The sequence below is a fragment of the Vanellus vanellus genome (assembly GCF_965231255.1).
Source record: "Vanellus vanellus genome assembly, chromosome: 1".
Classification (NCBI taxonomy): domain Eukaryota; kingdom Metazoa; phylum Chordata; class Aves; order Charadriiformes; family Charadriidae; genus Vanellus; species Vanellus vanellus.
The window spans coordinates 54,699,126-54,750,098 of NC_138905.1; the positions used below are offsets into that span (position 1 = coordinate 54,699,126).

The 50,973-nt window shown below is 47.0% G+C and overlaps 12 protein-coding genes across 12 annotated transcripts; 5 read left to right on the forward strand and 7 right to left on the reverse strand.

Annotated features, from left to right (window-relative positions):
- Window positions 1-314: 314 nt before the first annotated feature.
- On the forward strand, window positions 315-725 carry LOC309686220 (histone H3.2; the record flags this gene model as incomplete). The annotated part of the gene is made up of 1 exon (XM_082498788.1): window positions 315-725. The coding sequence occupies one exon, from the start codon at window positions 315-317 to the stop codon at window positions 723-725; it is 411 nt and encodes a 136-aa protein (XP_082354914.1).
- A 5,141-nt stretch (window positions 726-5,866) lies between these two features.
- On the reverse strand, window positions 5,867-6,447 carry LOC309674358 (histone H3.2; the record flags this gene model as incomplete). Its single annotated transcript, XM_082486379.1, has 1 exon — window positions 5,867-6,447. One exon carries the CDS (start codon window positions 6,445-6,447, stop codon window positions 6,037-6,039), a length of 411 nt encoding a protein of 136 aa, XP_082342505.1. The 3' UTR covers window positions 5,867-6,036.
- A 1,588-nt stretch (window positions 6,448-8,035) lies between these two features.
- Window positions 8,036-8,414, reverse strand: LOC309686215 (histone H4). Its single transcript, XM_082498782.1, has one exon. It carries the CDS (start codon window positions 8,400-8,402, stop codon window positions 8,091-8,093), a length of 312 nt encoding a protein of 103 aa, XP_082354908.1. The 5' UTR covers window positions 8,403-8,414; the 3' UTR covers window positions 8,036-8,090.
- A 6,914-nt stretch (window positions 8,415-15,328) lies between these two features.
- On the reverse strand, window positions 15,329-16,026 carry LOC309674060 (histone H1.03-like). Its single transcript, XM_082485987.1, has one exon. The coding sequence runs from the start codon at window positions 16,017-16,019 to the stop codon at window positions 15,333-15,335; it is 687 nt and encodes a 228-aa protein (XP_082342113.1). The 5' UTR covers window positions 16,020-16,026; the 3' UTR covers window positions 15,329-15,332.
- Window positions 16,027-22,514: 6,488 nt separating this feature from the next.
- Window positions 22,515-22,906, forward strand: LOC309683596 (histone H4). Its single transcript, XM_082497908.1, has one exon. It carries the CDS (start codon window positions 22,532-22,534, stop codon window positions 22,841-22,843), a length of 312 nt encoding a protein of 103 aa, XP_082354034.1. The 5' UTR covers window positions 22,515-22,531; the 3' UTR covers window positions 22,844-22,906.
- A 914-nt stretch (window positions 22,907-23,820) lies between these two features.
- Window positions 23,821-24,273, reverse strand: LOC309686130 (histone H2A). Its single transcript, XM_082498680.1, has one exon. It carries the CDS (start codon window positions 24,250-24,252, stop codon window positions 23,863-23,865), a length of 390 nt encoding a protein of 129 aa, XP_082354806.1. The 5' UTR covers window positions 24,253-24,273; the 3' UTR covers window positions 23,821-23,862.
- An 805-nt stretch (window positions 24,274-25,078) lies between these two features.
- LOC309675438 (histone H3.2-like) lies at window positions 25,079-25,927 on the reverse strand. The gene has a single exon (XM_082487754.1). It carries the CDS (start codon window positions 25,681-25,683, stop codon window positions 25,150-25,152), a length of 534 nt encoding a protein of 177 aa, XP_082343880.1. The 5' UTR covers window positions 25,684-25,927; the 3' UTR covers window positions 25,079-25,149.
- Window positions 25,928-26,934: 1,007 nt separating this feature from the next.
- On the forward strand, window positions 26,935-27,393 carry LOC309681762 (histone H2A). The gene has a single exon (XM_082495711.1). The coding sequence runs from the start codon at window positions 26,962-26,964 to the stop codon at window positions 27,349-27,351; it is 390 nt and encodes a 129-aa protein (XP_082351837.1). The 5' UTR covers window positions 26,935-26,961; the 3' UTR covers window positions 27,352-27,393.
- A 953-nt stretch (window positions 27,394-28,346) lies between these two features.
- Window positions 28,347-28,730, reverse strand: LOC309670569 (histone H4). Its single transcript, XM_082481570.1, has one exon. It carries the CDS (start codon window positions 28,717-28,719, stop codon window positions 28,408-28,410), a length of 312 nt encoding a protein of 103 aa, XP_082337696.1. The 5' UTR covers window positions 28,720-28,730; the 3' UTR covers window positions 28,347-28,407.
- Window positions 28,731-37,184: 8,454 nt separating this feature from the next.
- LOC309675707 (histone H1-like) lies at window positions 37,185-38,019 on the forward strand. Its single transcript, XM_082488068.1, has one exon. It carries the CDS (start codon window positions 37,298-37,300, stop codon window positions 37,955-37,957), a length of 660 nt encoding a protein of 219 aa, XP_082344194.1. The 5' UTR covers window positions 37,185-37,297; the 3' UTR covers window positions 37,958-38,019.
- A 415-nt stretch (window positions 38,020-38,434) lies between these two features.
- LOC309675715 (histone H2A-IV) lies at window positions 38,435-39,351 on the reverse strand (the record flags this gene model as incomplete). Its single annotated transcript, XM_082488078.1, has 1 exon — window positions 38,435-39,351. The coding sequence occupies one exon, from the start codon at window positions 39,349-39,351 to the stop codon at window positions 38,962-38,964; it is 390 nt and encodes a 129-aa protein (XP_082344204.1). The 3' UTR covers window positions 38,435-38,961.
- A 185-nt stretch (window positions 39,352-39,536) lies between these two features.
- On the forward strand, window positions 39,537-40,132 carry LOC309675727 (histone H2B 1/2/3/4/6). The gene has a single exon (XM_082488088.1). It carries the CDS (start codon window positions 39,704-39,706, stop codon window positions 40,082-40,084), a length of 381 nt encoding a protein of 126 aa, XP_082344214.1. The 5' UTR covers window positions 39,537-39,703; the 3' UTR covers window positions 40,085-40,132.
- The last annotated feature ends 10,841 nt before the right edge of the window (window positions 40,133-50,973 follow it).

The following is a 50,973-nucleotide window of genomic DNA, read 5'->3' on the forward strand; positions in this document are numbered from 1 at the left end:
GCAACAATTTCCCTTTTCAACAATTTTCTCTAAAGGTTTTCATTTTCAAAACAGACTGCAAAAATTTCAACAAGAAAGATAAAACCGCAAACGAGCGGCGAGCACAAAGCGGGGGGGATGGGGAGAAGCGCTGGGCGACTGGGGAAAAGGCGCGCTTTCGAGGCGGGCTTTTCGAATTTGAAAGTACCCAATAACAGCGCGGCATTGCTGACAGCCAATCAGAGACGGGAACACTCTATAAAAGTCGCCGCCGCAGCAGCGCGGAGCTATTCCGTACCAGCGGTTCGGGGAGACGGTTGTGTTCTCTCGGAGCGATGGCGCGTACGAAGCAGACGGCGCGTAAGTCGACGGGCGGGAAGGCGCCCCGCAAGCAGCTGGCCACCAAGGCGGCCCGCAAGAGCGCGCCGGCCACGGGCGGCGTGAAGAAGCCGCACCGGTACCGGCCCGGCACGGTGGCGCTGCGCGAGATCCGGCGCTACCAGAAGTCGACGGAGCTGCTGATCCGCAAGCTGCCCTTCCAGCGCCTGGTGCGGGAGATCGCGCAGGACTTCAAGACCGACCTGCGCTTCCAGAGCTCGGCCGTCATGGCACTGCAGGAGGCGAGCGAGGCCTACCTGGTGGGGCTCTTCGAGGACACCAACCTCTGCGCCATCCACGCCAAGCGTGTCACCATTATGCCCAAGGACATCCAGCTGGCCCGCCGCATCCGTGGTGAGCGCGCCTGAGGCTCCTGCTACACGTCTCACCTCCACAATCCTTTATCCCCCCACCTTAAAGGCTCTTTTAAGAGCCACCACGTTGCACAAGAGAGCTGTGACACAGTCTTTTGTTATTTGGGTATTAGACTTAAATGAATCATCTGGCAATTTTTTATGTTGGTGCAAGTTTTTGTGTGTTGTAGAAGTCCAAATACTGCTAGCATTTAGTTTATTTCTCTCCTGTCCTCCCCAGCTTTGTCATTAGCTGGTTTCTCTGGACGCTATTGTCAAGAGGCCTTTGCAATCAGATGTCTCACTTCTACTGAACATGTCTATAAGCTGTCATCTCAAAGGGCTTTTTTTATGAGCAGTCTGTTACATGCTTTTATAGTGAGAGGCTTGGAAGTGTCTAATCAACTGCAGAAAAAGATAACTGCACAAATGGAATGCTCAGATAAGGTAATTGAAAAACACTTCATTTAATACTCACAGTGAGAAGTATGATCTTAAAAAAAAAAGTCAGAAAGCTTATAGTAATTGTTCCTCTTCCCCAGACTTTGTTTCCAGTAAAGTATTTCATTTTGTAATGGTTTTATGGAGCAGTGCAGGGGTTTACTTCCAAGAAATGTGGAAGGCGTAACCTGAGTTACTATTAATATATGTTTCGAACGCCTTTTTATTACAGAAAAAAATCTGTAAATAATACAGCCTATCATCGCTTTTACTAGAATACACTCTAAAAACCTTAATACTGGATTGAATATCTGAGAGCCATACCTCTCAAATATGAGATGAATAAAACAAAAGTCTAAGAAGGTAAGTTTGAAGCAAGGGACAAAAATAAGAAACTAAAAAAATTAATCCGTCATTTATGTTCTCAGTTTTCTTTCTTTGCTTTATGACTTCAAGGAACGTCTGGAGTAGAGGATAAAGGACAGCTTAGATAAAAACAAAGAGAATGCAGTGGCTGTTCCTGGGAAATCCCACCTCCCGTTTTCAAAATACATAGAATAGAATCATAGAATTGCTGAGGTTGGAAGGGACCTTTAAGATCATCAAGTCCAACCATTAACCTACCCTGACAAAAACCACTTCTAAACCATCTCCCTAGTACCACATCTACCCTTTTTTTGAACACCTCCAGGTATGGTGAATCCACCACCTCCCTGGGCAGCCTATTCCAGTGTTTAATAACCATTTCGGTGAAAAAATGTTTCCTAATATCCAGTCTAAACCTCCCCTGACATAACCTGAACCCATTTCATGGGTGGCCCATTCTATAACTTGAACATGGGGAGCACTGGCACAGGGGAAAGTTTTTTGGGGGGACTAAAACAGCTGGGGGAAAGGGAGCAGCTGCAGAGATGGGGTGGCTTCATAACCAATGAGATGCCTGTAGGAAACATGCTTATGTGGTTTTGGGGATTGAAGACAAATGTTCAGTGTTTGATGATAAAAAGGTGGAATCAGTGGAGGAATACACGGGGGGGGGGGGGGGGGGGGGGGGAGAGATGGTCGAAATTTACTAGAATTTAGCTGATTCAATAAAGTTTTGTAGTCGGGAAATTACAGTTGGCCTTTAGCTTACTTCAATTTTGTGGTTGACTGTCAAGTCTTGCAGACTCTTGCCATTTTAATATTTCAGAGAAGTCCTCGTTTCTATGCATTCACAAATAAAACATTCAGATTCCTTTGGGTTTTGCTTCTGTGTTGTCACAGCATCTTTTTCTCTGCCCTTGATAATGGGGTCTGGCCTGTCCAATGCGCTTCTGTAAATGTTTCCAGCCAAATCAGTCTGAAGTGAAAATTCTGGTATTTGAGTGTGGCATCTGGGGAATCCTGCAAGAAGTTTCATAAGGTGTGTTTCAGAAACACCACACGGGAGGTAAAACATGGTGGGTACAAGAAGTAATCATAGCATAATGATGTAGGGATGAATGTACATGCACACATATATGTACGTGTTCTATATCTATACCTATGTGACCTGGTTTGACGTAAAACAGGACCAAGTAACTTTTCAGTAACTTTGCTTCTTAGCTGGGCCTCTTCTAACTACTGAAATTAACAGCATATTGTGCAGACAATGTTCGCTCTCAGAGTGATAAGACCTATGTTTATATTGATGCCCAGGCATGGTATGCACAGAGGCTCTTGCTTATACTTATTGCTATAACACCCACGGGCAGCTGACTTGGCTATTTGCCCCGTTGGGGGGTTGGAAACAGAAAAGCATAGTGGGGTCCCACCTGCAGGGAGGAGCGGACAGGACAGGGGACCCAAAACTGACCAACGGGGTATTCCATCCCATCTGCCTCATGCTCAGTATAAAAGCTGAAGGATCAAAGGGTCAGCTCGCTCTCTCTTTCTTCAATGGCGATGCCTGAGGAGGACTCTGTCTGTTCGTCTGCCTTTGATCCTGATCCTGAATCCAGATCTGGAATCCTGTTCCTGTCCGTCATTGTGTCCAGTCTGGGACTTCCCCAGTGCCAGCCGGTGATGTGATAGTCATCCTGGGAGCTTGGTATTTCATTATTTCCTTTTATTTTATTATTAATATTTCATTAAAGTAGTTTAGTTCCTTCTAAACTCATAAGTCTCTTTCTCCCTCCTCTACCTCTTTATTTGAAGACGGGTAGAGAGGATGATCTGTCGGTTCCATCTGGGGTCCCCCACGTCCCCAGTAACTGATTCAGCCTAAACCATGACAATACACTTATGTTGAGGCATATTAATTGTTTAGCATAAATAAGTAAGTTTTAAGTAGAATAAATTCCTTAGGATTATAATTTGGTGTGATTTGTGCTGTGTGCTTAGCTCTACTTAGCACAAGTAGCTACATTTGCTGAAATATTTAGCCTGTGAGAAATCTGTTCTTCTCAGCACTTTTCCTAGCAGCCAGTAGTTGTTTAAGCTTTTATCATGGGAAAGTGCTGGATGTCATACTGATGTTTTGGTAGTGTTTCTCTTAAGCCCAGGACTTCTCAGTTCCCCGTGTTCTGCCAACAAGGGCAGGTGCACCAGGAATGTAAACCAGAAGATACGGAGGCTCCAACCCTCAGCTGAAACTGAGAATCAGTGAGGTAAGAGACTGCCTGGACACAGGGAAAGAATCCGATTTGATGTTAGAAAACCCCAGACCAAAAATCACCATTGGACTAAATGATATGTGAAGGGCACATGAGGGGCAGGTGTATAGATCACAAGGCTATAATTTCCCAGGGATTTCTTTGGTCAGGGTCCCCCTCTTTGGAAGCAGCCAGCCCGGGCTGTACTTCTGCTGTGCCTTCTAATTAAATTAATTGTTTTATGAAATCTGATGCCTGATATTCTGCAGTAGGAAACCTGGGGTCAAGCCTGAAGAAGGAAGAAGCATGTCCAGGACAGTGTCTCTCTCTCGTGTGTGTGTGTGTGTGTGTGTGTGTGTGTGTGTGTGTGTGAGAGAGAGAGAGAGAGAGAGAGAGAGAGAGAGAGAGAGAGAGAGAGAGAGAGAGAGAGAGAGACCATGGATGGAGTGAATGCTCAGGGAGCAGCTTCTCCTTTAACAGCTATTCCATTCTCCACTTGGTAACGTTGCAGCTCTGCTTCCATTGCAATCTGGTTTCATTATAAGGCCATGAAGATCAGCAAAATTGTTGTGAGGATTTGTATGGGAGTTAAAAAAAAAAAGAGGAAAATAAAGAAAAAAAAAAGGAACAGGGGAAAGAGATCCTCAAACAAACCTTAATCTTGGCTGATTGCTAAACTTGGCAAGTATTTGCACCTTTTCTTCTCATCCGAGTGCTGTCTCTGACAGATTGTGTACTTAATGCAGCAAGGATGGCTAAAAGAAAGCATGGAAATGGAGCTCAGAAGCCTCTAATGACAACAGGTGACCGCTCTGCCTTCTAACAGCTCCATTCAGTGCCACCCAGCCCTCAGAACTGGTACATCCCAGGTACCAACTGAGGTTTCACAGACGGGAAGGAGATGGGAAGGTGTTTCTCAAAACAGTGGGAAAAATGACAACTACTCTTTCACATATGAATCTGCGGCCTATTCTTAACTTCCTTTTTTTAATGCTCAGGTTCTTGTTGAAGTGGTCACTACTGTGTGCATATCTCAGTGACGATTTGAGCAAAGGTGGGTCCTTATAAGGAAGGTTGAAAGCTACATACCTATATACTGCCAGTACCTTCTGAAGAATCCTAGAAATCTGACTGCAGATATCTGACAACTCAACAATTTTTCTGACTGCATAGAAGTTTGTGATTACTACTCAGAGAAGTACAAGTTGAACAACAAATACATGTACAGTTATTATTGGAAGAATACATGAATTTCTACTCCAAGATTATTATAAAACTCAATAAAGATACCCCCCCCCCCAAAAAAAAAGAACAAAACCAAACAACCGTCAGTAAACACATGAACTTTTTTCCACTTTTTTTTATTATCAATAGTAACATATGCGGGCAAACTTGATAGTTATTCCCCTGTACAGTACTTTTTAATCATAGTGTCTGGCATTTTTAGGTATGTTTCTGTGCTGTGATAAAGAAGCCTCACATGTTATGTCTCATCAGCGTGGCCATCCATTATTTTGAGACAGATGTTCTTCCTCCCAGTGTTAATAAGTGTCGGAGCAAGGCAGCAAGTCCTCTTTAAAACAGGCGGCCTTCGCCAGGTTCAACAGGAACACAGAGCTCCAGTGAGCTGCGGGAAGTTTCTGCTTTCATCCAGACCCATCCAGCCGGGAGACGTTTAAGGCACAGATTTCCTGGGCCCAGGTCTGTCCTGGACAGAGCCGTGTCTCACTCCCCCTCTCCCTTCCCTTCTCCCTCAAAGTTGTTTCGATGCCAGTGTAATCACAGCAATGTAAAAACCTCCATTGTGCCCCACGTTCTCTGGTCACCGTCCTTAAACCAATATGTTGACCAGACCCATCCGATTTGGCTTCTCCGCCCCTACCCACTGTTCATAAAGTACCCATTATTCCCTTTCAGTATTTGCAAAGCACAGCGGTGAACTGCAGAGCAGGAAGTGTAAAGCCTTGTAGGGTCTATAAACAAGACAATTGTTTATACACAGGCACTCCAGCAAACAGTAAAAAAAAAAAACCAAAACACAACACAAGAAAAAGCTACCCTCATAAAGTCAAATATTGAAGTCTAAAAAAAAAAAACCCAAACACCAACCAACAAAAGAACACACCCCCCCCCATTTCTAAAAAACATCCATTTAAAAGCAGCGCTGCAGCTCTTTTTATTGTGCACGTGGTGGCTCTTAAAAGAGCCTTTGGGTCTGTGTGGGCTGCCTCGGTGTCTGCTGAAACCGTGGAAGAGCAGCGGCAGAAGCCTCAAGCGCGCTCACCACGGATACGGCGGGCCAGCTGGATGTCCTTGGGCATGATGGTGACGCGCTTGGCGTGGATGGCGCAGAGGTTGGTGTCCTCGAAGAGCCCCACCAGGTAGGCCTCGCTCGCCTCCTGCAGTGCCATGACAGCCGAGCTCTGGAAGCGCAGGTCGGTCTTGAAGTCCTGCGCGATCTCCCGCACCAGGCGCTGGAAGGGCAGCTTGCGGATCAGCAGCTCCGTCGACTTCTGGTAGCGCCGGATCTCGCGCAGCGCCACCGTGCCGGGCCGGTACCGGTGCGGCTTCTTCACGCCGCCCGTGGCCGGCGCGCTCTTGCGGGCCGCCTTGGTGGCCAGCTGCTTGCGGGGCGCCTTCCCGCCCGTCGACTTACGCGCCGTCTGCTTCGTGCGCGCCATCAGCCACCGTATACGAACCTCCCTTTGGAACAAACAGGAGTGCTTGAAATGTGCTGCGCAGCGCCGATATTTATAGAGCTGCCTCGTCTCTGATTGGACGACAGGAAGAGAGATCTCATTGGCTACCGTGGAAATCCCAGCCTGGGCGCGAGGAAGCCGAATTCGCCGCCCCGGCCCCTCTCTCCCCCACCCCCAACCGGCTCCGAGTCACGGCTCCCGGGGGGCGAGTCGAAGGCCTGGGGTGGGGGTGTGTGGAGGATATTTAAGACACAGCGCTTCCATCCTTCTGTTGCTCCGGCTTTTCCTCTCCGCCAGGCTCCTGACAAATTAAAAGCCGTGTGGCAGCTCAAATTCAGGAACTGTTCTTAAAAACCCCAAATTATTCTAATTTTTTTTTTTTTTTTTTTTTTTTTTTGAGTAGGCTGATTAAAGAAGTTCATTCAGCGTCGTACAGAGTTCTCTCTTACAGTAACAAGTACATTATCCCCTAAACCGCTAATGAAAGATCGCCTGGTACCCCAAAACACAGTCAGAGACTCTTAAGAAATCTTGTAATGCAAGTTTGTAGCTGTAACAATCCAGATGCATCTTTTAAGCTATTTTTCTCATATTACTTTTTTTTTTTTTCCAGGAAAATCAGCATGACAGATAAGTATCGTCAAGTAAAATAACGACTTTGATAATGCTTAGAAAATTAACTTATTTGTGAAATGAAGAGCTTTAAAAGGAATACATAATTCATCTATTATTTAATTTGCCCCTACTTATGAAGGTTGTAAGCATACCAGAAGTGAACACGAATATTTATTGATCGCCCCTTCTTTTTGTGAGTGGTCAGTGAATACCGGTAGATTTATATAAAGCTGAAAAATTGGTTTTGCATTTTTTTCCTCCGGTGATGAGGGAAACACACCACCAACACTTTAGAAGCGCTCCTCGGACGAGAATGAGAAAAACCTTCGCACGACTGCTTATGACGCATTTTCTAAAAATGCGTTGCCAGGGCCACAGTATTTGATAGTGTTCCCTCCCCCTACCCCTTAATACGTACTCTATAAAGTATTTTAAATTTACTCCTAAAATTCATTTTAAAACGAAAAAAAAAAAAATACCGAAAAGAACTGAGGACAAGTTATAGTAAAGGCAAATATTTATTTAGAAATATCAAAAAGAAAACTTTCATTTCAGAACAACCTTCATGTTTTCCCGAGGTAAATGGCTTCCTTTTTTTCCTTGCAGTACATGAATAACTGATAAACTGAAACTCTGAAGTACAAGACTTTAAATATTCCAGATAATTATACTTAAATGGGCGAAGATTTAAACAAAAGTTAAAACATTGTTTTGATTACAAGAAGCACTTGAAGGAATTTTCATAGGGGTACAAGGTTTCCGAGAAAAAACTTTTACGCACGACAACTTTGCCATTAACAGCAAAATTTTAAACGGGAGATCGCATCCGTCTTATCTTGACAGTCTTTTAGCCGCATTTCACAAAACCAAATTCGAGAAGCTTTAAAAATTGACTAGTAGACGTTTCAAATGTCCGTTCAGAAGAAGTAATACAGCTCTTCTCAAGAGAAAATGGGTGGCTCTTAAAAGAGCCTTTGGGTTGTCGAGATGGTGCGCAGAAAGAAAAGGCTTTAGCCGCCGAAGCCGTAGAGAGTGCGTCCCTGGCGCTTGAGGGCGTAGACCACGTCCATGGCCGTGACCGTCTTCCTCTTGGCGTGCTCGGTGTAGGTGACGGCGTCGCGGATCACGTTCTCCAGGAAGACCTTCAGCACGCCACGCGTCTCCTCGTAGATGAGCCCCGAGATGCGCTTCACGCCGCCGCGCCGAGCCAGGCGGCGGATGGCCGGCTTGGTGATGCCCTGGATGTTGTCGCGCAGCACCTTGCGGTGGCGCTTGGCGCCCCCCTTGCCGAGCCCCTTCCCGCCCTTGCCTCTGCCAGACATGATGGTGTTCAATCCGGCGATAATCAACTGCCGAGACTCTAGCGCCGCGCGGGTATTTATGTGTTGTGGTCCGACCTGGTTGGGGACTGCAGCGCGGAGGGGCGGGGCTTGGGGCTCGCTCCCGCCGGCTCTTCCCTGTCGCGCGCTCCGCTCTAGCACAAAAATGCGGGTTTCGGGCGAGTTTCCCTTCCCACGGCACAAGCGGTTCCATGTTGCTGCGTTTTCTCGCTACGTTCGGGTGGGGTTTTTTGTGGTGTGTGTTTTTTTTTTTGTTGTTGTTTATTTTGTTTTGTTTTCAGATAGCAAAGGCATTGGGCCTGTACAATAGTTTATATGTATATATTTAAAGTCTTTGATATATCGTGATCATTTAGAAATAAAAACCTCGAACGTAGAAAAGTATCCCACTTACTGAATCTCCTAAATTACTGATTTTTTACTGTAATTGTTATTTTAAAATATGGATATATGTTATGTATTGCAGTTTCACCCGGTTGCATTAATTCTCACGTTTGGTTTCAGTGTTTTAAACAGCTTTTTTCTTTCTTTTTTTTTTTTTTTTTTTAATGGAGCATCTTGCAGCAAAATCTGTCCAATCGTGTTTCTGAGAAATTCTCCCCCTCCTGGAATTTCTTTCTCATCTCCATTTCCCGCCCTTTCTGAACGTTTTCTCAAGGAGAGTTTAGCAGTAAAGGAACACTAATCAAGTTTGACCCTTATGTGGCTCCACTTTAATTTTTTTAAGGTAAACCGGTTCTTTTTGACGAATAATTTTACACTACTTTCCTTTCATGTGGTGGCATAGACAATAACGTGGCTATTTTTTAGAGACTTCACAAAATTAAATAAGTAAAAAGAAGAGTGCTATTGTCTTTCAGGGGAAGGCACAGAGCTCTGTTTTTTCTCTCTTTTGGGGAGGAAAATCTTCTGAGGTTTTATTGTTTAAAACAAGAAAGAGTATTTAACTCATATCATTCGGTAGCTGGCATTCGACCTAAAAAATGAAGAAAGGTGAAGCAAGTTTCCAGTATTGAGCGTTTGCTGCCCTCTCATGGACGACATTTGTTGTGTTTTTTTTTTTTTTCCCCTTAAAAGCTGAGTGGCTATATATAACGTATCCTTTCATAAAGATACTACATACGATTGATTAATCGATAATCAGCTTCTATTTTCGCATAGGCCGCAGTTACAGATGATGCATCTGCTAGCAGAGAAATCACTGTTCCAGTGGCTCCTCAGTGGCAAATGAAAGTAATGTAGTCTGCCGTGTTGTTCGTGCACAATCTTTTCAGCATAGACCCAAAGGAAACCCAAATAGGGCAAGACAAACACCAAGACTCTGAAGGAGACATCTGAAAGCTCAAACCAGTAACAAATGTCCTGTTCCACAAGGAACTTGACAGTATCCTAGGTTGGACTATGAAGATATTTCGGGGGTACAGTGGGGAATCCATGGCTAAATTTATGCTGTTCCCTTTCCTAAGGCCACTTTGCTCCATCCGGGGGGGAAATTCAGGGACCATGACTAGAGTGTGGTGGGAGACCAGGCCACAGTGAGAAACTAGGCACTCTGTAGTCGGGTCCTCTGTCACTCCCAGAAGATTTCAAGAGTAAAGTAGCTGCATCTTGCACTGGTATTATGGTTTGAGAAACCCGTAACAATTTATTGTCATTTACACAATTATCCTATCACCTGTTGACCCCTCCCCACCCGGGAAGGGGAATCGGGAAAAACCAAGGAAACACAAGGGTTGAAATATAAAAAGATTTAATAGAATAAGATTAGATAATTAACATTAATAACACTAAAAAACCAATATTGATCCCAGTGCCAATACAAAACATACAAAGATTATACTCAGCCAATTCTATCAGCAGGAAACTGTGCCCTTCCAGCAGTGGACAGTAAATGTCAGACACTGTGAGCACTACGGCTTCGGAAGGAAGGGAAGGCCTCAGGTGTCCGACATCGGGGCAAGAAGTTCTCGGGATTTTTGCAGCCATCAAGTAAGAGAGAGACTTCACAACAAACTTTCTAATTTATAATGAATGGCACATTCATGGTATGGAATAATCCTGTTGGCCAGCTTGGGTCATGTGCTCAGGTCTCACTCCTCCTCATCCCTGCACCTGGCAAGCTTGAAAATGCTGAGACCTTGAAATCTGCATACCATAGCTGGCTATAAAGTAAATATTTTCACCAATTCAGTCACTAGAGTCTTCTAAACGTGCAGCTTTCCCAAGCATTAGAAGATAAATTAGTCCTGTGTCGCTCAAACCAGGACAACTGGTAAGGAAAGATACTTGGTGTAACATTTGCTGCAGGCTTTGTCACTCTCTGGTACACAGGCACGTCCCCAGGACATTACTAACAGGGTAGTTTAGCACAACCTGCTGCAGAGCTCCCTGAGTCTCTTCTGCCATGACAATCCAGTTCTTCAGTCTGTTCAACCCTTGGGAATCTGACTGTATCACAGACTCACCCGGGAGTTATTACCACTTGCAGACCCCTGCCATGAGGTTACTGGACAACCCTGGGCTTCACCAAATCACATCTCCATGCAGTCCCTGATGAGCTGCATTTTTGTTTCTGCTTTTTTCCCTTGGATCAAATTAAATTAGAGCTTCATGCTATAACCCTGTTCCATAATTAGCTCCTTCTGCCTGGGAGTCTGTGACTACACGTAGTATTTTCCCCCTGTCTCTTGCTGTCTGTTTCCTTGTCTCCATGATCTCCTTGGCAAAATGTCAGAACCCATTAGGAAATGGATTATTTTTTTTTTTAATAAGTACATATGTACTTATGTAGTAAGTTCATAGCACTGTTTTTCAACTTATGACAGAAATTCATCTAGTAAAGTGAAGCAAGGTTGGAGCCAAGTTCCCTTTCTTCTTCTGTCCCAGGTGATTCCAAATTATACATCATATTTCATCTGGTCTCTTTGGTCTGTATGGTAAAATTAAACTATAACTGTAACTTGAGGTAGAAAAGTAACAGCTTGTGGAAAGCTTCTAAGATTCATCGAATCATTTGCATTGGAAGAGACGTTCAAAGACCATCTAGACTGATGCCCCTGCTGTGGGTACGGGCAACTTCCATCCAGTCAAGTGAAAGCCTCATCCAACCTGACTTTGAACACTTCAAGGGATGGAGCATCCGCAGCTTCTCCGGGCAATCTGTTCCAGTGTCCCACCACCTTCCTCATAAAAAATATCTTCCTTGCGTCTAATCAAAATCTCTCCTCTTTCACAGTAAAAACCCTGTGCCTTGTCCTGTCACTGCAGGCCCTTCTGAAAAGTTTTCTCTGTCTGTCTTATAAGCCCCCTTCATATATTGAAACGCCACAATAAGGTCTCGCCTCAGCCTTCTCTTCTCCAGGCTGAACAATACCAACTCTCTCAGCCTTTTTTACATGGGAGAGATGTTCCAGCCCTTCATGGGGTTCACATGGGCCCACTCCTCAAGTCTGTCAAGGTCCCTCTGGATGGCATCCCTTCCCTCTAGTGAATCAGCTGCAACACCCAGCTTGGTGTCATCCACAGACTCGCTGAGGGTGCACTCACTCCCGCTATCTGTGTCACTGATGAAGACATTGAACAATATTCGTCCCAGTACAGACCCCTGAAGGACACCACTCTTTACTGGTTTTCATTTGGACTGTTCGCTGTAACTCTTTGGATACAGCTATCCAGCCAATTCCTTATCCATTTACCAATCCATCCATCAAATCCACACTTCTCCAATGTAGAGGTAAGAATGTTGTGGGGGACCATTTCAAAGGCCTTACAGAAGCCCAAGTAGATGACACCAGTTGCTCTTCCCTTATCCACTGATATGGATAAAGGAAGTGTTATGGTTTGAGAAACCCATAATGATTTGTTGTCATTTAGACAATCATTCTATCACCCAGGGAAAGGGAATTGGGAAAAAACAAGGAAGGACGAGTCTTGAAATATAAAAAGATTTAACAGAGTAAGATAAGATAATTAACATTAATAACACTAAAGAACCAATATTGATCCTTATACCAATACAGAATATGTAAAGATTATACTCAGCCAATTCTATCAGTAGGAAGCTGTGCACTCCCAGCAGTGACAGCAAATGTCAGACACTGCGATTGCTATGGCTTCGGGAGGAAGGGAAGGCCTCAGGTGTCTGGCACCAGGGCACGAAGTTCTCAGGACGGCAGACATCAAGGGAGTGAGCGAGCTTCACAGCAAACTTTCTAGTTTATACTAAGTGTGATGTTCACGGTATGAAATAATGCTGTTGGCCGGCTTGGGTGAAGTGCTCAGGTCTTGCTCCTCCTCATCCCCACACCCGGCTAACTCAAAAACACGGAGACCTTGAGATCCACATCCCATAGCTGGCTGTAAAGTAAATGCTTTCACAAATTCAGACACTAGAGCCTTCTAAAAGTGCAGCTTTCCCAAGTGTTAGAAGATAAATTAGTCCTGTGCCCTTCAAACCAGGACACGCAGTAACCGAGATGAGTGGGAATCCACAGGGGTAACAGTGCACAGGCTGAGGGGAAGGAGGAGAAACGATGAATTAGAGGTACTGACTGGTAGGCCAGTGGTTCAATTGGCATTAACATAACGTTACACTTGTCCCTGCAAGCTCATTCTCCTCAGGCTCCTTGCCACTGCACTCTCCTCTTCCAGCTGGGAAAAACGATCTCCAGTGGGCACCTATGCTATGCTTCCCAGGCAGCTTTACAAGATAAACCAGATTTTTTTGTTTTGATGTTAATTTTGTGCCTGTACTTGACAATATATCCAGCGGAGCCTATATAGGCTATTTCACTCAGTGTTCCTGCATAAACATACACCTCCTTTCTGTAGCATGGAAAAATCTCTTACATTACTTGGCAGCTATCTCCAGCTAAGGACTATAAAGCATATTCACCTGAACCCACAGCTATATAATACTCTTTGCCTGTAAAGGTATTTTAGACTGGTATCATGGGACTTAAGCTGGTGTTCTCCATCACCACTTGGGTCCAGTAATGTCCTAATCTTCTAAATCCCAACTAGGGCAATATTCGAGGCGGGTAACTACTTCAACCGAATTTTCTCACAAAACACAGTTACAGTAATTTGAGTTTTCCATCTTACCTCTCAGAAGAGGGAAAGAAGCACCCTGATGACTCCCGCAAGCAAGGAGGGAGGGAAAGTTGCAACAGGCCAAGAGTGAACTCACTGTCATTACCCAAACTTGTTCCAGAGGCCGAAATGTTTATTCCAGGGCCGCCCTGCCGAGGTCAATTCAATTAAGCAGGGATGCGTTTGGTATGGTTTTGCTCATGCTACTGCAACTGTTTGGATTTTGCCTTTTTGGGCTCAGCTGTAAAGGAAAAAAACTAAGCATGAATGTCACATTTTGCTCCAGCAGTGTACCTGTTGTTTGACAGTCAAAATCTAATCCTTTCCAGGTAGTTGCAGAGGGCTGGAAAACCCCAGCTGACGCACTCTCCTGGGGTCAGTGCACCCAGGTGGGTGAAACCCTTTGAGAATTAACAGGTGTGACTCCCAACACCCCTTGCTTACACTAACTATGAGGGTCTGCTAGACATATCTCCATCCCAAACCGGGGCACAGGCGTGTGAGCTCAGGATTTCGGGCTGTCAGGGATATGGCCCGATAATTTGGGGAAAAAAAAAGTGGGATGTGTATGCAGGTTTGTATGTTACATAGAAGAAGAGGTCGTAAACCGGAGCAAGGACTGAAAAGTTGGATGCGCCCTAAGAGGCAATGCGGAGGAAAAGTAAGAACAGCGTTTCAGGAACAGGGCTTAAAAATAGAGGCTCTGTTTTTTATTTCTTTCCCTTTTAGTACAGAGATTTAGGACGTGGAGAGTCTTTGCAAAAAAAAAAAAAAAAAACCAACAAACCCACGAATACCGGCGAAATCCAATCCCACCATTTCTCCTCCAAACTGCAGGGACCCCGTTCCCAGGTAATCCCTTCAGATATACGAGGTTAACAGCTACGGACCTGAGCTCAACCATCTTTGTTGAAAGATGAACGGGTAATTCCACGAAATTCCCCCTTTTCCTTCCCCCTGGGGAATTCCCCCCCCCCCCTTCCCCCCAGCTGCTTCTCACTGTTGACTCCCGGGCAGAGCTACGCGGAGCGAAGGGCATCGCTTGAGCGCAGTAAAGGCGACAGGAGGAGGGTACGGGGGACTCACTGGGAGGACGAGGCGGCTGCGGGGTCGGGGTCGTGTCTCCCGGACCCCGCTCGCCCTTCGATTTCCAGGGGAGAGAGAGAACCGGACTGGGAGCGAAAGAGCCCAAAGTTGGAGGGGGGGGGGAAAGAGCGTGTACCCTGGAAGTTCATAAGGCCCTTCCGCCGAGGGAGCGGAGCGGCGATTTAACCCCAAAACTGCCGTGCGCCGGAAAAGCCCCGAGAGTCGCGGCCAATCTATGAGCAGCGCGGGCTTTTCGAAACCGGCAGTGCTCCGGGGGACAGGCGGGAGCGCCTCCGAGCGCGGCTTTTCGGAGAAACTACGGGGAGCCGCGGCACTCCCCCCCCCCCCCCCATCTGAACCGGAACACCGTGAGCGCTGCCCGACTTCCACGGGGACACTCGGCTCGCCCTGGTTTCTTGCGGCTAACGGGACGTTATTCGCGCCCGCGGGGGGGGGGGGGGGAATGATGAAGTGAACTGTACCGCGGTGAACATTGCTGTGGTGCTGCCCGGCAACTGCAGAGAGCAAAAGCGCGGAAGTTCGCGCTGTAACCGGACTGACTTTAAACAAGTACAATGCAAAAAAAAAAAAAAAAAAAAAAAAAAAAAAGAAAGACACTTCAAATTACGCGCACACAATTCAGACAAAGTGTTTCAGCTCCTTTTAGGAAAGCTGGGGTGGCTCTTAAAAGAGCCGTTGGGTTTATCTGCAAAGCAGACAATTTTTCAGGTTCATTTATTTCTTCTTGGGCGCCGCCTTCTTCGCCTTGGCCGCTTTGGGCTTGGCCGCCTTCGGCTTCGCCGCTTTGGGCTTCACTGCCTTCGCCTTGGCCGGGCTCTTGGCTGCTGCCGCCGCCTTCTTGGGCTTGGCAGCCTTGGTCGCCTTCTTGGGGCTTTTGGCCGCTTTTTTGGTCGTAGCGGCCGCCGGCTTCTTGGCTTTCTTGGGGCTCTTCTTCGCTGTAACCGCTTTCTTGGGCTTCTTGGCGGCGCTGGCGGGCTTCTTGGCCGCCGGCTTCTTGGGCTTGGCCGTGGCTGCCCGCTTCTTGGGGGCTTTCTCCTTCACTTCCCCGGGCTTCTTGCTCAGGCGGAAAGAGCCGGAGGCGCCGGTGCCCTTGGTCTGCACCAGGGTGCCTTTGCTGACGAGGCTCTTCAGCCCCAACTTGATGCGGCTGTTGCTCTTTTCAACATCGTAGCCGCCGGCGGCCAGCGCCTTCTTGAGGGCGGCGAGGGAGAGCCCCTTGCGCTCCTTGGAGGCGGACACGGCCTTGGTGATGAGCTCGGTGACGCTGGGGCCCGCCGGCTTGCGGGCTTTGGAGCCGCCCACCGCCTTCTTGGGCTTCTTGGCGGCGGCCGCAGCTTTGGCCGGGGCCGGTGCAGCAGCGGCTGCGACGTCCGGCGCGGCGACAGGAACGGTCTCAGACATGGCGCCTCCTGCGGAGTCAGCGCGAACAATAGCAGCGGCGCTGCCGCCGCCCCCTTTTATAGCGGCGCCGCGCGCGCTGATTGGTGGGACCCGCCCCGCCCCGCCGCCCGCCGCCGCGCCCGTTGTGTTTCTTCCCGCTCCAAAAAGGGCTTTTTCCTCCCGAAATTTACCGCCCGTGCACCCCGTTTCTTCCCCAGCGGGGAGGGGGACGTCTGTCCTGGCAGCTAGCGGAGTTTCCCGTGGGAAGGAGCAGAAATGAGGGGAAAGCGACCCCAGAAACTCCGCGGCGTGGAGGCGCAGAGACCTCGGGAGAGACAAACTTTCGATTTTTCTTTTAAATTAAAATTATACCATCGGCTAAATGGGCACAGCCGGCGTCAAACCTTGTGCTTTAGAAGGTCCTCTCCAGATCAGGGGGGGGAAAAGAGCGGTTTGAGCCATTGGTCTCGGGGTAAATTGATATTAAAGCCGAGGAAGTAACACAGCTTCGCCCCGTGGTGCCGGACGGGGACGCAGAGACGGTTCCCTCGGCCGAGCCGCTTCCCTCCGAAATCACATAATCCCGCTCAGTGTCCCTTCGGCGACCGCGGTGTCTTAGCTGATGGCTTTTGGGGACACGTTTGTGTTTTAGCAGCGTGGACGGAAGGCGATGTTACTTGGAGTCTGCTCAGGTATTTCAGTGGAACAAAGCAGCGACGCGCCCCTCTGAAGGCTGATGTTCCCGTCTTTGCACTTCCCACGTAACCTTAGCGAAGCCGCTTTCGTCTATTAAATTCAGGAGTCGAGATATTGCAAGATGTCGTTTTTTAGTCTTAAAAAGTGTAAAAGCACTTGTCTTTGCATCACGAATTGTTAAAATTGATTGCGAAATATAACGTGGGGTGTAATGAAATTTTCAACTTGGACGGGGAATTAAAGCTGAAAATTGCGTCCCCTGAGGGTCCATTCGGTAATCGGGACATTTTATCACGCAAAACTGATTTCTCTGTTCTAATGAATGTATGTTGATGCTGTAAGTGTTTCGCTTTGATAACAGCATCTGGTGATTCACCTTTTTGCTCCTTTCAGAAGTAAAGTAATAATTCACACCTTTTCAGGAAGGTCCCTTCCCCGGGTCAGTGGCACCTCCGTATTCCAAACAATGGATGGATTCTCACCTTTTTCTTTCGTTTTCAGTTCTTTTTAATACGAAACAGTTAAGAGTCTGCACGCAATAATAATGTGCTTCACACACAGGGGTGGGCAGACCTATCCAGGACTAAGAGAGTGTAACAGGGTGAATGAAATGAGGGTACAATGTAGAGTTTGCGCTGCCCGGGACTGTGAAAATATGTAAATACATTGACTTGAATCTCCATGTGACATGTCATAGTCTTTTCTGATTACGCTTGTTTAACTGAAAACGCTAAAAGGCTATAATCAACCCAAGGGCTAGAGTTATTGTAGGGATTTAACATACCGGTTTTTTTTTTTTCTCTTCTCGGGGGGGAAATGTGGGAAGAAATATAGCTTTGTGACGTCTTCTAGCATTTCAGCCTGTAAAACGAAGGTAAATGCGTGTTTTGGGTGGTCTGGCTGCGATAACTTTCGTGATGGAACTGCAAAGTGTGAGACTGCAGAACTGTGCGTTGTGTGTTGATTAAACACAGAAAGTGAAAACTAATTTTAATACCGGTTTTTATCTGACAGTTATTTCCTGTAATTGGGAACCGTGATTTCAAGTCCTCCCAGAGGCAGTGGAGCTAACATTTTTTAACGGTTTTTTTTTTTTTTTAACATAAGTGGGTTTTTTAGCTATTGACATTTAGCGGCAGCTTTCTGTCAATTCTTTGGACTCGTACAACATAGATTCCTAGTAACCTTTTGGTTTCTCCCCAAATTCTTTCAGGCAGAAACAGGTTCTACGATTCCTGGAAACAGAACATCCATGTTTACATGAAACTAGGAAGTGTTTAGAGATTTGATTCTGATCTCTCAAGCCCGTCATTGCTCCATGTAGGATATATTTCTGTACATTGGAGTTTATCCCCATCCACTATGGTGAGATTTGTGACCAAGAAAAGACAGATTGGTGGTATCAGGCTGTGCGTTCTCATAGGGAAAAAAACAAACAAACAAACAAACAAACAAAACCCAAACAACAACAACAACAACAACAACAACAACAAAAAACAACAAAAAACAACCAAACACATTATGATTTCCCCTACAATGTAGGTCAAAGCAAAGACGGGCATAAACCAGAAGACAGGAAGGGCAGACCTGAGGGCTGAAGATCATTTGCCTCCCTATGGCTCTTTTATTCAGTTACATTTTGATTTTGGATGTTCAGGTATAATATCCTAGAACTATCCAAGTATTTGGGTTGTAATCCAGTAAGTGGATTTTAATTTCTCACCCATTGTAGGCTAAAATTTCTTTTTTGTCAGCCACTGTAGAATATAACCCAAAACAGAGAACGTGCTCAACACAGGAACTTGATGCAGTTAGACAGGTACACCAGGGAGGCATCTCCAGGCTTTGATATTCCATCATTTCTTCGGTCAGAAGTTGTATTTGGGACCATTCCATCTACATTTCCTTCATTTCTCGAATCAGCAGGTGTCAATAAAAGTACTGAAATATTTTACTAAAATGTTGTAACTTTCCTTCCAGGAAAGAAACACTTTTATGAATTAGCTCAGGCCTATAGAGAGATTCGAGCCCGAATTTCTTTAAGAGTTACTAGGAAAAAAAATGAACCATTGAGAAGAGAATGTGATGGGTTCAGTTCCGCTTTTCATCAATTCAACATTATGCAGACTGCTTACTGAGGCTGGACATCTACCCTTGCTCCTGTTTCAAGGAAGAGCGAGGTAGGTAGTACCAAATGATTGTTGCCCTGTGTTTTAATGCCTTCTTTCAAAGTTGTCAGGTGTCACAATGTTCAGTAAATCATGAATTCCTCCTTCCTCCTGTTTTAAAGTCATAGGCTCCCATTGTTTTCCCTTTTTGATTTATTTTCCTGAATTACTAGGAAATTCAAAATGTCCTATAATAAATGTTGATGTGGTATTTTTGTCACCACCATGCACAAATCAACAGCAGCCAATTCCTTCACTGTGAATTGTGGCTTCTGCAATGGTGAGGCTCTTAGCTTGTTGTAGGCCAATCTTATTTTATTCTTCTGACAAATTTCTGGACATAGGCTATAGCTCATAGTAAGTTATGTGCTACAAAATATTCAGAACAATCTGTATTCCACATTTGAAAAACCTCTCAAAATCACGCCTTTTTTTTTTTTTTCATAAAATAAAAAAAGCTTTATTGAAGCCTTATTGTCAGGAATCAAACTATTTTTTAAATCACAGAAACACCATTCAAATACAGATTAAAACTATTTCTCTGTCTTCCAGCCTTTGCCCACTGGCACTCTCGAGAGGATGGAAACCCTGCTACTCAGCATGCAGAAGCTGCAATGGACTGGAATTTTTAATTTTTATTTTTCTCTCATGTGGAGCAGGAGCAGTTTCTGACATAGCATTAGACCTAACGGCTACTGCTGGAGCTGGCACAATGGCACAAGGATGAGAATGATAAGAGGGAACAATTTACGCTTAGTCAACAGTATAGATCTAATAATAAGTATAGGTTAGAAAAAATCATTTTCCAGGTGGCAGATTCCCAAAGCTAACTAAAGAATGAGGTGACCTACAGTGTTTTTCTAAAAGGCGTATCGGAGCTCCTTCCACAGTTGCAGGGTTAGCATGCGAATGGGGCCTTCCTGCCCACAAGCAAGTGGCCGTTATTGCTCTTTGGAAACTCCGGATATGGCACAAGCAGATAAAGTTTTGGTATAGTAGTGAGGGAAGTCAAGGATGTTTGCAAAACTCCTAATGCACTTGGAATCTTTTTTTTTTCTTTTTTTTTTTCTTTTCCTCCACGTGGCAAAAGCAGTGCTTGGGGTTCCCCAACTCCATTGATACCAGTTAGCCTAATTCCCTCATTCCTGCTACTTTGTAACAGCCAAAGCTTCGAGGGCTACTTTAGACCAATCCCTACCTATTTCTACACAGAAAGGAATGTCTCTCTGCCTGCTTCAAAGCCCATTAAATCAGTGCTGTAGTTTTAACATTTAAAAAAAATAAACTTAAATTGTAACATAAGAATATAACCGTGTTGTTGTTTTTTGGTTTTTTTTTCTTTCTATTATGCTAACAGAGAATGTCGATTGCCTCTTCTGCTAAAAGAGAGATTTCCTCCTTTAATTCTGGAAGCTCCTCCTGTCCTTTTATACCACGGTGATGAATCTTTTAACTGAGCATTTACATAAAACAAGAGAATGATTTACTTATAACCTAACAGTTGCAAACTGACAGGGGAACCAGGCGAGGCTGTCTAGAGAGCTTCCACCCGTATTTTGACGCTCTGAATTCGTGAATAAACTCATAAAACTCAGGGGAGAGTGTGTCCCAGCAGCCTAAACCCCGCCGCTTTGTTACATTGTGACGATTTTAACCCTTTCACATATTAGGAGATTATCAGCTGAATTCTTCAGCGTCCACTGAAGTAGAGAGAGTGGGAGAAGATAATCAGATGAGTCATAACCGAAAGGAAATGTAATTCAGAAAAATGTCAAATTTAACGTGTGCGAAACGTTGTTTTCTAAGGCTCCACATATTTGAAAGCATTTAGGGGCGTATACAGGAACAAAGGCCAGGGCAGCCCTTTCAAAGGGATTTTCACTATTTGCTGCGGTTGGGAGTCATTTTGAAAGTTTGAATTGCTGCAGTTGGAAGTAATTTTACCGCTGATGTGCTCTCATTTCACATCTTTAACGCTGGTCCTCACTGATGAAATGTAAATAGATCAACTTTGTGTTTGCAACATAATCCAGAAATTCATCCGCCTATAACAATATATTTGAGCTGATCTTCTAAAAAAAAAAAAAAAAAAACCACCAAAACAAAACAAAAAAAAAAACCAAAAAACACACAACCAAAAAAGACCTAAACAAAAAAAAAAAAACACCTAACACACAAACTGTGTTCACTAGGCTGATGATAAAGTAAGAAGCTAAGAATAAAAAATTGTAAGAACAATTTAAATCGAGGTGATAGAACAGGGAACAGAGTTAAAAGAAACTGTAAGAAGTGCCTTCAGAATTTTGACAGAAACTTAATATCCTACTTGCTATAGTTGGTCTATTGCTTTATAAATTATTGACAACTGTTCGTTAGCTTCTGGGCAGTTGTTTTCATATAGAAAGCTATTGAAAAGAGTTCTGGGGCATATCACGCAATGAATCACAGAATGGTCAGGGTTGGAAGGGACCTCTGGAGATCATCTAGTCAACCCCCCCTCCCAGAGCAGGGTCACCTACAGCAGGTTGCACAGGATGGCATCCAGGCAGGTTTTGAATGTTTCCAGAGTGGGAGACTCTACAACCTCTCTGGGCAGCCTGTTCCAGTGCTCTGCCACCCCCAAAATAAAGAAGTTCCCCCTCATGGTAAGCTAGAACTTCCTATGTTCAAGTTTGTAATGTAATATATAGGCCACAAACCGGTATCTAAAGAAGGCGAACAGGAGAAAGGAAAATAAACACATATTGCTTCTGATGATCATATTCACTTTAAAGTCTAGTTGTTTCAGGTAGTTTGTATTGTACTGTCATATTCGTTCTCTGCATACAGTACCCAGCATCAAAAGAACTAGAGAGTAAGAGTTCAACGATTTAGTGCTATGCAGGAAGGAAAATCAAAGCAAACACAAACCATAAGATCTATGCCCATTGTTGGAAATAATTAGTACCCACAAGTGATAAAGGAATTTATACACAAATGTTGATATGCGAAAGTACGTTGTACTACAGGTATAGCAATACAGTAATATTCAAAACATTCATGATAACACTGTTAAAAAGAGAATAGCAACAACTGAAAGTCCTATAGATGCTCCTTATGTCATCAGGTCGAAAAAACCCCACAAAGATGTTTGAAGAAAATAGAACGTTGCCCAGCAGATGGCAGGAAAGAATAAGACTGGCGAAGCCAAGAGAAGTAGCTCCCAACCCTTTTCGGTACAGCCCTTTCGGGCGAGCTCTGCGCCAACCCATTCGAAGACTCCGCGGGGGCCGGTAGACCGCCGACTCCCGCCTCATGGGAGCACTGGGCGGCGACCCACAGAGGCTCTTGAGACCGGGCCAGACCGCTCCGAGAGGCAGGCGGCCGCGGGGGCGCACTCGGCCCCTCGTGAAAACGGGGCGGGGGGGGAAACTGACGGGAAACGGCACTTCAGGGCCACCGAGGCTAGGGGAAGGCGAGCGAGGCGGAGGCGAAGCTGACCGGGCCCCGGGAAGGTGCCCGAGAGCAGCGAAGGCCCCACCCTGCCGCGTCCGCGGAGGGGGCGGAGATCCAGGCCCCGCCCCCGCCGGCGGGGCCCGCCCCTGTTCCCAATCAGGTCGGACCACAACACATAAATACCCGCACGCCGCCAGACACAGCACACCGCTCGGGTCAAAGACTGGTTGCAGCATGTCTGGCAGAGGCAAGGGCGGGAAGGGGCTCGGCAAGGGGGGCGCTAAGCGTCACCGTAAGGTGCTGCGCGACAACATCCAGGGCATCACCAAGCCGGCCATCCGCCGCCTGGCTCGGCGCGGCGGCGTGAAGCGCATCTCGGGGCTCATCTACGAGGAGACGCGCGGCGTGTTGAAGGTCTTCCTGGAGAACGTGATCCGCGACGCCGTCACCTACACCGAGCACGCCAAGAGGAAGACAGTTACGGCCATGGACGTGGTCTACGCCCTCAAGCGCCAGGGACGCACTCTCTACGGCTTCGGCGGCTAAAGTCTTTTCTCTCTGTGGACTGACGATCTCGACAACCCAAAGGCTCTTTTAAGAGCCACCCACTATTTTCTTTAAAGGAGCTGTGTTGCGTTATTATATTTTTTTCTGTTACTGCCATAATGCTCTTTTAACATTCATATTGCTCTCTCCCCCCATGTGTCCCTTTTGCTGAGCTGCAGCCGCACTGGCTAGTCTTGCAGTTCTCCGGCTACGAAATTCTAGTACCCTGCTGCTGTATCCTTCTGCTTCCCCTTTCCTTCCCGCCAGCCGCTTAAATGGGCGACACTCATCCAGTTCGTGGCTTTTCTGGAGGCATTTATCGATGCTGGGAAGCCCTAGAAACTGCTACGGCCCGAAGACACGAGTTTCACTTCTCCCTTTGTAGCTTTACTTAGAAAATAACAGAAACCAAGAAAATAGTTTAACTACACCAACAAAATATAAGAAAAAAAGGTAAATCCCGACTCTGCCTTGCAGAATTCTGTACTATAGTGCAGCAGATCCTTCTTTTTCACCTGTCCCCGCTCATACCTGTAGAGGGAAAGCGTAGCGACTACCGCGGGTTTGCTTCAGCCTCTGGGACACATAAAGGGTCTCCGCGCTCTTGCGCGAGAGATGGCGGTCGCTGTAGCCGGCCCCGCCCGCAAGAGAGGGAAGCGCTCTCGCCCTTTCCACCAGCCCGCGAGGGCGACCATTGGCTCCAGCCGCTTCCGCGGTCGCCAGAGCCCGCGCTCCGCTCCCCAGGCACTCGACCCACCACAGCCCACCCGGGAGAGTGGCACACTGCTGCTCCGACTGACCGCTGGCCGAAGCACACCAGGAAAACGCAGACTTCCCGGCCGCGCCCGAGCTCCCTGGCACAGCAACTGAGCCCCAGCAACCTAAACAAGTCACCCCCCTCGCCCTGCCCACCGCTCCCAGCAGCATCTCAAGCTCTTTCTCGACAAAGTGGGTGGCTCTGAAAAGAGCCTTTGGGTTTCGCTTCTGTGCTCGGGACGGACGCTGCTCCCGGGCCCGCTTTACTTGCTCTTGGCCTTGTGGCTGTCGGTCTTCTTGGGCAGCAGCACGGCCTGGATGTTGGGCAGCACCCCGCCCTGCGCGATCGTCACCTTGCCCAGCAGCTTGTTGAGCTCCTCGTCGTTGCGGATGGCCAGCTGCAGGTGGCGGGGGATGATGCGCGTCTTCTTGTTGTCGCGGGCCGCGTTGCCCGCCAGCTCCAGGATCTCGGCCGTCAGGTACTCCAGCACGGCCGCCAGGTACACCGGGGCGCCGGCGCCCACCCGCTCCGCGTAGTTGCCCTTGCGCAGCAGCCGGTGCACGCGGCCCACGGGGAACTGCAGCCCGGCCCGCGACGAGCGCGACTTGGCCTTGGCGCGCGCCTTCCCGCCCTGCTTCCCGCGGCCCGACATCCTCACTCGGTCGCTCGCTACCAAAACTTCCGCTGCCACAGCAAACAAGCAGGTGAGGTGCTCGTGCTTGCAGGCCCGCCCTTATATCCCTTCCCCTGCGCGGCCGGCGGCTCCTGATAGGCCGAGGCGCCTATCGGGTATCGCGCGCCCAATGGCGGAGCGAATCTCGTCCTGACCAATAGCGAGGAGCTCTGCGGCGGAAACGCCTCCGCCCGCCCTCTCGAGCCGCCCAATGACGACCCGCGGGGGGCGGCCTTCAGCCGCCGGCTCCGCCCGACGGTAACGCCCGCTCCCGCCGCCGCCACAGACCAGACCCGCGGGGCCGCCCCGCGCCGGCCCTCTTTCCCTTGTTTTTTTTTCTCCTTGTTTTAATGCTCGTTTGCAAACGGACGGGTCGGCAAAGCGCGGGCTGGCGGGGCGGAGTTGAGAGGAAGAGGCAGTGCGGCTGTGTCACTCAGCGGGAGGATAGCGGGGGGGCGGGAGGTACCGGGAGAGGCAGTACAATTCCCCATAGTGTGTCACGCGGGGTCTTTCCTCCGGCGGAAAACTTCGCCCCTTTCCAGCACCGGGCAACCCAAAAGCATTTCAACCTTTCAACACAATCTCGTTCCCTTCTCTCCCCCCACCCCAAATGTTATTGGGGCAACGTAGTTAAACAACCTCTGCTCCCACTGCCTGATCACATCTAACACTTCAGTTACCTCCATCACATAGTCACCATGAATAATTAATAAAGTAAAAATTGGGAACGTTTTACAAAAGTAATAAAGTTGCTAAAAAAGATTACATTACCGCAGTATCACAGCTCTTTTTATGTTGTATGTAGTGGCTCTTAAAAGAGCCTTTGTGTTGCTTGAAAAGTTTTCTCCAAATACACATTAAGTGTGCTAAGCCAGTTTATGCACGTTCACCGCGGATGCGGCGGGCCAGCTGGATGTCCTTGGGCATGATGGTGACGCGCTTGGCGTGGATGGCGCAGAGGTTGGTGTCCTCGAAGAGCCCCACCAGGTAGGCCTCGCTCGCCTCCTGCAGCGCCATGACGGCCGAGCTCTGGAAGCGCAGGTCGGTCTTGAAGTCCTGCGCGATCTCCCGCACCAGGCGCTGGAAGGGCAGCTTGCGGATCAGCAGCTCCGTCGACTTCTGGTAGCGCCGGATCTCGCGCAGCGCCACCGTGCCGGGCCGGTACCGGTGCGGCTTCTTCACGCCGCCCGTGGCCGGCGCGCTCTTGCGGGCCGCCTTGGTGGCCAGCTGCTTGCGGGGCGCCTTCCCGCCCGTCGACTTACGCGCCGTCTGCTTCGTGCGCGCCATCGCTCTCAAGCAAACAAGTAGAGCACTGCCAAACAGAAGCACTGGCAGCGGGGCTGTGTTCGCGGAGTATATATAGCAGCAGTCCCTTCTCTGATAGGCGGATGGATATATGCTGAGCCTCATTGGTGGATTCAAATTTAAAAATCCCGCCAGTGGTAGGTACCGCTTGCACTTTTTCGTCTTTGTTCCTTTATACTGTCCGTCCTCTAAAGAAGCTGTGCTATTTATATCTGTGTTTTCCCCTTTCCGCAAACCCTTCGCATATTATTTATTGTAAAATTTTGAGACAATGCATGAGCTTATAATATGGACTTCATTTTTTAATAAGTTTTTTTTTTTCGTTCACTGTGAAATTTCCTTCCTTTTTTTTTTTTTTTTTATTTTGCAGGGATATTTCCATGCAGTGTTAACAAGGATAAAATTACTCTGGAAGATATAGGAACTTTTATTTAAGTATGTTAAAATATTTCAGAAAATCAAAAGGGAACAGAAGGAAAAAAGCTTGTAGTTAAAAAAAATAGTTGGAAAGAATAATGAAAAACTGGATGTTGGAAAATTTAAGTTTACTCAAAGAATGAAAAGGCTCATGCCTTTTAATCCGTATTGATGCTATATGAACGCATTAACTTTAATTAAGAAATGAGGACGGGAGGATGAGTATAGGAATGAAAGGCCGTAACTGAAGTGTTAGATGGAATCAGGCAGTGACAGCAGACATTGCCCCGCTGTACATTTGGGGGGGAGGGGGGGGATAGAAGGGAACGAACTGTGGTGTTTTTCCGATGCAAGGAAGCGTGTGCAGTGTGGGAAGGTCGGAAAGCTTTGGGGTTAACCAGTGTTGGAAAAGGGCGAGATCTTCCCGCGGAGGAAAGACCCCGCGTGACACACTATGGGGCATTGTACTGCCTCTCCCGGTACCTCCCGCCCCCCCGCTATCCTCCCGCTGAGTGACACAGCCGCACTGCCTCTTCCTCTCAACTCCGCCCCGCCAGCCCGCGCTTTGCCGACCCGTCCGTTTGCAAACGAGCATTAAAACAAGGAGAAAAAAAAACAAGGGAAAGAGGGCCGGCGCGGGGCGGCCCCGCGGGTCTGGTCTGTGGCGGCGGCGGGAGCGGGCGTTACCGTCGGGCGGAGCCGGCGGCTGAAGGCCGCCCCCCGCGGGTCGTCATTGGGCGGCTCGAGAGGGCGGACGGAGGCGTTTCCGCCGCAGAGCTCCTCGCTATTGGTCAGGACGAGATTCGCTCCGCCATTGGGCGCGCGATACCCGATAGGCGCCTCGGCCTATCAGGAGCCGCCGGCCGCGCAGGGGAAGGGATATAAGGGCGGGCCTGCAAGCACGAGCACCTCACCTGCTTGTTTGCTGTGGCAGCGGAAGTTTTGGTAGCGAGCGACCGAGTGAGGATGTCGGGCCGTGGGAAGCAGGGCGGGAAGGCGCGCGCCAAGGCCAAGTCGCGCTCGTCGCGGGCCGGGCTGCAGTTCCCCGTGGGCCGCGTGCACCGGCTGCTGCGCAAGGGCAACTACGCGGAGCGGGTGGGCGCCGGCGCCCCGGTGTACCTGGCGGCCGTGCTGGAGTACCTGACGGCCGAGATCCTGGAGCTGGCGGGCAACGCGGCCCGCGACAACAAGAAGACGCGCATCATCCCCCGCCACCTGCAGCTGGCCATCCGCAACGACGAGGAGCTCAACAAGCTGCTGGGCAAGGTGACGATCGCGCAGGGCGGGGTGCTGCCCAACATCCAGGCCGTGCTGCTGCCCAAGAAGACCGACAGCCACAAGGCCAAGAGCAAGTAAAGCGGGCCCGGGAGCAGCGTCCGTCCCGAGCACAGAAGCGAAACCCAAAGGCTCTTTTCAGAGCCACCCACTTTGTCGAGAAAGAGCTTGAGATGCTGCTGGGAGCGGTGGGCAGGGCGAGGGGGGTGACTTGTTTAGGTTGCTGGGGCTCAGTTGCTGTGCCAGGGAGCTCGGGCGCGGCCGGGAAGTCTGCGTTTTCCTGGTGTGCTTCGGCCAGCGGTCAGTCGGAGCAGCAGTGTGCCACTCTCCCGGGTGGGCTGTGGTGGGTCGAGTGCCTGGGGAGCGGAGCGCGGGCTCTGGCGACCGCGGAAGCGGCTGGAGCCAATGGTCGCCCTCGCGGGCTGGTGGAAAGGGCGAGAGCGCTTCCCCCTCTTGCGGGCGGGGCCGGCTACAGCGACCGCCATCTCTCGCGCAAGAGCGCGGAGACCCCTTCCGCGCCCTACCAGCCGAAGCGACCTTGCTGCTGTAGTCATTACGCTTTTCCCATAGGGGCCTGAGCGAGCAGAAGGAAACAGAGAATCCGCCGCACTATAGTAAAACACCTGGGAGGCGAGACTGGGATTTGCTTTTTTCCCTCTATTTTGTTTTTGTTGGTGTAGGGGAATTATTCTCTTGGCTCCTGCTCTTTTCTAAGCAGAGCCCATGAAGGGAGGCACTAAGGCTTGTGCCTTTGCGCCTCGGCAGTTTCTAGGGCTTCCTAGCATCGATAAATGCCTCCGGAAGAGCCATGAACCAGCAGAGTACCACAGCAAGCTCCTCGCAGTAAGAAAAGGGAAGGCACAACTAGGGAGGTGAACAATGCAGCAGCAGGAAACTAGAGGAATCTACAGCCAAAGAACCACAAGCCTAGCCAGTCTGGCTACAGCTCACCAAAAACGATGCGGGGGGAGGGAGGGGGAATACGTTAAGGGTGCAAAAAGCAGTAATAGAAGAGAAGGAAACAATACCGAAAAGTAATCGCTTGACACGACACAGCTCCTTTAAAGAGAAAAGTGGGCGGCTCTTAAAAGAGCCTTTGGGTTCGCGAAGTAAGATGATCCACAAAGCAAAGAAGCTTTAACCGCCGAAGCCGTAGAGAGTGCGTCCCTGGCGCTTAAGGGCGTAGACCACATCCATGGCCGTCACGGTCTTCCTCTTGGCGTGCTCGGTGTAGGTGACGGCGTCACGGATCACGTTCTCCAGGAAGACCTTCAGCACGCCGCGCGTCTCCTCGTAGATGAGCCCCGAGATGCGCTTCACGCCGCCGCGCCGAGCCAGGCGGCGGATGGCCGGCTTGGTGATGCCCTGGATGTTGTCGCGCAGCACCTTACGGTGACGCTTAGCGCCCCCCTTGCCGAGCCCCTTCCCGCCCTTGCCTCTGCCAGACATGCTGCAACCAGTCTTTGACCCGAGCGGTGTGCTGTGTCTGGCGGCGTGCGGGTATTTATGTGTTGTGGTCCGACCTGATTGGGAACAGGGGCGGGCCCTGCCGGCGGGGGCGGGGCCTGGATCTCCGCCCCCTCCGCGGGCACGGCGCGGCGGGGCCTTCGCCCTTCGCTGCTCTCGGGCACCTCCCCGGGGCCTGGCCGGCCTCGCCGCTCTAGTCACCGCCACCGTCTCTGCCTCCGCCTCGCTCGCCTTCCCCTAGCCTCGGTGGCCCTGAAGCGCCGTTTCCCGGCAGCTTCCCCTGCCGGCAGGGCGGCGGCGCACGGTTCTTCCTTTTACCAAGAGCCGAGCGCGCCCCTGAACAGGGAACCCGTGGCCTTGCTGCCCCCACGGACCGTTGCTAAGGTCATGCTGACCATGTCTCAACAGCGCTGAGCTGACTTCTCAATGACTCAATGGTAGTATTGAGATCTGGCTGCTAAATGTCTGAACTGACAGGTTGCCTTCATGGCCTTGTACTAGGATTTGCCTTATGCTGTAAACCATCAGGAAAATTACATCTATGCCTTCACTGCACCTGAAAAAAGAAGTGTGCACGTTTTTCTTGAAGCTGGCTGTGCTTGACTCAGACTATAGCAGCATGGGCAAGTCTGCAAAGGGCTTTTTCCATATAGAACAGGACAAGGCTCTTTGTTTTCTATCCTACATCTGGAATTTTGATTCATATTAAGTCCCAGACATCCTGGTAACATTCAAAAATCTCCATGTTTTCAAACGCCTTACATCATTCTGAGTGTATAGATACTCTTTTTTTCATGTAATATATTTTCCTCTTACCAGTGTACATAGCCAGTGACAAGATTTCTCTTTGTTATTTTGGTATCACTTCATGACTCTGAAAATCAGTCATCAAGACTGTTAAAGCTATACCTCATTTCTCCTGGCTATCCTTGCAGTCCTTGCTTTTTGTAGCTCAGCACCCACTGGGGCTATGAAATTAGCATAATTCCAATATGGACTGTTTGCCTGTGCTCATTGTGGCCAAATACACGCATCATTATCCACAGAGAGAGAGAGGAGATCTTTTCAAGATGAAGGGCTCAGGAAGATCTTAATGAATTCTGACAACCTTTTTTCTTGCTGACATTGGTATTTGGTTCTGCCTCAGCCACAGTGACTCCAGGAGGGAAGGTCTGTGTGAGTGATGGGATCTAAAAATATAATGGTGAGGTAATTCTTTCCCAATTGCTTTCAGTTCTGATATTTTATATATGAATGTCTCTGTCTGTCCCTGCCCAATTTCTTTTTCTTTGTTCTTTCAAATGGCTTGTCATTCCCTTTGCTTCAAATATATCCCCTTCATCTCTCTTCAGCTACAGGCAAAGGAGTTCAGTTTCCTATGCTGGTTGCCACTTTGTCCCACATCATCTACACCATAGAAAGCATGTTTTCCAGCACCATTTTGTAACACACACACGCTGAAGACACTTAAATGTATATAAATGAGATTTTTCTATGACAGGGATGCACACCCTATAGTATACATGTCCGTCACCCATTTGTCCATCTAAGCTCCCACTGTACCTCTTCCTCAGCCTTTTATAATTTGTCATGCTAAAGCCACATCCTAAAAGATGAAAAATGAGAGTGCTATATCCAGAGAAAGCAATTAATAAACACACAGGAGAAAAATCAGTTCAAAGGTCTCCGATTCAAATACATCCTCCCTCACTTGGTGAATCCCTGGCTTACAATTCACTAGGACCTAATGCATCATTTTGATGAGATATCAGTTATTGTTCCTACACACTTTTTTTACCAGCATCTCCCAGGGATGGGATATTGGCCCAGATGGAAGTTTCCTGTGAATTACTCACTTCTTCCAGTGTTATGTTCATAAGTCACTTTGCAGAATGCAATCCAAAGTGCAGCACAATCTCAACACTGTCCCGCTCATATTGCCCATTCATTTCTCCCCACTCTGGATCCCTGATGACATTCCTAACTGCAGAAACAAGTTCTACTACTACACTCTGCCATCATCTTCTCTTCTATCCCAGAGTTAGGGCTCGTGTCCCCCAAATAGTAGCCCAATAGAGCATGAGCTAGTGTCTCCTGTAACACTGAAGAGACCATAACCAGGTGACAAAAAACCTCAAAACAATCCAAATTAGAGCTAGGAGGATCCACCATGTTAGGAGAGTAATCACATGCTGTAAAATTAAAAAGAAAAAAAAGAAAAAAAGAAAAACCTAAACCCCTAAACTTGACAGTTTGCAAGTATAAGAACCTTTTATTTTCTTTGCAAGTATAAGAACCTTTTATTTTCATTAGTGTCATATGCAAACAAACATTCCTGTCCTCATTCAGCAATGTCACCACCAGCGGTAACCCTTGAAAGCCTTTCCATGTACTCAACATGCCAAGGCCTGTCTTATTCTAAAGAATTAATAAAAAAAGCAGAGATTATACCTCTGCCTCCACTTAAGTTTTGGTTCAATTGTTGAGCCTAAACCCTTTTTTTGCCTTTTCTCTTTTTCTCCTTTTTTCTTTCTTTACTCCCCCCTACCCCACCCCACCCTGGGAAGCTGTTTACATAAAAGAACATGCATTAGATCTGGACAGTCAATATCAGAATTACCCAAACGTTTACTTTATTGTTCATCAGGCCCTTTTCTCAACAACCTTGGCTAATTTGGAATATTAAGTTTCCTTTCTGGTAGGTGCCCCATATTGTAATTTGGGTAAACCCAAAGCTGATTTCTTTTTACTTATCACCTCTGTTCAGCCGGACACAGGCTGATCCCTGCTCACAGCTACTCAGTGCTGGTCTTGTGTGTTGGTCTTGCTAACCACACGAGTAAATGTTAAGATGTTACAAACTACTAATCTCACACAAAAGTTAAACTTGTTATTCTAGTCCTCATTTCAAGCATGAAGAAAACAAAATTTGATTGCATTTTCAGTGTCCAAACCATAAAAAAAAATATGTCAGGAAGACCCAGATTTAGACTTATTACACTTAATGTGGAATCTGATCCTTCTTTCTGGAATCAGTTCATACAAGGCGGGTTGCAGGCAAAACAGGTGAAATATATTCTTCTTGAATGTGCCCACGCTGTATACACATACTTCCACGAGCTTGTGAAGCCAGATTCCTGACTTCCGAACTGTCTGATAGCAGGAGCTGAGTGACTGGCCTCATTTGTATATTGTGGGGCAATCCAGGCACCAGCCGGCCCTTCCAGTGCCCCTGGCAGTCTGGATGACATCCTAACCGGGGACAGTGCCGCTCTGGCACCAGCCCATGGACTGCACAGCTGCAAAGCATCTACTGCAAAAAAAACCATAAGTTACTTCACAGCACCCTTACGCACTGAACAACTCTTCAATACCTTTTTGCTCCCTTCTATGGGAAGGCAGTCAGCCTATATTGCAGGCACCCAAGTGCTACCTTCCGATACTCCTGCTCTGGAAAGATGGCACAAACAGCCTTATCTGGAGCAGGTACCTGCTTCACCCTCACTTCTCGGAGGAAAACAAGCAAGGCAGCATGGCTTAATGAAAGCACCTTCACGTGGTGTGTGCCACAGTACTTTGGCTGTCATCGATGGCAGAAGTCCAGCCTATAGTGTCTCTGGGTGCCAACATCACTGCCTGTGTGTCAAAAAAAAATGGGTTGCCTGCCAACCCAAATACACCTGGAAGCCTGTCACATCAGCGCCTGGGGTGTCACCAGCCAGGGAGATTGATGAATCGCAGACAAGCTGTGCACGCATTACGTGCCCAAAGACACTTCGTCCCTCCATTGGTCACATTGCTCCCTCCTTCTTGCCAGCACCCACAGGAAGCACTGGCACACAAATAGGAAAGGGTGGAGGGCAGAAAGCACGCAGAAGAGCCAGGGTGTCATGGGGAGGAAGACTGGGTTGCTCAGCGTTGCTCTGGGTGGGCTGCCCACTGCTCTGAGCAGCCCAGCTTCAGTGCTGGTGGAGATGCTAATCTGAAGAGACAATGTGGTGGCACCCTTCCTCGGTGGGATTCACTATTAAATGCAGGTGAAAGAGAGGCCCTGTAGATTCAGGAGGAGATGATTTCTCTGTGGAGCCATGGCTGCTGGAGCTTCTGTTAACATTGCTTACCTTTCATGGACAGTTTGTCTCAAGGACTGAGGTCCTCAATCGCTGGTTGATGACTACATTCGAAGCACACCAGCATGGTCCAGAAGACAGTTTAAGTGCCTTAGCTTAGCTTTAGAAGACCAAAGTACTTTAATACACAAATAAATTCTTTTTTTTGACAGCTGACTGACAGTGAGGATCTTTTCTTTGCCTGTGTGTGAGAAAAGTAAAAATGTGTTAACCTGACAAACTCCCGTAGAGTAGAGAACAAAATGTATCTTTTTTTTCTCATTAGCTGTTCTGGGAAGGAAACAGAAGCTGTTCTGTTCTGTTTTGGTCCCCTGCATTTTTGCTGGTTTTTTTTTTCCGTCTTTCCCAGGAAGGGCATCCTTCCCAGCACCTCCTAACTATGGACGTATCCAGAATTCGGGCTATAGGGTTTTCAATTGCCAAATGACATGCCACGGCCATGATGAAGGGAGGCCACAATAGGTGTCCCAACCCTTAACGAAGAGTACAGGGAGGAGTGTGCAACATTCCAGGAAGCTGAGTCTACAGGGACAGTCATCCGTTGCCCTACCCTCTTTGTCCTGCCCACTACAGATGCTCAGCCATACGCTGGCTTTAAAAGGCCTCGTGTGGCCTCGTTTACACTTAGGAGTCTTAATAACAGCAGCAGCAGCAGCAGCAACGTTGGTATTATGTAGGCTAAGATTTGTTTGCTGGGCTGCGACGAGTTTGTAGTTTGGTAGGTACCACTTTAAAATTGCTTAGCTAAGGGTTAAAAGCTGTTAAACTGTGCTGGCTGGTTTGATGGCACGAGTTATTACATTTGTAACTCAGATGAAGGATGAAGTCACTGAGGGCAAGTAAGGCATGGGTGTAACGCTGTAATAAGAGTGTAATCACGGTTGCAGGGAGTATTTACACCTCTTCCCTGTGGAACATGTATGCGGGAGGGCGGCACATAACTTAAAGGCCCTCTCCTAAACCTCTCTGGAAACTGTCACTCGAAGGAAGGAGAGGGGCTGCGGCGCACAGGCGTATCAGCTGTACTACCTCCGGCTGGCTAAGAAGGACCGAGCGCGACACTCGCCGACAGAAGTAGAGCAGCCCATCAGCCACATTTCTGCGGCTAGCTCTCATGCTAATGCCTCCTAACAAAATTGCCTGAGAAGAACAACTACCGTGCCACCTCTCATTATTGCAAAAATAACTAAATATAACCCAGAGCTCGTTCACTTAGGAACAAGTACCGGCAGGTCCTAAACTGGAGATGGGAATGTTTGATAGCTCTCAGGTGCAGTGCCAGCCCTTGGCTGTGGTTCATGTGTCTCCTTGCTTACGCCAAGAGGTCTTAACTGCAAAAGTTGGACAGATCTGGGTATCTGAAGGGAAGTGACTTGCAGGGTTCAGATTGCAATCTCGTGCGGGTTTGCGATGTAGCGTGGCCTGCTGGTGTGCCCGTGAGGTGAGAAGGATTGAAGTCATTCGGATGTTGTAGTTACTACAGCGATGCTTTCCCCAAAAGTTTCGCTGGAGATCCTGTTATCGCGCCCCTCCTCTTTTAATGAATGATGAAGCCTACCTCCCTCCCACCTCATTGGGAAAGCCAAACGGCATGTCAGAATATGTGTGGTGCCTTCTTCCTCAAGTCTTTCTACAGTATCCTATAACTAAAACAGGATTATTTCCTTTTCTCGTTTGCTCAGCTGGAGGTGAAACTGCCGTTCCTGCCATTTATATAATGCTTTGTCAGATTTTTTTCTTTGCCTGAGTACATCTGTCCATTCCTTCAAAATTATCTGCTCTGACTGCAGAGCAAACTCTTTTTAAAATTGCCGAATGCACTTTAACTTTCCAAGATTTTGTTCCTGCGTGTATTCCTTTCATGTAGAGAAGAAGACATGTTCCAAGCAGCAATTGTAAATAGCTGGTTATTTTATGTCTTTGCTGAGAAGCCATTAAAAAGGAAAGATCAGGGCTTCTCTTCGTGTTGTGAAATTTCTGAAGTTACTTCAGTTTATTTTAAGATAGTAGACTGTAACTTTTGGAGATCGGAAGCTGCTACACATATCATTAGCTATCCCTATTGGGAAGAGGGAGAGGGTAGCAACTGCTGGGAGAAAAGCCAGGCAGACAACTGGGATGGTGACCATTTTAGCCACCTCAATTTCAGCCTCCAATAAATGGGAATCAACACTCTGTGAAGCCACAACTGAGGACTGGAGTATTTAAATCTCCCCCAGTGAAGGTTACCGAAGGAAATGTGTATGAGTTCAAAATAACAAGGGTAGGCAACTTGAGTTTTCATTTTGCTGACATGTCACTCGCAGTCTACGCTTTTCCTCTGTCCGTGTGCTATGAAGTGTCTTGGTACATGCTAAATGTCATCTCCTCACAGCATTGCTACTTTATTTCACTGTGTAGTAAAGTCAACAGAAAGTATCATTAGTTTACAAACACCTATAAGATACAGGCTTAAAAATCTATATTTATTTTACTTCATTTTTTTGGTAATTTGCAAAGGTATATCTTCAATACCCACATCCACTTCCATTTATTTCATTCCTATATCCTTAATTTACGCTACATAACTTTTACAAATAAGACCCTGAAAGTTCCAATTCGACTAGCCCTTCTCTCAACTATCTTCTTGTTGAAGCATTACAGAGCTCACATGCACTTTTCCTGCAACTTTTTTTCTGATTTTATTTTTTTCTTTTAGGGTGTGAGTTGCGATTTCTCCCTTCTTTGCATTTAGTCATAGTTTCATATTCACTGAAACACAATTTCACAGCAAACTAAAATGTTTTCATGTTATATACATATTTAGTATTTAGAAAGCAGACATTGAAATGAATCAATGAGGTGGAAACAGGATTACCTAAAACTACCTGTTCGTACAATCTGAAATTTTAGTTGCTAACATCTACTTAAATACTGTGTTTACATAATAAGTTACATCTGGTTATATCAAAGGAAGTCAGAGGGCAGGGCTGAAGTGTAGTCTTTGCGACTCTTAAATAACTACGAAAGGCAATGGATAATACCTTTGGTTATAATCAGGTAGAGATTCGTGAAATATTATTCCAGAGCTCTGTTCTGTTCAGCATATTACATCACCTTCATCCAGATAGCGATATTGATTGAATTCTTCCTGGTTCTTTAGGAACGACCTATGGCCTACCTCTCCCCTTGTTAAAACTCAGATTATCACAAAGTGCTCCAGTTTTTGTCCTGAAAGCATTTCCTCATTTCAGTGATGGCTGTAAAATGCACAAGGGAGAATTAGGTGGGTTTTATTTAAAGTGGGAAGAGGATTCAGAGTTGGCTATAGATAAACCTTTGTGTAGACATGCCCTGGGAGATGTGTTAAAAAAAAAAAAAATAAACAGCAATACGGTTTTAAATTCTACTACTGATAGAGAAAATACACGACAGGATAATAATCTCTGGGCAGGAAAAGCATTACTAAACTGCTACATGAGCCCTCAAACATCTTAAATTACTATAGAGACCAAGATAATTTCAGTAAACATCCTCAGAAGTTTAGGAGCTTGCTTTCTTTTACAAAGCTGTAGTTTTGTAACATCAGATATCAAATGACAGTTTCCTTGAAAGTGACATACCAGATGAAAAGCAAATAGCTCGATTTACTTAATAATTGGTACAGAAATTAATATGGAAAACAAACAAAAGAAAGAAAACACCCAACACAATGTAGCAGGGTAAGTTTGCCTCCCTTCTACTGAAATTCCAGGAAGGCAAAATAAAACAACTGTGTGTTCATAAATCTCCAGATATTAACAAATTGCTTATGGATCTATAATAAGTGCAATAGGAGGTTGTAGAAGACACTATTTCACCGGACTTTAGCGTTTTAGAAGGTAAAACACATGGTCAAAGGAACCGGTTCTTAATCCATATTCAGAGCTGAAAGAGGAGTCTGTGTTACTTCCTCCTCTTCAAAATCAATTTAAACTGTCAAAATAGCTTTAAATCGGCAGGTTTCAACTTTAACCCCAAGAAAACCCTCTAAAGAATCAGACTGAGTCGTTGCTGTAACATTTATGTCAAAAGGAAATTTTTAATTTGCAAGGAAAAACAAAAGTTTCTCTCTTCAGAGGTCTCTCCAGCAGCAGCACACGGGATTTATCGCCTCTCCTTTACCTCAGCCCGCGCGTTTGCGGCTGGAAACTCTCCCGAACGCAAGTACCTGCTCTTCTCCTCCCTCACCGGGGAAATGGGGCGATTTGGTGGCAGAAATTCCGAGGAAAACACACTTTTGTTAGTCCAAAGAAACACAAATCGAGCACACCGAAGGGCTCCCCGGCCGTGCAGCGGGGCGGGCTCTGCAACGCACCAATCACCGCCCGGCTCCTCTCTAAAAATACGAGCATCTGACCCGCGGCAGCCCAATTGTGTTCGCCTGCTCCGCAGAGGACTCCGCCGCCGCGATGTCCGAGACCGCTCCCGCCGCCGCCCCCGATGCGCCCGCGCCCGGCGCCAAGGCCGCCGCCAAGAAGCCCAAGAAAGCGGCGGGCGCCTCCAAAGCCCGCAGGCCGGCGGGCCCCAGCGTCACCGAGCTCATCACCAAGGCCGTGTCCGCCTCCAAGGAGCGCAAGGGGCTCTCCCTCGCCGCCCTCAAGAAGGCGCTGGCCGCCGGCGGCTACGATGTGGAGAAGAACAACAGCCGCATCAAGCTGGGGCTCAAGAGCCTCGTCAGCAAAGGCACTCTGGTGCAGACCAAGGGCACCGGCGCCTCCGGCTCTTTTCGCCTTAACAAGAAGCCCGGGGAAGTGAAAGAGAAGGCCCCCAAGAAGCGGGCAACCGCGGCCAAGCCCAAGAAGCCGGCGGCCAAGAAGCCCGCCAGCGCCGCCAAGAAGCCCAAGAAAGCGGCGGCCGTGAAGAAGAGCCCCAAGAAAGCCAAGAAGCCGGCGGCCGCTGCGGCCAAGAAAGCGGCCAAGAGCCCCAAGAAAGCGGCCAAGGCAGGCCGCCCTAAGAAGGCAGCGAAGAGCCCGGCCAAGGCGAAGGCAGTGAAGCCCAAAGCAGCGAAGCCGAAGGCGGCCAAGCCCAAAGCAGCCAAGGCGAAGAAGGCGGCACCCAAAAAGAAGTAAATTATCCCAGAAGAGTTCTGCTCTACATATTGTTATCCAACGGCTCTTTTAAGAGCCACCCACACTTTCCCTAAAGGAGCTGAGGCACCGAGGTCGTCAGTAATCTGCAGCAAGGATCCAGTAATTCGTAAGTCATCAGAGGTCAATTGTGTCTTTCCCCCCCCACCACGATTACTGAAGGAAACGCCAACGAGCGCGGTATAACGCCGCGGCTTTAGGGAAGTGTAGACTCTTACAATTTTTTTGCCGAGTGATTGGTTTGACTACCAGGAAGCAATGTTTTATAGTAGTGATTTGATAAAAATCGGATGTACTTTTTTTTAAGAATATGTTTTGTAACAAAAGCAATGCAATTGTCAGGCACGCTATTACTGAGCCATGTCTAAATCTATTGTATTATTTCTCTTAAGGTGTCTCCTTAATTGTTTTTTGTCTGTTTGGGGGAGGAGGGGAGGGTTTGCTTACTGACCCGATAATAGCCGAGCTTTCCCATTCCTTTTGTTCCCGATAAGAAAGAAAAGGAGCTTTAAGTATTGAAAAAGCCCGCCCTGATCCAGGATTGGCCAGTGGAGAGCCCGGCCCGCTGCCCCTTCCCCTCCCCCGCCCTTCTCCTTCTGTCTCTGGGGCTGTTTCAGCCACTCTCGGAGAAGAAAAAACGTGGGGGAGGGGGGTGGAGGGACGGCAGCTCTCACTGAGACACAGCGTTCCCGTGTTCTCCGCCTAAAAGGAAAATATCCCATCCCTGGAAGAAGCTGCTTTGTACGGACATTTTGACACGACTTTATGTTAAGCGAAACGTGGAAAGCGTTGCTACTATCACCAACCCAAAACTACTGTTAATAAACATGGGGGGAAAAAAAGGCAATACGGGTTGAGTAATTAATATAAAACGGCATAACTATAGTATGGATAACTAAGCTCTCTTATGATTTTGTGGGTGGCTCTGAAAAGAGCCTTAAGGTTATCTTCTCCGGAGGAGGCAACGTGCCACTTTTCCGTTGCGTTCACTTGGCTTTAGCCTTGTGGCTGTCGGTCTTCTTGGGCAGCAGCACGGCCTGGATGTTGGGCAGCACCCCGCCCTGCGCGATCGTCACCTTGCCCAGTAGCTTGTTGAGCTCCTCGTCGTTGCGGATGGCCAGCTGCAGGTGGCGGGGGATGATGCGCGTCTTCTTGTTGTCGCGGGCCGCGTTGCCCGCCAGCTCCAGGATCTCGGCCGTCAGGTACTCCAGCACGGCCGCCAGGTACACCGGGGCGCCGGCGCCCACCCGCTCCGCGTAGTTGCCCTTGCGCAGCAGCCGGTGCACGCGGCCCACGGGGAACTGCAGCCCGGCCCGCGACGAGCGCGACTTGGCCTTGGCGCGCGCCTTCCCGCCCTGCTTCCCGCGGCCCGACATCCTCACTCGTTCCCTCACTGCTAAGAGCGTTCCAGCAGCAGAACGGAGGCAACAGCCGCCGCTCCGCAGCTATAGCCTCGCTTTGCCGCCTCGCCCCGTCGCTGATAGGCTGAGAAGTAGGTCTCCGCCGGGCAGCCAATGAAGAGGCGAATCGCATTCCGACCAATGGAAAAAGGGCTGTGGGGGCGTTATGACGCGATGATGTCTTCTGACCAATGCAAGCAGGCAGAGGGAACGCTACTCATTTGCATAAGGGAGTTATAAATACGTGGCACGCGGCTGTAGGGTCTCAGTTCGCTTTTTGCTTGTAGCAGTACAGGCTGTTCGGTCTGTGACAGGCGCGTTTCCGACGATGCCCGAGCCGGCCAAGTCCGCCCCCGCGCCCAAGAAGGGCTCCAAGAAGGCGGTGACCAAGACGCAGAAGAAGGGCGACAAGAAGCGCAAGAAGAGCCGCAAGGAGAGCTACTCCATCTACGTGTACAAGGTGCTGAAGCAGGTGCACCCCGACACGGGCATCTCGTCCAAGGCCATGGGCATCATGAACTCCTTCGTCAACGACATCTTCGAGCGCATCGCCGGCGAGGCCTCGCGCCTGGCGCACTACAACAAGCGCTCCACCATCACCTCGCGGGAGATCCAGACGGCCGTGCGGCTGCTGCTGCCCGGCGAGCTGGCCAAGCACGCCGTCTCCGAGGGCACCAAGGCCGTCACCAAGTACACCAGCTCCAAGTAGAGCCTCGCGCGCCGCCAGTTTTAACCCAAAGGCTCTTTTAAGAGCCACCCACAAATTCTCTAAAAGGGCTGTACAATCAAATGCTGAAAAAAACGTGAGTTCTTGATTTAAGTTTGTTAAGTTTTGATAAAATACTGTTCTCGTTTTCTGTTATGCAACATATACTTTTAGTTGGCAATAAATGATTTGCTGTAACTAAAGTTTTTTTGTAGCTGAAGTTTTGTATTTTTTTTCTAGCTGATACCGTTAACTCACAGTTCTGTTGCACTTAAGTTTGTGGTATGTATATTTCTCGTGCAATACATCGCTGTTTCAAGTGTTCATATTATACGGGTTGTAAATTGGGGGAATAAACAGCTTCTGTGGTTTTCTATTCAGGAAAGAAAATTAATTGCTCGATGGAAAATTATCTAGGTATGTCGTTATAACTGCCATAACAATATCTACCGCTTGATGGTGCTCAGTCTTTTTTTTCCTAGCATCTTGAGAGGTCTGCAATGCACTGTACTATAGAACAATTTATATAGTAACAAGTTACATTTGTCTTAATAAGCTTTTACCAATAGCCCAGTGATTAGTACCACACAGAATCCCTTTCTAAAATTACTTATCTTCATTAACTTTCTCAGTAATTCTGCTGTGCATGTGATTTTTACAGTAACTTGCACAGCTCGTCCCTAGGACTGCTTTAGGGAGAGAATATTCCCCTTGTGACTAAAAGCACACAGTAAAAACAAATATTATTTCATACCTACCCGACCTTTCCTGTATTTATGTGTCATTAATTGCATTTAAACTATTAAAAACTAAGAAACTAGCCACTGTGGGCTGATCTCTTAAACTGTGGGTGTTTATCATGTATAGCTACTAATCAGTCCTAAAGTCTTTCAGCCTCAAGCCACAGGCTCAATTGCTCCATCACATTCTTGGGTAATTAGACAGTGCTGTAGCTGCCGATTCAAGCCATTGTCACCTTCTCTCAAACTGGATCTGAATAATCCTGAAGTCCAAGCATATTCTCTGTAATTGTGAACACAATTAGTCCATACAGGGACCACGGGATCACAAAAGTCAACCTTTCTACTAGTGACTGCATGTTGTTTGGTAGTGCAGGTACAGAGGCAGGCACTGGGTCTCTCTTAAAGCAGCCACCAATTTATCAAAGTTAATTTCAGCTTGAAGGCTAAGGGGCATCTCTCAGATTGGACTTCAGATAATCCAGTGGTAAGAGGCATCCTCCATACTCAGTTCTCCTGCTGCTTCAAATGGAGTTTAGCCATCTATTTTCCAAGTACCTTAGTGCAAACTTTGAAACAACTTGCATATTCTGGGCCGCTCTGTATGTCCGGTACCTAAAAAGATGAATAAAACTTAGTATATTCCAGTCTCTAGGTTTTTGTGTTAAGGGATGTATGGGTTGCTAGAAAGGAACTTTAGAAAGCATATACTAAAAGTGCTCAGATTTTCACAGTGGTGGTGATCATTTGAACAATGTGTCAGTGGCTATTATTCTCAACGATCAGTCATGTAAAAGTCAATCAATTATGTTGTCCTAAACAAAAAAAAACTTGGTTCAAACTGCAGCTATTATAGGGCAGCCCAAGAATAGAAGCTCGGTGGTGCCTTTTGGCCTCCCTCTTCAGGAGTCCATAAGCATTCTTTTTGCCTTTCCTGACTTTGTATGCTCTGTACTGCATGCTTCATTAACACAGCTTTCATAGAAATTCCAGGGGATTTAAAACAAAAAAAAAAAAAAAAAAAAGAGGCTGTTTTGGTATATGAAATTGTTTCTAGGCTCATGAAACTCTTCACTCAACAGAAAAGAAAATGTTGCTTACAATTGCTTCTTCCAATCTCAGTATGAATAATAAGGCAATATTAAGGGGTTATAATAGGAAACAAGCATTTCTACCTGCACACACACATCATCAGATCTGATTCTAACATGGACACTATTTTTCCATCAGTGCTGAGACCAAAGTTTCTGAAATGACCAAAACCAACCACCTTGGAAAATTTGTGTACTTATTCTTTTCACCAGAGGTCAAAGTAGTAGGATTTAGGCTCAGCAAGAATAGCAAACATAATAATTTCATCCCACAGGAGGATGAACATTCCAAATTAATAAAGCGAATAGTGTGAATATAAAATCACATGACAGCATATTCTTCCATCTTTTATGTTCTTTAATGTTCTTTCCTATTCAGTTCAAACCAGTTTTGTTTGTATTCTTGAATCCACTCTACCCAGATGACATCACCCAGCAACAGTAAGATGGAACAGTGTTCAAACACATCATCCAGGTGTAGCAGGCATGATGCTGCCACCACCTAGACCACAGTCTAGAACTATGTGGATACCATCTCAGCAGGGCTCGAGGCCCTACGTTCAGCTCGAAGAAGACGAGCCTGCAGTCTGCTGAGTAAATAAGTAGTTTATTTCTCTGACATGCAGAGCAGCTTGAGCTGGGTGCCTCCAAAGAGGGACCCCTATCCCAGATTGTGCCCCCATTTATAGCTGTATCCCCAAGACTAATCACTTAATTCTGGCCAGTGATCTCTTGATTTCTTATTGGTTTTCTTGGTCATTGGGCTGGCCTTCTTCTGATGTTACCTCATTCTCTTGGAATTGTTTCCTTGGTCCTTATCTTCTTCATTCTGCTTGTGTTTGACAGTTTCTGCTAGTTACATGTTTGCAGCATTAGTTTTATCACAACGTTTACTCTCGGTCAGCCCTTGTGGCCTTTTGGCTCCCAACGTGGGGCTTGATGGGTTGAGATAATGACAAACCTGATAAGAGCGCATTAGAACAAATTTGTCATAAGCATTCATTGTATGGGATCAATAGTCACAATGTTGCTTTTGGGGTTGTGTCTTGTAATACCTATCTGCTGTATGTGCTCCCTGTTGTGCTGTTTATCATCCTTGGGTCATGGGTCAAGATTATTGTTGTGCTGTGCTTTGTAGTGTGGGCTTATGATATGATGAAATCGTGTGTGCTGTGGCTGTACTCGTTAATGATTAAGAGCGATGAACAAGGCGAAATGGAAGAGACGCTTTCATCTCTGTACTTCAGGAGCTATTTAATGGAAACTTTTAGTATCCAGTAACTTTTAGTAATTACACTTTTCACATTTTCAGAGAACCAATCTGTGGAGGAGACAGCTTCTTTCACTTCCATCTTCTCCTCCAGGCTAATTACAACAGCATTTGAGACTTTTGTATACCCTTGGGATGCTCAAACCAGCATCCTTCTATTGCTAGGTGCTTCATTACTTCTGAATATGTTTCAGGTCTTGCCAGCAATGTGCACTCGCAGCCCAGAAAGCCAACTGCATCCTGGGCTGCATCAAAAGAAGTGTGGCCAGCAGATCAAGGGAGGTGATTCTACCCCTCTACTCCACTCTTGTGAGATTCCACCTGGAGTACTACATTCAGCTCTGGGCTCCGGAACATAAGAAGGACGTGGACCTGTTGGACTGCATCCAGAGGAGGGCCACAGAGGTGATCAGAGGACTGGAGCACCTCTCCTGTGAAAACAGGCTGAGAGAGTTGGGTTTGTTCAGCCTGGAGAAGAGAAGGCTCCAGAGAGATCTTATAGCAGCCTTCCAGTAATTAAAGGGGGCCTACAGGAAAGAGGAGGAGGGACTCTTCATCAGGGAGTGTAGTGATAGGATGAGGGGTAACGTTTTAAAACTGAAAGAGGGTAGATTTAGGTTAGATGTTAGGAAGAAATTCTTTACTGTGAGAGTGGTGAGACACTGGAATAGGTTGCCCAGAGAAGTTTTGGATGCTCCTTCCCTTGAAATGTTCAAAGCTAGATTGGATGGGGCTTTGAGCAACCTGGTCTAGTGGAAGGTGTCTCTGCCTATGGTAGGTTTCCCTGCCCATGGATAGATGATCTGCAAGGTCCTTTCCAACACAAACCATTCTACGATTCTATGATTAGGATTAAACATTGGTGTGTATGAAGGCACACTATTCCAATGCCCTGCGACAAGCACTGCAGCTATTCAAACCCCGGTGAAGGGACTGCAGCAACTTCAACCCTGCGATGAGTGCGGTGGCTACTCAAACCCAATGACGTGTACTGCAGCTATTCAAACTCTGGTGACAGGCACTGCAGCTACTGAACCAGAGAAGCCACCTGTGCTGGAATCAGTCACCCCTGTACAGAAGAAGAAACACACAAAAAAGTCAGTTCACTTTGTGAGGGATGAAGATGAACAAGGGTCATCATGAGAAGAGGAGGAAGAACCAGAAGTAATCACCTGATCCTTATCCCTGGGTGAGCTGTGAGATATACAAAAAGATTTCAGTTGTCATCTGGGCAAGCAAATTGTCACCTGACTGCTCCAATGCTGGTGTAACAGGGCCTGTGGCTTGGAATTAGAGAGTAGGGAAGGCAAGTAGCTGGGATCTTGGTCTAGGAAAGAGGGTATTGACAAGTGATTGGAAAAAAGAACACAAACCCTCAGCCTCCAGAGATGACTTCTGTTAGCCATGAACAAAAGGTATCCCTTTAAGGAAGATATTATATGTCACCCAGACAAGTGGACCATCATGGAGAGAGATAACCAGTACCTGAGTGAACTGACTTTGAAGGAGCTGATTTGTCATGACCTGGATGACCCACGGTCAACCACGGCTTCAGATGAAGTCCAATATATCTGACTCATATGGCAGAAGTTTCTACAGAGCACACCATCATCGTATGCTAGCTCATTGGTAACAATGAGCTGAGGAAACGAAGAGACACCAACGGTGGATGCAGTGGCTGACCAACTCTGGCAATATAAAGAAAGTCTTTCTACTTACCTATGGGCTTGTGTCTCAGCTGTGGAAAGACTGGTCCGGGAGTTCCAGCAACTCAAAGAGGATAGGTTGCACTCTGCACCTGTATGGACTGGTATCTCTGCTATTAGAAGTAAGCTTTTTCCTGCTCAAGAGAGAGGATATAGAGGGTACACCCCATGAAGCATCCTGTGGTTTTACCTCCATGACCACACAGAGGACATGATGAAGTGAGATGGAAAACCCACCTCGTTGAAACTATGATCAGAACTCGTGGGGCCCTGCCTCCAGCTAGGTGGAGGAAAGGGACTACTGGGTTTACTGGACTGTGTGGAATCAATGGCCTGGCACATCATATCCCCAACAGTATAAGGCTCTGGTAGACACCGGTGCACAGTGTACCCTAATATGCCAAATTATGGTCTGATTGTAAGCCCTCTCTATCAGGTGACCCAGAAGAACAATTTTAAATGGGCCCCTGAGCAACAACAAGCCTTTGAATAAATTATGCAGGAAACAGTTCATGCAGTAGCCCTGAGGCCAGTCCAGGCAGGACAAGATGTTAAAAATCTGCTCTACACTGCAGCCAGAGAGAATGGCCCTACCTGGAGCCTCCGGCAGAAAGCACCAGGGGTAACTCGAGGTTGACCCCTAGGGTTTTGGAGTCCTGGATACAGAGGATCCAAAGCCCACTACACTCCAATCGAAAAAGAGATATTGGCAGCATATGAAGGGGTTCAAGCTGTTTTGGAAGTGGTTGGTACGGAAGCACAGCTCCTCTTAACACCTTGACTGCTGGTGCTGGGCTGGATGTTCCAAGGGAGGGTCCTCTCTACACATCATGCAACTTGGAAGTGATCATGGACTGGCCAGCAGGCAAAGATTTCAGAAAATCACCAGAGGAGGCGACACATGCTGAAGAGGCCGCACTATATAATAAACTACCAGCAAATGAGAATATGCCCTGTTCACTGAGGAATCCTGCCATATTGTAGGAAAACTTCAAAAGTTGGAGGCTGCTGTGTGGAGACCTAAACAACGAGTCACAGAAGCTACTGAAGGCCAAGGTGAATTGAGCCAGTGTGCAGAGGTTAAAGCCATCCAGATGGCTTTAGATATTGCTGAATGAGAAAAATGGTCATTACTTTATATCTATACTGATTCGTAGATGGTGGCAAATGACCTGTGTGGGTGGTTACAGCAGTGGAAGCAGAGCAACTGATGGTGCAGAGACAAACCCGTCCGGGCTGCTGAATTGTGGCAAGATATTGCTGCCCAGATAGAGAATCTGGTTGTAAAAGTATGTCACATAGATGCCCACGTACCCAAGAGTCAGGCCACTGAAGAACATCAAAAGAACCAGCAGGTGGATCAGGTGGAACTGGACTGGCAACATAAGGGTGAATGATTTATAGCTCAGTGGGCCCACGATGCCTCAGGCCATCGAGGAAGAGATGCAACATATAGATGAGCTCGTGATCGAGGCTTGGACTTGACCATGAGCGCAATTGCACTGGTTATCCATGAAGGTGAGATGTGTGCTGCAATTAAGCAGGCCAAGCGGTTAAAAACTCTCTGCTATGAAGGACAACGGCTAAAATACAAATATGGAGAGGCCTGGGAAATTGATTACGTTACACTCCCACAAACCCATCAAGGCAAGTGCCATGGGGTCACAATGGTGGAAGCAACCACCAGATGGCTGGAAGCATACCCTGTGCCCCATTCCACCACCACCAACACTATCCTGGGCTTTGAAAAGCAAGTTTTATAGCAACATGGCATCCCAGAAAGAATTGAGTCAGACAACAGGATTCATTTCTGAAACAGCCTCATAGACATCTGGCCAAAGAGCATGGCATTGAGTGGGTATGTCACATCCCCTATCACGCACCAGACTCCGGGAAGATCAAACGATACAATGGACTGTTAAAGACTACATTGAGAGCAATGGGTATTGGGACCTTCAAACATTGGGATATACATTTAGCAAAGGCCGTCTGGTTAGTCAACACTAAAGGATCTACCAATTGAGCTTGCCCTGCCCAGTCAGAACTTTATGTACTGTGGAAGGGGAAAAAGTCCCTGTAGTGCACATGAAGAATATGTTACGGAAGACGGTCTGGGTTAGTCCTGCCTCAGGCAAAGGCAAACACATCTGTGGGACTGCTTTTGCTCAAGAACCCGAGTGCACTTGGTGCATAATGCAAAGGGATGGAGATGTCTGATGTGTACCTCAAGGGAACTTGATTTTGGGTGAGAACAGCCAATGATTTAAACTGTGTGACAACTGTTAAATTACAACTATATCTCATCACTACTATGGTTGCTATATGCGATATCAACAGTATTATAATAAGAATCACCCAAGCTAATGAAGAATGAACTTTGATGAAACTGAGCGAAGTGCAGCAGTGATGGAACAAGAATTAGCTTCAGCAACTGGTGCCCAACAACTTTCTTGAGATTGACATCCTCAACCTCCAGACTGTGGGCATGGACCACACCAGATACACCAGCTGAGAGCTCCAGATGCAACATGCCACAATTCAACATCATACACCTGCCCTGAAAGACTGTTATGAGAGATGGACTCCAATGCTATGGACTAAATGAACTCAGTGGACATTTTAGAGGGAAAAGTGGCGGTGATTTATTGAAAAGTGTAAGACCTGGGCATGGCATAAATGGTATGGAATAAAGGGTGCATATTTGTCCCGATTTCAGCTGGGGTAGAGTTACTTTTCCTGAGAGTGGTTGCTGTGTTTTCAGATTTGGTATGACAGGAATGTCAATAATGCATATTGCTTTAGTTGTTGCTAGGTGATGTTTATACTATTCAAGGACTTTTTTTCAGCTTCCCATAGATGCTGAGAAGGAGCATAGACATAACAGTGGAACGGTCAGTGGAATATTCCATACCATAGATGTCATGCTAAGTATATAAATGGGGGTTGACCAGGTCACTGCTCAGGATGAGCTGGGCAACCAATTCACCCAGCAGTGAGAGTGACTTGTATTGTTTTACTCTATCTTGTATATTCTCTTACCATTATTGTTGTTATTTTCCATTTTCTGTTATTGTTCTATTAAATTGTCTTTACCTCAAGCCATGATTTTTTTCCCCTTTCCTTTACCCTCCCTTTCTCCCTCTTCTCCCTACCCTTCTGGGTGGGAAGGGAGAGAACTGCACGAGCTGCTGGGTTGTCCTAGCCATCGGTGGGGGTTACACCATGGCAGGCTTCAACTACTTTAGCTTCCAGTGCTGAGTGAGGCTATTAATCCTAACAATTCTCAGCAATGGGAAGTGCTAGAATACATAATCTTTAAACGGGCCCTTTATGCTGTATTTTTCTCTACCCTCCATGTCTACCTTTAAAATACCTCTTTATTCACAGCAACTGAAATAGAAGGAATAATTATTTTTAGTTGTACAAACGTTTTTGTCAACATACTTTTTATATCAGCAAAGTTTTGTATATCAAATTATCAGTTACATTACAGTTTACTCCTACAGCCATAAAGAATACTGAAGGACAATTCAAACAGTGTAAAAAATTTCCCTTATCTTATTTTTAACAGAATAATAAAGTTAGCAGCCCTCTTGGAAAGATTTACATGTTCTCTAGATCAGCATACCTACAGCAAAATTTGTATTTATCAATCATCATGCTTAAACATTGTGCTTTTATTTCTGCAAAAATGAAATACACCAGCTGGGTAAAGAAATAATTGTATTCTCTAGTTAACTGACCAGACAGTGAATCAGAAACAAGAAATAGATGGCATACACCTGATTCAAAAGCTGAAAAAATCACACACAGGCTATAGCAATTTTATACTACTTCCTCCTTTTATTTTTTTATTTTTTTTTTTATGGAGTAAATCAATGTCTGCTTGCCTACTCAGGAAATCAATTTACTTTTCCTAGTGGCCAGAGATTACAATTACTCAACACATAGGGCAAATTATTGCTATGTTTGTTTCCCAGAGACTTTCTTTTCCAGTTTTAATAGAAAATATCTTTTTTCAAAATAGTTAGAGCTGAGGGAGAAAGTATTTACTGCATCTATGGAAAAAAAAATTGGTCTTATATAGACCTTGATGTAATGCTTTTGGCCAGTGATGAAAATGTGCCTGGTTCAGATTGGAAAGGAAAAAAGTCCTTGGGCTCCAAAAACCTGGTCTCAGGGTTGTGCTATAACAGAGCACAGCACAGCTCAAGATGTGACACACATCTCACTGGAGCAGAGGGCTGGAAGTAGAGGGGGATGCAGCTAGGAACACCCCTTCTCCCTCGCTGGCTCACAGACCCTACAAGGAAGGAAGAAGCATTACAATGAGCAAAGACAGCTCTTTCCTCGAGAACTGTGGTCACACAACCAGAGGCCTATGTAGGTGGAAAAGGTTTTTTACGTTTTCGGTTGGGTTTCTTTGGTGGCAGCAAAGAACTAAATTATTTGACAGCCCATCCTGACGGAGAGGTTGTTCCAAAAGCATTCCTTGTCAAAAATGATACTAAGTATTAATCGCAGAAGTTCTTCCATTCACTTTTTAACACAGAAAAGCTCAGGAAGTAATTCTGGACATACTTGCATTTTAAAATTAAAAAATAAGTAGTCTGTATGTGAAAGGAGCATCAAGACAGCTCAGAATTTTCATCACCAGTAAAATCCACAACCTTTTTGTACTTTTAATCCTACTTGCATTGCATGTAGATTTTGTTCTTGAAACAGTCAAAGGAAAATGGACGAAATAATTCCCAGAATAAAAAGAAGGCACAGGTGGAAAGTTACAGCTGAAATTTGGACTTCGGGCAGAGTAAAAGATTTTGCACTGCCTTTGTGCAGCATCAGACCTGTGAAGAAATACGTGCATCTCTTGTATGCATCCCCTTTTTCCTTTGTAGCAAGTAGCAGCCTCTGTAACACGAAACAATCAGAACACTCCACACGATAAAGGGTTTTTTTGCCTTATGCGCTTGGGCCACAGCAAGGTTAGCGTCTTTGATCACCCCGCTTAGAAAAGAGGACAAGAAATACCATAGGAAGGGCATAACCCAAATCTTTCTACACATCGAAATACGTCTTTAAAGAGGGCCGCCTCCTCCTGTGCTCCGCGCACCGGCAGAGCGGGCTGACAGCACGACAGGCAAACCCTGGCTCAGCTGGACTGGCTCAGGAAGCCCAGAAAATATATCTGAATCGGTTCCACCCGCTACGTGCAGGGACTTTTAAACGCCGCCTTTTGAAATCGCCGGCACAAATCCCACGGAAGAAAGAAAAGGGTCACAGGCGGGTGTAAGGCACGCTTAGCTCCCCGAGTTTTAGCCTTAACCGATACTGAAATGTCACGCAATAACCTCATGGGATGTGTATGTGTTGTACTTCACACTTATAACAGCGGCTTCTATTGGCGCGTTTATTGGCGGGACACAAATCAAACAAAGAGGGTTTCTAAAACATTGATAGACACAGCGATTAACCCTTTTCCTAAGACCACGAAGGCAGGTAAGTCTTTTACTCTTTTTTCCTTTTTTACCTTATTTTCCACCTGATAATGTTTTCATGACAGACCGCATTTCTCAGCAGGAAATGGCAGAGGGCATTAACAGGGGACATCAGGAGGTTTCAGAAGCACTGGGGTTCATTAACAGCATTTCTCTGAACCGAATAACGTGGACTCTTCCGCTTACACTACAGGTTTACTTCTTGACAATGAAAGAGATTTTTAACTTTGTTTAAAAAGAGAAAATAAAATGTGATCCTAGATTTAAAAATCCGGGGTGCTCCCTCTGCCCTTCCCGGGGATACATGACTTTTTTTTTTTACTACTCTTCCCGCTGTTTCCAGGCTCCTCTGGCAGCGCAGCCCCTCTCAGTCTCCAAACCCCGCAACTCCCCTGTCTCCACTGTGTCCTCCCTCCCCGCTTCTTTCCTTGAATCAGCCCGTGATACACCGCACTCCCTCCTTCCCCTCGTCCACAATGGACTCCGGCTCCCTCCTCCCTCGGAGCCGGGTCAGTCCTTAAATCCCCTCCTCTGGCAGCGGCGTGGGGAGTAGGAAAATCTCCGCTTGCCACCGCCGGACCGACAAA

Bases quoted from the DNA above. Each gene is read 5' to 3' on its own strand.
- LOC309681762 (XM_082495711.1), top strand. From the start codon at position 26,962: ATGTCGGGCCGTGGGAAGCAGGGCGGGAAGGCGCGCGCCAAGGCCAAG.
- LOC309675707 (XM_082488068.1), top strand. From the start codon at position 37,298: ATGTCCGAGACCGCTCCCGCCGCCGCCCCCGATGCGCCCGCGCCCGGC.
- LOC309675438 (XM_082487754.1), bottom strand. From the start codon at position 25,683: ATGAGGCTCAGCATATATCCATCCGCCTATCAGAGAAGGGACTGCTGC.
- LOC309670569 (XM_082481570.1), bottom strand. From the start codon at position 28,719: ATGTCTGGCAGAGGCAAGGGCGGGAAGGGGCTCGGCAAGGGGGGCGCT.
- LOC309683596 (XM_082497908.1), top strand. From the start codon at position 22,532: ATGTCTGGCAGAGGCAAGGGCGGGAAGGGGCTCGGCAAGGGGGGCGCT.
- LOC309675727 (XM_082488088.1), top strand. From the start codon at position 39,704: ATGCCCGAGCCGGCCAAGTCCGCCCCCGCGCCCAAGAAGGGCTCCAAG.
- LOC309674060 (XM_082485987.1), bottom strand. From the start codon at position 16,019: ATGTCTGAGACCGTTCCTGTCGCCGCGCCGGACGTCGCAGCCGCTGCT.
- LOC309686215 (XM_082498782.1), bottom strand. From the start codon at position 8,402: ATGTCTGGCAGAGGCAAGGGCGGGAAGGGGCTCGGCAAGGGGGGCGCC.
- LOC309686130 (XM_082498680.1), bottom strand. From the start codon at position 24,252: ATGTCGGGCCGCGGGAAGCAGGGCGGGAAGGCGCGCGCCAAGGCCAAG.